Source organism: Dendrobium catenatum, unplaced genomic scaffold (assembly GCF_001605985.2).
Source record: "Dendrobium catenatum unplaced genomic scaffold, ASM160598v2 fragScaff_scaffold_133, whole genome shotgun sequence".
Lineage (NCBI taxonomy): Eukaryota > Viridiplantae > Streptophyta > Magnoliopsida > Asparagales > Orchidaceae > Dendrobium > Dendrobium catenatum.
The window spans coordinates 9,987,656-10,059,690 of NW_021318595.1; the positions used below are offsets into that span (position 1 = coordinate 9,987,656).

A 72,035-nucleotide genomic window follows, 5' to 3' on the forward strand; every position below is an offset into this window, starting at 1 on the left:
AGGCCACCGGCGTCGTCGCCGGCAGAGCGGCTCGCGCGCAGTGCGCGAACAGGTGCGCCTAAGCGTGGTTTCGCGACACTTGTTAGTTTTTTAAATAAAAAAATTTTGAAAAAAATTCAAAAAATTACAAAAAATTCCAGAATCTTCCTGAAGCTTATCCTCTTCCAAAAAATATTATAAATACTCCCTTGGGCCAAGGGGGAAATTGCTCCTTTTCTCCTTCTAACTCTCTTACAGTAGAGACATTCCTCTGTTTTATGTGACTTTTCCTACTTAAATCAGCATCCCTCCTCTTGTACAGAAGTTGGAATTACTTCTTCTTTCTCTCATTTTTTTCTTCTTGCTATGAGGTTTTCTAGTATTTTTCGTAGGTGATTTTCCCTACTTAAATTTAGTGATCCTCTGTAGTGTGTAAGGAAATTTTTTTCTCCTTCCATTGTTTTCTCCTCTGACTATCTTCTTACAGGCGAGGCATTCAACTGTTTAACATATAAGACTTTACCTACGTAAATCGGCGCCCCTCCTCTCATATAGAAATTGAAATTTTCTTTTTTTTTCTCCTTCTTTCTCTACCATTTTTCTTCTTACTTAAGAGGCTTTCCACTTTTTTTGGTAGGTAACTTTCTCTACTTAAATTTAGTGCTCATCTTTAGTATAGAAGGAAATTTTTTCTCCTTCCACTATCTTCTCCTATAGCTATCTTCTTACAGTCGAGATATTTTGCTATTTTACGTAGGTGACTTTCCCTACATAAATCAGTGTCCCTCCTCTTGTGTAGAAGTTAAAATTTTTGGACTCATTTCTTTTCTTTCTCCTCCCTCATTCTAATTTTTTTATACTTTAGATATTCTCCTGTTTTGGTATGTGGTATCCCCTACTTAAATTTAGGGTCTCTCTTATTGTGTAAAAGTAAATTTTTCTCCTTGTTCTTCTCCTGCATTCTTCTTCTTACATTGGAGGCATTTCACTGTCGGAGATAGGTGGCTTTAGTCTATCAAGCTTTAGTGCTCATCTCTTGTGTAGAAGAAGTCACGATTAGAGGTTATCTTCTTAATAGACAACCCTCGATAGAAGAAGATCAATTGCTACTTATATGCGAATTGCTACTTATATGCGAGGGTGATTTGAGAAGATATGATAATAATAGTACTCAGGAGCACAGACTTAATTTATTAGCAAACAAGGAAAGTTTTGATGTTGTTCGAGGAAAAGTTTATCGGCGATGGACGATCGAGCTGAAGTCCGTTGGCAATCTTCGACCGAGTGTAGAGCTGAAGGAGAGAATGGGAGGGTGTGCGACTGTTACTAGTTGAGTGAGAAGCCGATGATGGCATATAGAAAGTGAATGATCGACGGCGAAGATCAGACGATGATGGCGTATGTCCAGTGGCATTTTGCTAAGACAATATGCATCCATATTGAAATGCGTCGACATCATATATTCTTATATGGATGATATAAATGTACTTTTTGATTTCAACTTGTTGCAAATTTAGATTCAGGATTTATAATTTTGATGATAACAAATATTTTTGATACTTCTATTTTTTTACAACTGTCTTGCCTACTAATGTTTCAGGTCCACAAGATCAAAATTGTAAATCAATCCAACTCAAGATTAGATAGATTAGGACTGAGTCAATCTGTAAGTATACATTAAGGGTTTTTTTCTTTTCTTGAGTCAAATATAACAAAGTAGGTCTTGATGCTAAGTAACCTTGCACACACACACTCAGGGGAAAAAATTCTGCCTGTTTAGAGTTTTTTTGTTTTTTTATCATATCATCCGGGGCGATCCCAAATCATCATGGACGATCCGTTAGAAACGAAAATCCTAATTAGGGCATCCTGGTTAAGGCAGCCACAATTAAACTAATAATCCTAGAGGATATGCCCAAATCAGAAAGAATCAGCTACTAGATATATTTGGACATGTTTTATTTTTGGATATTTTTTAGGACATCATCCTGGACAATGTAGTGCAATTATGCCTAAATTAGTTTGGTAATTAAGAAAAGCAATTAAGGTTTGATTGCTCGATCATATCGTCATGGATGATCGCATGATCGTCTAAGACGATCAGTTAAAATAAATCATAGTTTCTTCCTTGACGACCAGAATTATGTTCTAGACGATATTTGACATTTTGAACTAAACGGTCAGGACGATCGTGAAATCATCCTAGACGATCAATTTATTTTTCCATCGTCCAAACATGCAATCAGGGTGATGTTTTGGACGATACTCAACAATTTTGAATTAATCGTACAGGACGATGGCCTATCGTCCTGGACGATCAAAACAAACAAGTCCCTTAATCGTTCAGACTCTCCCAGATCGTCATGACTGATTGAGATGAATTTGTACTGATCGTACAGGACGATTCTTCGATCGTCTTGGATGATTGTATCGGTTTGTTGCAATTAAGAGCAAATTTGGAGCTCTTCTATATAATACATCTTGTTTACCTAAGATTGCATCTTTTGATGTTGTCTTGACTTGAGAGAGTTAAGAGGAGAGGGAGAGCAAGGGAGAGAGAGAGAGGATCTTGTGAGGGGGAGTTAGTGAGGGGTTTCACAAAGGTTGCTCCAAGAAAGAATATGAGTCGTCTTCTCTGGTCGTCATCCCTGGTTCCTTGGAGGTTCGAGAGAGGTATACTTCAACAATTGATTGAGGTTCTCTGCTGGCTTCAGAAGGAAGCAAAAACGTTGGGTTCTTTGCCTCACCGGGGTCGATAGAAAGGTGGTTTGTACAGGCTTATCCACCTTTATATGGGAGCAAAAAGAGAATCACTGAGTTTAGTGCAATACTCGGAGGAGAGGCTCCGGGCAGTGGACGTAGGTCTAGTTGATCGAACCACTATAAATTTATGTGTGTTTATTCTTACAGCTTTTCTACATTTAATTTTTGCACTTCGATTTCTTTGTGATGAATGTTGGTTTGATTTACAATCGTGATTTTTGTTTGAGAAAATTTTTAAAGCTCCAATTCACCCCTCATCTTGGTTAGCCTCAGGCTAGTTCATATGGGCCTAACATTCATAACAAACTTTCAAGTAGTATTAGAGCGGGATTCATAAAATCTAGGTTTTTAAAACTTTTAAATTTTGATCCATGGCTAACTCTAAAAATTGTAATACTGCCGGAGGATATTCTATTACCCGATCACTTTTATTTTACAATATACCTTTTAATTTTTTTTGAAAACTTGCATGTATATATTTTTACAATCGATTGACTATCGCATATGAATGCTTGTTAAAGAAAGTTATTCACATTCGCCACATGAAGTTAATAGCATAAAAACTGAACTTTTTTTTTATGAAGGAACAAATGAGGTTAAGCACTCTAGGTTTAATATTTTATTATATGACTACGAACTTTTTCACATGAAACCTACTGAATCAATATTTGACATGTATACTAAGTTTACTCAAATCGTCACCTTATTAAATGCCTTAGGAAGAGAGCTAACTAATAATGAAAAAGTGAATAAAATTTTGAGATGCTTGCCTTCTTCCTTTGATGCTAAGATTATTGCAATAACTAAATATAAGAATTTGAATACTTATTCTATTGATAACTTACTTGGATCACTCATTGCTTATGAGCAAAAGGTGAACCAAAGATAACTTGATGTATGTGAGAAAAAGAAGGAGAAAATTGTGGCGCTAAGGACCAATGACACAGAGGCTGATTCTTCCGGATCTGAAAGCGATGATATTGCCTTAATTACAAGACAATTTATATGCTTTCTAATGAAGGAATAAAAGCGCCATAAAAATGAAACAAAGGTAAGAGTATAAAATTTTTTAGAAGTTCTTCTAATATGGTTTGCTTTGAATGTAGGAAGCCAAGACATGCACGAGCTGATTATCCTACACTTAAGACTCACCCAAGAAGGGAGAAGGGTGAGGAGAAACCCAAGTTCAGGAAGGACAAGAAGCGGTTCTAAAAGATGTTCTGGGTAGATTCTGCATTTGACTCCTCTGAGATTTAAGCTGAGGAGGAGACTACAAACTTGTGCTTAATGGCTGACGATCATCTTGGTCTTTCTGACCAAAAAGAGGTATGTGAACTAACTTACAATCAATTACTTGAAGTTTCTAAATAAATTCATACATTATATAGGAAAATTAAGAAATTTCATACTAGCTTGAAATTTGAACTTTTAAATTTGTAAAATGAGCATGATATTTTACTTAAAGATCACGCCATAATTGATAGCAATCACATATCATTACTTGATGAGTTAAATAAAAGCATTATGAATTGGTCATTGAGCATATGTCATTGAAAGTATCCCACACCTCACTTGAAAATGATTTTAAAACATATATTGATGAATCCCCACACCTAATTTAAAGTCAAAAGTTTTGAAACCTAGGAAGAGGCACTATAACCCGAATAGATTAGTAAATCATTTTCTTGGTGTTAGATATTTTTCATGTGACATGTTAGGACACATTTCACACACTTGTACTAGTCACTGTAGTACAAATTGAGTGTGGAAATCCAAATTGTATGATTCACATCATAACACATATGCATTGCATTTTTCTTTTCATAAGAAGGGACCTAAACTTATTTGGGTTCCTAAATTTAATATTTGATAATTTTATAGGTGTTCTCCAAAAGGCCTCTTGAGAGTATGTGGTACCTGGATAACAGATGCTCATGACACATGACTGGAGATGCCAACCAATTTGTTTCGCTGGAAGCCTGGACTGGAGGCAAAGTCACTCTTGGAGACAACAGCACTAGGAAAGTGGTGGGCACAAGTATAATTGGAAACTCCAATAAACTTTTGATTAAAAATGTTTTGCTTATAGATGGACTAAAATACAACCTGCTCAGCATCAATCAACTATGTGATAAGGGCTTCATCATAATTTTTTTTCCGCTCATAAATGCATGAACTTGATGCTTTATGAATTCTAAATTTTATTTTTCGATCTGTTGTTTGTTGTTTTTTTTTTTTGATGACTTTAATTTTATTTATTTATTTTATAATTTTTTTCATGTTTTCATTTCTATCATTTTCTTCTTCTTTTTTTCTTTTTTTTTCTTTTTTTCTTTTTGATCACTACTGAAATGATATTTTGTATCTTGTTTTTATTTTTGACAATTTGTTGTCAATAAATGATATCCCTAAATTATTTAAAGGGAGAAATACCGTTCCTTTAACTTCTTTTAGTGGTGTAAATTTTTTTTTCTAAATAAAAGTCTATCTCAAATTAACAAATGAACTTTTACGATTGAGATTTTTTCTATCTTGCTACAGTAATATATTTTATATAAATAATGTTCAAAGACATTAAATCACTTTCAAGTTTTTGTAATTTTGTCGTTGCATTTATCATATGAATTTGATTCTATTTTATGGTTTACTCTTCCTTATATTAAAGAGTGAGTTTTTCTTCTCTATTATATGAAAGATATTCTCAAAATTGAGATTATTTAAAATTTTTGAAAGGGATCTAGCTTGCAAAAAGAAAAAAAAAAATTAAAAGGGCATAAAATGAGCCAAAAAAGATTAAAAATTGAAAAGATCCGTAATGACCACAAAAAAAATTGAAAGATACACAAAGTGTATCAAAAATTAAAAGATTCGCAAAGTGTGCCAATCAATTGACAAGAGACAAAATTAGCCAACAAAAAGCAAACTTCTCTTTTAAACCTTTAAATCTTAGAATAATTCATATTGTCATTTGATATTTTCAAGGGCTTCTATTTGAAATTCATGATTGTGATTAATTACTTTGATATATTATTTTATAAGATATTTTTTTAGAACCAAGTTTTGAACGGATATCTTTTTCTTATCCTATTGATTTTTTCGAGTTAGATCTTTATTTTCAAAAGATGGTTTGCCGTATGAGAAGTTTGAGCTAGGGCTAACAAGATTAGTTATTCTATCATTTTTCTAATTTCGACGATGTTAACTTATTGATTATTACAATTTTTTTAATTCAATCGTATAGAGTATTCATCATATTAGTGCGTTAAAAAAATCTTTGTTTTCGTTCATTTTGATGTTTTTATCATCCTTTTTGTTAATTTATTTTTGGCTGGTATTTTTTTCTGTGATGTAGTTTGTTTCTTTTTGGTAGTTTCTATTTTATTTTTTCTTTTATAGTTCCCTCATCCTTTTTATAATGTCAAAAGGAGGAGTAATTGTAGTGTTTTATGATGTTTCGTTGTACTATTTTCTATTTAATATTTATTTATACCATTAGTTTGTTTTTAGTAAAATTTGAACTTCTTGTTAAAGTGCTTAAATTGTTTTTGTTTGTCATCATAAAAAAGATGGAGATTGTTGTGAATCTAGATTCAAGAATTATAATTTTAATTATAGCAAATATTTTTTATACTTCTTTATTTGTACGGCTGTCTTGACTACTAACGTTTCAGGTTCATAAGATCAAGATTGTAGATCAAGCCAGCTCAAGATTGGATATATTTGGACTGAGTTAGTCTGTAAGTGTACGTTAAGGATTTTTTCATTTTCTTGAGTCAATTGTAAGAAACTGGGTCCTAATACTAAGTTATCTTGCAAACACACACATTAAGCAGAAAAAATTCTGTTTGTTTAGAGTTTTTTATTTTTGATCATATCGTCCAGGACGATCCTAAATCGTCTTGAATGATCCGTTAGAAATGGAAACCCTAATTAGGGCATCCATGTTAAGGTAGTTGCAATTAAACTAATTATCTTGGATGATATTAGCTTCGTCCGGGATGATATTTCCAAATAAAAAGATTCAGACTCCAGATCTATTTGGGCATATTTTATTTTTGGACATCATCTAGGACGTCGTCCTAGTTAATGCAGTGCAATTATGTCTAAATTAGTTTGGTAATTAAGAAAATAATTAATATTTGATTGCTCGATCATATCGCCCTGGACGATTGCAGGATCATCTATGACGATCAGTTAAAATAAACCTTAGTTTCTTCCTGGACGACCAGAATGATGTTGTGAATGATATTTGACATTTTGAACTAATTGGCTCGAACGATCGTGAAATCATCATGGATGATCAATTTATTTTTCCATCATCCAGATATCCAATCAGGTTGATGTTCTGGATGATACTCAATGATTTTGAACTAATCGTACAGAACAATGTCCTATCGTCCCAGACGATCAGAACAAATAAGTCTCTTAATCGTCCAGACTCTTCTAGATCATCCTAGCTGATTAAGCTGAATTTCTACTGATCGTACATGATGAAACCCTTCAATCGTCTTGGACGATTATGTTGGTTTGTTGTAATTAAGAGCAAATTTGAAGCCCTTTTATATAAGTTCTTTTGTTTACCCAATATTACATCTTTTGCTACTATCTTGACCTGAGAGAGCTAAGAGAGAGGGAGAGCAAGGAAGAGAGAGAGGATCTTGTGAAGGGGAGTTTATGAGGGGTTTCACGAAGGTTGCTCCAAGCAAGGATCTGATTCGTCTTCGTTGATCGTCGTCCCTAGTTCCTTGGAGGTTTGAGAGAGGTCTATTTCAGCAATTGATCGAGGTTTTTTGCCTGCTTTAGGAGGAAGCAAAAGGAGTTGGGTTCTTTGCCTCACCGAGGTCGGTGGAAAGGAGGTTTGTATAAGCTTCTCCGCCTTGCCGTGGGAGCAAAAGGAGAGTCATTGCGTTTAGTGCAATACCCAAAGGAGAGGCTCCGGAGAGTGGACGTAGGTCAAGTTGACTAAACCACTATAAATTTTTGTGTGTTCATTCTTATTACTTTTTTGCATTTAATTTTCACACTTCAATTTTTTTTGGTGAATGTTGGTTTGGTTTACAGTCGTGATTTTTGTTTGAGAAATTTTTTAAAATACCAATTCACCCCCCTCTTTGTTAGCCTTGTGCTAGTTCATAAGAGCCTAACATTCCTAACGAACTTTCACAACATCTAGCAAAAATAGATATACACTTGAATCTTGATGTTAGATTTATGTAACTCCATTTTATATGAAGTTAAAAATTTTATCCCTTAGAGAAAATTAAATTGTTTATACATCTTTGAGATATGCTTTGATATACTGTCCCCCATATTTTTGGAGACACTGTTAGACTACTAAGGTCTTTATATGAGTGATGATTTTATCAACCATTTGCTTTTATAGAATCTTTATAAAGAGAATGTTGTTCACTTAGATCATTACTTGATGATGTTGACATCTATGAAACTGGTCGAGAGAATCCACCAAGGATGTAAGACATATTTGAGGTTGTATGTCAGAGCTCTGCTCGATGACATTTTTATGTGTGGAAGAGGTCGAGAGAATCCACCAAGGATGTAAGACCTATCCGAGGTGGTATGTCAAAGCCCTGCTCAATGACGTTAACTTATGTGAAAGAGGTCTGATCAAACCTCACTAGGATTGATCATCTAGTGAAGAGACACAATAAAAATTATATATTTTCTAAATCATGAATAAAAAAATTATATTCATCGGTTGTTTTTTATTGTCATTTTTATCCTTTTTTTAAAAAAATGAGACAATATTAGAATGTAGTGAACAACACTTTACTATGTCATGTAAGACAATACAATAAGTCCCTTATATGACTTAGGGATATATAAGGTACACTATACTCAATACATAATATATACGTAAGGGGACAACACAACGTTTAACATGGAAGAAAATATTAGGGATATCAAAGTAACACCCTATTTAACATAAAAGAGACATGATGAAACAAGACAAGTAGTATTACTAATACAAATGCACGAAGTGCGTGGTCATTTAATCTCACAAACCATTTGAATATTATTCAATGGTTGTCTTTATTGTTGTTGATTTTATCTCCCAGTGTAACAAGCTTTATCTTGAGCAGGTGAGTTTTGGATGAATTGTTGGAGATATCCTTATTAGATCAGCATTTCAACTTCATCCTTAAGCTGTCTGCAAGCTTCAGTAGTGTGTCCACGATTGCAGTGGAAATGATAGTATTTCTCCTAATTTCCTACGTTTGGTTTTAAAGTATTAAGCCATTTAATATTTTCTTGATCTCGAATGACCATCAGTACATTGGTTTGAGATACGTTGAGATGTGTATACTCTTCCTCTTGTCGAAATCCTTGCCGTGGTAATTGAGGTCTTGGAGGTAGGCTGTTCTTCCATTATTTCTTTTGCTGCGAGAATGAGTTATCCATTGTAGGAGAATTTTTGCGCTTTCCGAAAGGCTGCTCAAATTATTTCCTATGGCATTGATAGCTTTTTCTGTTAATATTTTTGCTTCCACACGATGGATCAAATTATCATATGAAGGAATCGTGTCCCACATGAGTGCCGAATAGATGGGGTCAGGATGGAGGCCGCCAAAAAAGACCCCTCTCAGTATTTAGGATCTACTCCTTAAATTTGTCGAGCCTTGATGAAAAATTGTTGAAAATACTCCAATGATTCTCCTTTATTTTGATGAATCATGGAGAGGTGGGAAGAATTCTTAGCAATTATTCAATTGACCACGAACTGGTCGACGAACACTTTGGTCAATTTGACGAATGAAGGGATTGTTCTGAATGGAAGCAAATAGAAACAATTCGTGCTTGTCCCTTGAGGGTGGCTGGGAAAATTTTGCATAGGAGTACATCTAAGGCTCGTTGGATATGCATGATGGTCCTATAATGATCGATATGCTCGTACGGGTTAATCGATACTCGGTAGTTTGAATCCTGCTGGAATGCAGTGTTGAAGGATAGCTTCAATCAGGGGTGATGACTCCTGTAAGTCCCATTGACGATGAGATTGTATTATACCCCTTATGGAAAAATCTTCTCGGACAAATCTTCATAATTCGTAACGTAGGGCGTTACGAGGGAGTTTAGCAATATGCTGTCGGGCTGAGTCCTCTGAGATGTCCAGAAGAATGTGAGGTTGGCTACTTGCGTGTGATGGATGAGTAGAGCTTGCTGTGTCAGGAAGCTTATTTTCTTGATGTGTCTGAGCACGCATCCTTGGTGGAGGATGGGGAATCTCACCATGAAGATGTTCAGGTTGAACATCGTCGGGCCCTGGTGGATCTCGTGGGAGAAGAATCTCCTCTTAAAGTACTAGTGCCAGTCGTCAAGTGTCTCGCAGGAGTTGAAAGATCTCATTATGAGATTCCTCCATCTTTCTAATGCGGTTTTTATGGGAAGTCCCTGAAGTTCTTTCTCCAATAGCATTATGCCCCCTAGGATAAAAAGAGGTGGATGCCTCGCGTCCCTGATTCATGGAATAATTTATAGATTGGTGTGAATTTTAGCGGGAGGCTCCCAAGATATGATTGCTACGCCTGTTGGCCATCGAAGTAACACTTGAAATTATGGGATAATGTTTCTCACAGATGGTGCCAAACTGTTTCGGGCTAGAATATACATGACGATAGAGTTAGAAACTTTCCATCTCTGCATTGTACAGATATCCATCACAAAAACATGAGAGAAATAAAAACATCAGGATTTTTACATGGAAAACCCCTGAAGGGGAGAAACCACGGGGCCACGACCAATTAAAAGAGTTCCACAAGTTTTTGCTTGAGGTATAAGAGGTTGACTCGTCCTTAAAATTTAGGACGATTAGATTACAATAATCCACTCTCGAATTGAAGTTCATTTAAAAACAATAATTTGATATTCGAGTATATTGGGTATTCAGGTTGAATCCCAAAGTCACTTAGAGATTGGACAGAATTCTGACGTTACTTGGGTGGAGTTTCGGCGTTACTGGAAAGTTGGGCGGAATTTCGACAATATTCGGGCATAATTTCGGCGTCCCGTGAAAGTCGGACATAATTCCAGCATCACTTGGAAGTCGGGCATAATTTCGGGCAGTGGTTGAGGAGTTTCTTCCATCCTATCCTTTTTTTCTCTTCTCCTTCTCTTCTTCTTCTTGCTTGGGTCCCCTCTCAAGAGAAATGAGGGGCTATTTATAATTTTTTGATGTTGGCATGACCCGTAAATAGTAGTAGGATCAAGGGCAAATGGGGAGTGGTTTGGATGGACGACCGATATTGAATTCCTTGATCGTGGACCATTTGTCAGTCATTTGGAGTTTTTAATGATATCGGAATTCGGCAATCTTAGGCTTGTTGGATTCGTCTCGTCGAGCCGCTCGATTCGACTATAAGTATGTCACGTTTAGAAACCGTTTGGTTATTTAAATTGTGCTTTAAACTTTCCAACAGCACTTCGGGTCCTTGATTTGTACTCATTTGGGCTCGAATTGAGACGAATTTGGTGTCGCTGGGTTCATATTTCTAAGACGTTCAGTTCGACTATAAGTTTACTGCAATCGGAGTTCAGATGATCCCGTATTTAATTTTTGAAGTTTCAAAATTAATTTTTGCCTCTAGATTCGTGTTCGATCAAGATAATTTTTTGATGACATATCAATGAGATATTTTTATTATCCTCATATTTTGCTAGGTTTATTTATAGGCCTAAAGCTATTTAATCGGCAATAAAACATTTTTTTCCTTCTGGTATATGTTATTATAAAGGAAAACTTCAAGTTGTCCATCTGATCTCGTGCGTGTTCATAGTTATGCTATGCATGTGTCGTCGCTTGAGTGGAACATTTCCTGCTCGCTCAAGTTGTTTGTGGTCCTACTATTTATATGGGAAAATTATTAGGTCCGAACACCGAACGTAGATATATGTTTGGATATCCAGTTAAAATTTGACACGTGGACTGAGTTTTGTTGTTCTTTTTGACTGCACTTTAATTGCGCATTGATTGCGCTTTGACTGTACTTTATCTCTGCTTTTAGTGCGTTTGGGTTAAAGTTATGCGGACAAATTTAATTTGTAAAGTAAAAATTTAAATTTATTTGAATATCCACGTGTATACTCCATCTGTCAATATTTTATTAGAGTCCGGACGTATCTCTATGTCCGGTGTCTGGACCTAATAATTTTCCATTTATATGGCACTCGCTTAGCAATCAAGATTTAGAAAATCAAATTTGGCTTTGAACTTGAAAATGAAATGTTTTTCGTTCAATTGAGATTTAATCAGGGGTTAAATCATGGGGTAATAAGTACAGTAATTTAATTATTTAAATTATATAATGTTTATAATATTAGTTCGCTAAAATTTTTATTTAATTACATTGATTGATTGAATAATTTATTTTAAATTGATTCATGCAATGTGTAAAAAGTAATTAGCAGTAAGTGTTCTCTGAAAATATTCAAATATTTCATAAAATTATTCTGATCATGATTTTCTTTCGAATTAATTCACGTAAATAGTTTCATTCTTTTAATTTTAACGCATATACAGTTGATATCTTTGAATTTTTATTGCACATGAAGATATTTTAATTTATTTTATTTTTTGGAAACCCACAAAGGAGCTTACGCATGTTAATTAAGAAAAAAATTATAAGGTCTTTAAAGAGAACCTTCAGCTCGCTACTGCTCAAAAGAGCTACAAAACAATTCAAAAGAAAACCTTTGAGTCAATGGTTCCCTATTCTACAGAATACAAAATACCCTACTAGCATTCTAGGCTTATCAGAAATAGGGTCAAAAAAGGAAGAAAAAGAAAGTACTTTCGGCACTATCTTCCTACAAAAAAACTAGCAAAACTCCAAGATCTCGATCCCTTTAACCTGCAAGAGAATCATACTGCGAAACAAACAAGAATATGACATGTAATATGCAAGATTATGACTAATCAAATTTAAACACAAAATGATACAGATATTTAAATAACCAAGCAATAACATGCCCTCAAGCTGAATTGGATGGCCAATAAAGTTCCTGTAATAAATACTCAAGATGTCACCACTCACAGGAGTTATATGCCACTCCAGCTTACTAGTGAACCCAACCAAGCTTAAAAAGAGATTAAGGCTTCGTTTGGGACGGCTTTTTTATTGTTTTCTAAAACGGAGTTTTAGTACAAAATTAAAAATTTTTGTACTAAAACTCCATTTTAGAAAACAATAAAAAGCCGTCCCAAACGAAGCCTAAGACAAATAACATTAAAGCCATTACAGGAAATGGGGCAAGGATAACAGAAGCAATAACCCAAAATTGTAGCGAACCAAGAGGCAGGATCCCCAATAATACAACCACATTTGATACCAGCATTTTTAATAGCATTAGAACAAGGGGACGGGTAAGCCAAGCAACTAAAGTCATTAGTAGGAGCATAGCTTAGGTAATCAGTACCAACATCTTTATAATATAACCTCAAATCCCACTCACAAAAAATCCCTGAAATCGCTAGCCAACAACAGCTCAGGAAAATAGCATTCATATAAACAAGGGAACTGGATAATGCCTGGACTTTAACACCCGTAACTCTACCAGAAATGATAGAATAATCCCAGCAATCCCATCTCACGACCCAATTAAACAAGCTCGTCAAAACATAAGAACAACAGCCCAAGCCAAAGGTGGAATAACAAAATACTCCACGTGATTCAGGTAGAAATTAACAAAAACCACAGGATAACAGCAGCAAAGACCCATGTTAATAACCAACATAGACAAAAAATCCCCAACAATACAACTACAACTGATACAATTCATGATAATCAACAAACCAGTAGTCGTAACATTAGCAAAGAAAAATGGGTAAGCCAGATAACTGAGGTTATTAATAGGAGTATAGCTCATGTGAGAAGTAACATAACCATCATGATGTAATCTTAGATGCCACTCACAACAAATCCAAGGAACCATTAGCCAACAACAGCAACAGGAATCAGCAATCGAATAGACAAGGAACACCTGAAAAATGGAAAAAAAAAAAAAACTATCCCACTTGTCCCAGCAGAAAATTGAATTATGAATGCTCCTCCAAACAGAAGAGAAGCAACTCAGCTTGAAACTGTTAGAACAACAAAAATACTCCACAAAAATCAAGCAGGAAGTAACAATAGCCACAACTCCCAAAAGGCAATAACCACGGACAAGAGAGCAGCAATAAGGGGTAAAATAAAAAAATAGAGTTCCAATCATTGCTATTCCTCCCCCAAACACAATAAAAAAACAAACCAACAAAAAAGAGACCACGATCACCATAAAAACAAACCTCAAAGACACCAAAAACGAGCAAAAACACCAACAAAAGCCAAAAGCTATTTAGAACGAATGTAGGGAAAACCCAGCCGGTCAAGTCTAGTCAAACTTTTAATCTGTTTAGGGATAGTATGCTCATAGTATTCAGTAAAATCAGGTGAATTACAACCCAATTTAGCCAATAAGTCGGCAACAACATGCCTCTCTCTTAAGATATGAGAAATATTACAATTAACGTGAGAAAGCCAGTACTTTATATCTTTAAGCATATAGTAATTAGCAGGATTGGAGGATTTGTTGCCATGGACATAGTGGATCAAGAGCATAACATCAACTTCAATCCATAATAGTGATGCCAAGAGAAATGCAAAGTTGAATCCCAAAAAGAAGGCTCTCGATTTAAGCTTGAATGGCACTAATAGCATTAGAGGGACCCGTAAAAGCCATATTCACAAAATCATTAGAATCCCTGATGGTACCACCACAACCCATATTTAAATCATTCCTGGCACCATCAGCGTTAAGTTTAAAAGAACCCTCCAAAGGCTTTCTCCAATAAATAATCTTATCAATACCATTAACAATATTATGACTAAAAATAAGACCAAACTTACACGCCACATGAAGACAACCTTTAAAAGAATCTGCCTTTAAAAGCTTAGCAACAAAAAGCTAAAAAAATTTATTCTTCACTTCAGAAATGATAGTTAAAGCATACATTTTAATATTCTCATGTTTCGTGTCATTCCTACTACTCCATAAAAACCAACAAATAGGGACAGCGAGGATATTCATAATATGAACTTTAGTTGGAATAAACCACTATTTAAGAAGATCACCAATAGTATTAAAATGAGTAGTAGTAAGTTCATTAAAGATATTGTCAAAATAAATCCAAACTTCTATAGCAATAGGATCGATCCTGAATAAACACATGATTCATATTCTCAATGTGAAAGCAACATTGACATTTGGAGGTAATATAGAAACATTTCTTTAAAAGAATAGAATCCACAGGCAAATAATTATGCAAGATCCTCCAAATAAGAAAGGAGTAAGAGGGAGATATACTAGCATGCCAGAAAGATAAATAAATAGAATTTTTGGGAAGATTATGACTAATAGAGTTCTAAAGTTGTTTAGTTTCAAATTTACCATCATTGGAATGGTTAAACATAATGCAATCCTCATCCTCCAAATGGATAGAAATCTTGAGAATTAATTTAATAATACAATTAGGCACCTGATTGATAAGAAGATCAATATTCCAACCATCATTATACATAAAATTTTTAACTTTGCATGTAGAAGTAGAGTGAGTAAAAAAAAAGGTTATCAATAGAAAAATTATCCAACCAGTTATCCTGCCAAAAAAAAAAAGTTCCCAACTCCCTAACCCCATTGAACAAATTTTTCCGCTTCCCACTTAATTTTACATAATCTTTTCCAGTTGAAGGAATCACCATTTCTAAAATCACAAGTCAAGGGATGCTTCCCAATGTAGAACTTAGAAACCATAAACTTGGCCTATAAACTCTTGTTAGCTCTAAAAGAATACCACAATTTATGAATAAAGGTCCTGGACATATCAATGAAGGTATCAAAACCTAATTTTCCCTCATCCATAGCCCTCGAGCAATTCCTCCAAGATCCCCAAATAATAGAGTGATTACCGACTTTACAACCCTAGAGAAATTTATTAAATAGAGTCTCCATTCTAGTATAAAAATTTAACGTCGAGCTCAAAGTATGAAACAAATATGTAGGAATGGAACACAAAACATGTTTAATAAGAACAAGCCTACCTCCATAAGAGAGAAAATTAAAAGCCCAAGAAGAAAGCTTCTTATGAATAGTAGAGAAAGTTTCATTAAATAAATGAGAATGTTTCTTACCTTTGCAGAGAGGCATACTCTAATACTTTAGCTGTAGGAGTTTCTTAATCAAACCAAATTTTCTTTAAATGCTATGAATCATGTAAGGGGAAATAGATTTAGTAAGAATAAAACAACTCTTCGATGAGTTAATAATTAAGCCACTAGCAAGCTGGAAGGAACTAAGAAATTTGAAGAGAATATACATCTTTTTAATAGAACCATTAGAGAAAATAATGATGTCATCCGCAAAGGTCAAATGCATGATGGGGAGACCACCGCCCGTTTTATAATGCAGAATAGGGTGAATTCTAAAAAGATTGTTAATATCACGAGATAAGAATTCCACATGAACAATAAAGAGGTCAGGAGATAAAGGATCTCCTTGTCTTAAACTATGAGAGGATTTGAAAAAGCCATGAGACTTACCATTAATAATAATAAAGAAATAACAGAACTCAATGCTATTTTTAATAAGATTAATGAACTACAAATTGAATGTGAACAATCTTAAAATGGTATAAAGAAATTCTCAATTAAGGTTATCATAAACTTTAGTGATGTCAACTTTGAAGATGATATTACCACCAGCAACCTTAGCGTGCAAGTTGTGCACTAACTCTTAGCAAGTAAAATATTATCAAATATAGTTCTTACTTTCACAAAGCTAGTTTGTTCCAAATAAATAATGTTAGGAAGAATTAAAGCGAGCATTCCTATCATAATTTTAGCTACAAGTTTATTGAAAAATGTGCATAAACTGATGGGGCGAAAATCATTCCAAAAATTAATGTTGCTAGATTTAGGAACTAAAGCTATAGTATTAAAAAAATTAGGGATAGAATTAACCCTAAAACAATCCAGCACAACATTGATAAGATACTTCTTAATGATGTCCCAGGTTTTTTGAAAAAAATTGTTGGTGAAACCATCAGGACCAGCAATAGAATAAGAGTTCATGTCCTTCAAGGTACACCAAAATTTCCTCTTCAGAAGGAAAGGCAGTCAACATTAAATTATCTTCCTCAGTAATAAGAGACGGCGTAAAAGAAAAATCACTATTGAAATCCGGAATAAAATTATAGTTGAAAGCTTTAGTAAAATGAAGATATGCTTTTTTGATACGCATTGAAATTGTATACTTTCAGTCTCTACTAATCTTCATTTTGTAATTTCTTAGCTCAATTTCTTTCTTACGAAATACTTTTAGATTTTATTGTCTTCAAATTATTTTTAACATTTTTTTTTAAATATCCGTAGTAGTATTGGAATGTTATCGTAATATACATGACATTTAAATTATGTATTAAATTTGTTTTATAGTATTGTAATTATATGTAAGACTCATTAATTTTTGGAATGATTGAAACTTTGCTTATTTGATCACTAGTTTTTTTTTTGAAGAAAATGCCAAATGCATTAAAAATAAAAAAACCGCAAACCACCAACAATCAAGTGTTACCTAAAGCATCACATTCCTCCTTCAAACAATACAAGAAGGAAGAAGGAATGGAAAAATCAAGGATATTCTCCCAAAAAAAGGAGCTATCAAGAGCCAAATTAGCACAAATATCCGCTAATTTGTTACTAACTCTAAGTGAACAAGAAAAAACAATTTGATTAAAGTCCAATAAAAAAGCTAAGTTCTCATCTATCATCTTACTAACCTTCCAAGCTTTAACCGCATTTTTAAGCATCTTGATGATGTTGAAGTTATCCCCCTCAATGATAACACCTTGAGCATCAAACATCCAATCTTTCACCAGTTTTTTCAAGTATACCACAGCCAATAATTCCAATTGAGATATGTCCCAATGCCAACATTTTTCACCGAAAGCCATCAGAAATCTGCCCTGATCATCTCTAGCTACTCCACCAATAGATATTTTAGGAAAGGTGCTCTGCTAGGGTTTCCCCTCTGCGTCGCCGCCTCCTGAAGATTTTCCTCGTTCTCCTCCTCCGGCGAGGCCGGAGGACCCCTTCGCCATGGATACATCCTTTAGTAAGTCGGATTTCCCTCCTCTAGGCCCGGCTTCTGAAGGTCTTTCGTCTTCTCTCCCGAGAAACTGGAGCAAGATCTTTGCTCCAGACAATAACTCCCCAAAATCTCTTGAGTTCTCACATCATCCATCCGAGCCTGACATAATACCTTTTTCGAGTGAAAAGTTGTGCAAGGGAGGTGAAGAATGGGATCTTTGCCTGGTCGGGTACTCGATCGGGCGTAGACCATTTTATGAGGCTTTGCTGGGGGCCATGAACAAGACCTGGAGTTTAAAAGGTACTTTTAAGTTGCTCTCTCTCAATGATGGTTTTTTCCTTATTAGGTTTACTTGCCAAGAAGATTTTGATACGGTATGGTCGAGAGGAGTATGGTTCCTGCTGGGTAAGCCTTTTGTGCTTCAAAAATGGCATCCCAAGTTCATACCGAAGAAGGAAGAATTTTCGTCCGTCCCGATCTGGGTGAAGATACACGATCTACCCCTTGCATGTTGGAATTCGGAGGGTATCTCTCGAATAGCTAGCAAAATTGGAGTTCCGGTGGCGGCAGATAAGCTAACTGAGCAAAAGTCCAGGCTAACGTACGCTCGAATCTGTGTGCTAGTTGACAACAAAGCCACATATCCGGAAGAGATTCAAGTATCTTTAGACGGTGATGTGGTAAGCTTAAAAGTTCAGTATGAGTGGCGACCGCTCCCCTGCGAATACTGTAAGTCTTTAATGCATTTTTCTGCATCTTGTATTGAAAAGCCTAAGACTGACTCAGATGAACTGGAGAAAAATAAAACTGCTAATCGGGGTAGAAGCCAAAGTAGGAATGCTCGAAGCAAAAACAAGTCTAGGAGTCAGAATCTCTCTAGGCCTCCGCCCACTAATGTGGTGCAACAAGCCCCGCTCAGTAAAGCTGCACAATCCACTAGCCACAATAACGTCAATAAATCTAATGCAATAGGCCACCCTTTGCATTTTCAGCCGCACTCCCCAACTTCCCAGAACTACCATATCATCTTAGACAATTTGGGAGGAGAAAAGCCTTCTTCGGATTTGCCAATTAATGAGAATGTTATTGTCTCAGGTATCCCTAACCTGAATTTTCCCAATGAGGCTTTCTCTTCTTCGTCTACTTCCCTGAACACAAAATCCCCCGCCAAGATAAAAGATATCATATCTCCAAATAGGTTTGAAGTCCTCAATATTGAGGAAGTTAATTCTCATCACTCTGAAGATTTAGGGGGTGTGGATGGAATCTTAGACTCATCGATTAGTGGCAAAAGCATAATGCCGGAGAAAAATAAACAGACTCAATCGAGTGCTGCTACAAAAAAATCTGCAAGGGGGAAGCAGAACAAAAAACCTCAGTCTCATCCAAACTCTTAATGTTTTTCCCACCCATGGCGGCGTGGAATATCAGGGGTTTTAATCACCCTGATAAAGTTTTCTGTCTCAAGCGACTCATTCAATCATTCAAGCTAGACTTGGTTTGCATATTGGAAAATAGGATTAACACTTCTTCTTTAAGTGATCCTTTCTTCGAAGTTGCTCATTCTCTTTATTCTAATGAAGCAAGTTGCAACAATTTTGATTTAAATGCCTCGGGTCGGATTTGGATAAAGTGGAATGCCTCAAAACTAATGTTTAAGCCTTCTTATATTTCGTCTCAGGTTATTTCGGGGACAATCTGGGTTGCTAATCTTCCACTCTTTCAGCTTTCTGCAATTTATGCGGCTAACAGTCATGCTGACCGAAAACAGTTGTGGAATTCTATAGCACAATTGGCTCCTGCTGCAGATTTCCCTTGGGTTCTCATTGGTGACTATAATTGCTGTAGGTATGCCAATGAAAAATCTGGAGGTAATTCTATTACTCAATCTTCATTGTTAGATTTTAACAATATGATTTTCAGTAATAGCCTTGTGGATTTGCACTCGGTTGGCTTTAAATATACATGGTTCAATCAGCGTACTAATAACCCTATTCACATAAAACTCGATCGTGTTTTAGTGAATGAGGGTTGGTTGAATATGTTTACTGATTCTTACTGTTCATTTCAAAGCCCTTCCTGCTCGGACCATTGCCCAATTATTTTACACTCCGGATCAAATACTCATGTTAATCATCGCTTCTTATTCAAAAACTAATGGTCTAATCTAGATAGCTATTGGGCCATTCTTCTTGAGGCTTTTTCTACCCCTTGCATAGGGAATCCATTATCTCATTTCAGTAAAACTTTGAAGCAGATAAAATGTGCTATTAAAAAAGAAAAGTGGTCCTCTTCCACATGCGTTTCTAGACATTTGGATAACTTGAATAATGAACAAGCTAATCTGTTGGTTAAGCTTCAAAATGATCCTATCAATCCTGCTTTAAATCACTCATTCAAGGAGTTAAATATGGAGCTTGCAAAATTCAATTCAATGTATGCCTCTTGGATAACTCAGAGGGCTAAAGTGAAGTGGATAAAAAATGGGGAGGAGGACTTAAAATTCTTATATGCAAAAATTAGAACCAGAAGAGGTTCTAACAACTCTGTGGCTAATCTCCTTACTAATAATTCAGCCTCTTCTAGATCTGATGTGATTAATTCTCTTATTCAATTTTATCAAGGCCTCTATAACCCCTTGCCTCCTCCTAATGAGAACCTGAATGGTTTTCCTGTTGGGGTGTTATTACCACAAACTCATGTTTCCAGGCTCTCTTCTCTAGTGCTGGATGAGGAGATTAAATATGTAGTTTTTTCGGGCTCTTCTAATTCAGCCCCGGGGCCTGACGGTTTCAATTTCTTTTTTTATAAGTCGGCTTGGCATATAATCGGTCCATCTGTCTGTAGGGCCATTAAATCTTTTTTTCCAAAAATGTTATATGCCTAATGGTGTAAAGGCTACAGCACTAGCAATTATCCCAAAGCACAAAAATGCTACTGCTATTTCTGAATACAGACCTATAGCGTCATGTAATGTTATCTACAAAATAATTGCCAAGGTGCTTGCCGAAAGACTGAAACCAGTGATGAACTTGATTGTTAAGGACAATCAAGCGGGCTTTGTAAAATCTAGAGTTTCCACTGATAATATACTTCTTGCTAATGAAATTCTATGTTTTGCTGGTAAGAGAAGGAATTACAACACCTTTTGTGCAAAACTGGACATAAAAAAGGTTTTTGACTCTGTTAGCCGAAAATTTTTGCTAGATAGACTAGCCCAAAAAGGTTTTCTCCATAATGCTCAATGGGGCTCTAGAAGGTTTTTTCTCTTCTTATGCTGGACTTCGTCAGGGATGCCCTCTCAGTCCCTATTTATTTTGCATAGTCATGGATGCTTTTTCAAACCTATTGGAGAGTAGAGGATTTAGAGGCATATCCATTGACAACTACTCTCTCTCTCATCTGTTATATGCAGATGATGTATTAATTTTTGGGGAGGCTACATTGGAGAATTGCAATATTTTGGCCAACTCTTTAAGGGATTTTGCTAATTCTTCAGGTCTCCAAGTTAACTATGAAAAAAGTGCTATAATGTTCCCAAGAAATCAAAGTCACATTCAAGATATTTGTCAAGCTCTAACTATTTTCAATATTGTCAATAAAATAAATTACCTTGGCATTCCCTTATCTTATTATAGATTGAAAATAGAATATTACTTGCCTTTATTGGACAAAGTCAATAAGAAAATGAATGGATGGAAAGCCAACCTCTTGTCTTTTGCGGGTAGGCTGCAATACATCAAATTCACTATTCAAAATACAATTGCGTATTGGATTAGAGGGTCTATATTGCCAAAATATGTTTACAAATTTCTCAACAAATCCAGTGCCAGGTTTTTGTTTTTTGGGGACACTATGAATGCTAAAAAGTTACACATGATTTCTTGGGATAAAATATGTAGACCCAAAAATAAAGGAGGTCTTGGCATTCCTTCCATCTCTGCTATGCAATTTGCGTACATTTGTTCTGTTATATTTAGAATGTATAATTGCTCAACTCCTCTCTCCACGTGGCTTCTCTGCCAATACAAATCCCCTTGGAGACCATTTAGTGTGAACCTGGCAACCAAAACATGGAAACTCATATGCAAGACTGCTTTTGAAGTTAAACATTGTTTTAATTTCAAAATTACCCAGAATGCTTCAATATCTCTGATCTGGGATCACTGGTTGAATAATGAGACTGTAACTGATCATTTAGGCGGGTATTCTATGGATGATTGTCCTGATATTTTCTTGAAAGACCTGATAATTGGTACTCAATGGATTTTTCCTGAATCCATTCCTCCTTATCTGAGAAACTTGGTTGCTGGTATTAATACCATTGGGGAGGAGGGACCGTGTCTGTTATGGAAAAACAGGCCCAATTATAAATTCAAAAATTGTATAGAAGAATTCTATGCGGATTATCAAACTTGTTCTTGGCATAAAATGGTGTGGGCTAAAAGAAACATACTCAAGCATTCGGTTTTTGTCTGGATGGCTCTAGTTGGTGGTTTAAAGACAGCTGATACTCTTATCACTAGAAACATTAATGTTCCTGGCACTTGCAGCCTGTGCCATTATCACAATGAAATTGTCTCTCATATGTTCTTTGAGTGCTCTTATACTTTTACCATTCTCACTGCTTTATTTCCTGGAATGAAACACTTTCTTTTCAGACCAACCATTATGCAGGTTTTTGAATGGGTAAAAGTTCAATACAAAGGGAATGCGAAGGTTAAAAATTACTTTTATGTGACTGTTTGTTGTGCTATTTACCATATCTGGAGAGAAAGAAATGGTAGGAGGTTTGGTAATGCCATCAACTGTGACACTTCTCTGTTACATATAATAAAGAGAAATTTATGTGAAAAAATACATAAATGGGGAAATTCTTTGGATCTTATGGAATTGCTGTAAGTTGGCAGACGTTCATCGTGCCAGCTTCTTTAATCATTCTATGGCCCTATCGATGCAAATGTCCCAGATTGGTGTATGTAGCCTCCTGGACAATGATGATACTCCCAAAAATTTGTATTGGTTCCCTTGGAAGGCCTACGGGCAACCAGGGAATTCAATATGCAATAATTGATCAAATTCCTGACATACTAAATCTGAGTCCAGGTTTTTTATGGCTTGGGAGCTCCTTAATTACTGATGGTCACCACACGATTAAATATGCGTCTGCATTCTCTATAGGGAGTTTTTCATAGCATGCTATGGATTGGGAGCTCTATAATTTCGGATGGTCCTCTCCGGATTCTGCTCGTCTGTTAGTCTCTACAGGGAGTTTTTCATGATTTTCAGCTGATTTTATCTGTATGTAGGGAGATAGTAATAATTTTGTTTACTGTTTTTCTTCTGTATTACTGCTGCTAAGCAGATAGTTACTATGTGGTTTTTTAAATTTGTTTTGGTAGCTTTTTTATGCTGATAGTTATTTTTTGTTGGTTCACTACTACTGGCAGGTTGTGGTAGTAGTCAGCCTTTCCATTGTATTCTATTTGTTGGAATGAATTGGGCTAAGCACTAAATTTTCCCAAAAAAAAAAAAACGATATTAAATGATGCATGCGCTGACCTCACCAATCGCAAACACAGAGCTCACAATGGTCATCAGATCAAGACTCTTTAAATTGAAGGCCCATAAGCCAAACTCAAAGTTAGGCGAGAGAGAAGAATCTGATTTTTTTTGTTTGCAGAGGCTAAGACAAGATCGCAAGCAATGGAGGAGCAAAGCCAAATCCTCATACCAAGAGTGAAGTTGGGATCTCAGGGATTAGAGGTGACAAACTCAATCTTTCAAGTCCTTTATCTTCGAACTTGGAATATCTTTGTTCAACTTCTTGCAGATAGCAATGTATTGTATTTTGTTCATTTTTTTGAACTTTTTTTGAGGAAAAAGAGGGCACGATCCTTATTTAAGCCTTGGTTTTGTCTTATTTATTGTTGTCATAGTGTATTTACTGATTCGTTCTCTTTTTCTCTCCTTATTTAGGTATCTAAATTAGGGTTTGGGTGTATGGGTCTCACTGGAAGGTATAATTCTCCTGTGTGTGAAGAAGAGGGGATTTCCATCATCAAGGAAGCTTTTGAAAAAGGCATAACCTTTTTTGACACCTCCGATGTTTATGGACCTCATACTAATGAAATCCTGCTTGGCAAGGTCTGTGTTAAATCCCCTTCTCTTCTTTCGAATAAGGATGTATGAAAGATTTATAGATGAAGAAAATGACTGCCTGCAGGCACTGAAGCAGCTTCCGAGGGAAAAGATTCAATTGGCGACTAAATTTGGCAATGTGGGGTTTGATGAAGGAGGAAACCCTATCGTAAATGGTAAGGCAGAGTATGTGAGGGCTTGCTTGGAAGGAAGCCTCAAGCGGCTTGGATTGGATTACATCGATTTGTATTATCAGCACCGGGTTGATCAAACTGTGCCCATTGAAGAAACAGTGAGACCACTAACCATCAAAATTTTTGAATTCTGTGAATCTTTCATGGCTTAAGCTTGGTGTTTGGCTCCTACTCATGTGATCATAGGTTGGAGAACTTAAGAAGTTGGTTGAGGAGGGTAAGGTAAAGTATGTTGGGCTATCAGAAGCAAGCGCTGATACAATCAGGCGAGCTCATGCTGTTCACCCAATTAGTGCATTGCAAATAGAGTGGTCTCTTTGGACTAGAGATATCGAGGAAGAGATAATCCCACTTTGCAGGTTTGGAAAATTTAGGCTTCGTTTGGGACGGCTTTCTTTTTGCTTCTTAAAGCAGTTTTTTTGTACAAAAGTTTTTAATTTTGTGCTAAAAAGTTGCTTTAAGAAACAGTAAGAAAGTTGTTCCAAATGAAGTCTTAGTTATTCATATATAGACTTATTGCTGGTTAACAACTTACATTTGCTATTATAGTTTTTAGTAAGAACTTTAAATGTTAGGCTTTAAATTTTTACTCTTCATTTTTTTGATAGTTTAACTGCCTACATGTTGAAAAAAATAAGGAATATCGATAGCAATAATTGATTAAATTTCTACTCTTTATATTGCTGAAAGACTAGAATAATTCCAGGAAAGTTTATCGTATATTTGTTTTATGAAACATCTTGATTTGTAGTAGAAAGGAAAATGTTTCATTTGATATGTTAATTGAGTTAGTATTCAGTAATAATCATCGAATTATATACTCAAAGGTTGGATTATCATGATTAGATGAGGGAGGATAGAACAGGAAGCTTAAAAATCATTCTTGTTTTCACTAACTAACACAATGGAGATGTAATTCTCTATTAATGTTGTTATGAATTGATTTAGTTTTAGGTTAATTATTTTGTTCCTGCAAGTTATAACACCATTGTTAATATCTATTAATAGAGGTCATATGTGATGTATTAGTTTTGGGGGGAAATTAGAATAAAGTTTTAGACTAGATTTTCCTCCTCCAAATTCTGCTCTCTTCTCTCAAAAGTAGAACTCAAAAAGCTCAAGAACTCCTCCCAATAGGCAAGTAGTGTCATCTTTAAATGTGAATATTCAAATTATGAAATCCCTGTAAATGCTCATACCTTGTTTAAAGCAAAGACCAAATGGTGGAATCAAGGAAGCATAAAGGTAGTAGAATTTTGTTTTTTGTGCATTTTGTCATCTTTATCATTTTATGCATGTTGGCATTCCAATCTTGCTAATTGTTTGATTGCAACTATATTTAAATCTACTTATTCTTTCCTATTTGTAGAGAGCTTGGGATTGGAGTAGTTCCATATAGTCCTATTGGCCGTGGCTTTTTTGCTGGTAAAGCAGTTCTTGAAAGTGTGCCTGCAAATAGTGCACTGGTAACATTGTGATAATTATAATGCACTTATGTTCATGAGTTTGAGTTCAACACATTATTGAAGCTGTTTCTATGTCAGGCTTCACACCCAAGATTCAGTGAAGAAAATCTAGAGAAAAATAAGATGCTATACTTCAGGTTAGAGAAATTGGCTACAAAACACCAATGCACAACAGCTCAGTTAGCTTTGGCTTGGGTACTTCATCAAGGAAACGATGTTGTTCCTATTCCAGGTGCTCTTCCATATGAAACACATAATTTCTAAAACCACCAGAAAATGACCAATTGCTGCCGATAATAAATGATTTTCCTATAATGTGCTATGTGAGATGTGTATGTTGATAAAAGCAATATCTTAGTTCTGACATTTATCCTTTGGATTGTTTAGCATTTGACTATGTTCTCCCTAGAAAGTAAGTCACATTCTCATATATTACACTGGTGATGTAGCTAGTTTCATAGTTCTCATCAAGCACATTGCATTCAACTTACGTAGAGATATTATTAGCCTTTTAGCTGACATCACCCTACAGGCTTGAAGATTTTACCATAATTTGACCTTCAGGTACAAGATTGTTTTATGCTTACAATAACTACATATGTGAATGTTGAAAAATTGAAGATATTATGCCGGACAATCAATTATATTATAATACTGAAAAGATGTAGCAAAAGTTGTAACCTATCCATTATAATTTAATTATGTGTTGAAAATCATACCAAATTTCACAATGAAGTCCCTCAAGTCTTCGATAAGCTATTATTACATCCTTTCATATGATAAAATATATGATTATGTTTAAAATGTTTTGTGCATTGCAGAAGGAACAGTTTCTTTCATATTGATTTGTTCATATAAATAGTTTTCTCCTTTCTCTGAGCTTCACTTGGTCCAATTGTAGTACTACCACATTGTTGCTCGAGCATATATTACCGTGGACTTTCCGGTGGATGGACATTCGCCGGAAAAAGCGGCGGATATTTTTCCTGTAAATTTCCTGCATATTTATCGTCTTTACTTTACCAGCGCATATTCCGCCGGCTATATCGCCTGTACATAAAATATTCCGGCCCATTGTCCGTCCGAAATTACCGGCAAAATCACGGTGTAAATTGCGCTGGTTTACTTAAACTCAACGAAAACATTCCAACATATTATGAAAATTTTTACTATAATGCTGGATTTTTTTTAGTGCATCCTTGACCCTCTAACCTATCATTTAAACAACTGCTAATTACTAGTTGATCTCCTGATCAATATGGCAATAAATTAAAGAATGTTATCAAAAAATTTTTGTGAAGTATCTTATTTTACTTTCAGGGACAACAAAGAGCAAGAATCTGAGCAGCAACATTGGCTCTTTAAATGTGAAACTGACAGAAGATGACTTGAAAGAACTTTCAAATGCAATCTCAATCCAAGAGGTTGCTGGTTCAAATAATTGGGGTTACATGGAATCAATCTCATGGAAGTATGCAAATACGCCTGCAAAAGCTAGGGATGCATAAAATCGATCAAATTCCCAAACAAAGCACCGGCCTTTCACCTTCTCTGGTACTATTTCTCTGCATTGTATTAGATTTAGATTTTGTTTGGGACAACTTTTTTACTGTTTTTTAAAACAGTTTTTTAGTATAAAATTAAAAATTATGTGCTAAAAGATTACTTTAAAAAGCAGTAAGAAAACCGTCTCAAACGAAATCTTAGAGAGATGGGATGAAACTATTGCATTCTGAGTTTCTCACATCATCTTTATTCTGTATGGAATGTCTTGAGGCGGATGTAGTCTTGTATCAAGGATAATTCTTGAATAAACTCTCAAATGAGCATAATAAATGAAAATTTATGAGATTTTTTATTTTATTGATAGAGAGAGATGTGCTTAGAATTATACTTACGAAAGAAGTAATATCAAAGAAAATTGTTACCTAGGCAAGAGGATAGTGCAATAGAAAAATGTGTTTAATTTCAAATTGTCCTTCATCTATTTGTATGTGTTTATTTTAGTCCCAGAATATAATGTTATTTCAATTTAATCCCTCAACCAGATTGATACAAAATGGTCCCTCTTGGATCAAATTTGGATCAATTTTGTAAAGTCAATAGACTAAATTGAGATCAATTTTATATCAAAATTCAAAATTATAATAAGAGAGATTGTTTTAGATTAATTTTGCATAGTTTAGGGATTAAATTGATACTTTGGAATTAAATTTGCCATACACGAATAGTCTAGGGATTATTATGAAAGTTTTCTGATAAAAAAATAATAATAAAATTGAAGGTTATTAATAATGAAGATATATTATAATATTTGTTGCATATTTTTATTGTAAATACTGAGCATATATGATAATATATGTAATACAGAGGGAATGTCTTAGCCATTCATAATGAATAGAATATCATCTATAACAAGAGTATATAGGATATAGGTGATATGGAGAGAGAGGCCTCAATATTAGTTTAAACTTGACCAACATAACATTTTTCTTAAGGCAATACAATTGGTTCCATTAAGATGCAATAGTTTGTGGTAGGTTGTATTTATATATTATTGCTTTCTTGCTTGGGGGTCCCTTTTCATGAAAAGTGAGGGGTATATTTATATATTTTCTGAGAATAACATGACTCATAAATAGGAGGAAGATAAAGCGTAAATTGGGAGTGGTTTTGATGGACAACAGGTGTTGAATCCCTTGATCATTGACTGTTTATTGAGCATTTAAATGTCTTCATGATATCAAAATTGGTGATTCAGGTTCGTTGGATTTGTCTCATCGAGTCGCTCAATTCGACTATAAGCATGTCATGTTTAGAAACTGTTTGGTAATCTAAACTATGGTTTGAACATCTAATTATGATAATTCAAAAAATAGAGGAAACATCTAATATATCATTCATAGTTTGAACATCTAATTATGATAATTCAAAAAATAGAGGAAACATCTAATATATCATTTTTAAAAATTTAAAATATTACAATTTAAGTTTTTATTTTTAATTAAAATAACAAAAAATAGGATCAAATATATTTTTTTATCATAAATATTTATCCTCTTAAGTAAGATAATGTGACAATATTCATAATAGAAATGAATTATGATATAAATTATCAAAAAATAATGGTAAAAAAATTGCATTAAAAATAGTGACAAAAAATGACTTTTTTTTTTTAAATTTTTAAAGCAATTTTTTAATAAAAAAAAATTTAAACAAAAAATTATCTATCAAAAAATTATTTTAAAAATTAATAAGGAAATCATCCGAAACAAAACCTAACTTTCATTTTTTTTTACCATATTAATTCATCAAACAAAAATATTTTCAGTTCTAAATTCGAATCATATATTATTCTCAATTGAAGTGAGATCAAATATTAATTATTAAACACGTCAGGTCATAGGTAATGTAAAAGTGGGACCCGGTCCTTTTAGTAAAAAAAAAAAAAACGAAACAAAATTTTAGTAATATTTCTTATAGATAATGCATGGGCTGACCTCACCGATCCCAAGTGTGTCGCTAGTAGACAAGATTGAGGTTTAAAACTGGATAGTAAGCTCACTTGCGGTTATCAGATCCAGACACTTCGCTTGCCTGCAACGCAAGAAGCACCTAAAATACGGGCGAGAGGAAGAAAAGCTTGATTTTTTGTGGCTTGGGATTCAGATAGAGAAGAAATGGGAGAGCAAAACGAAATTTTGATACCCAGAGTGAAGCTGGGATCCCAGGGATTAGAGGTAACAAACTCATTCTTTGAAGTTCTCAATTTTTTTTTTTTCAAAATTTTAGTTTTTGTTCTTAATTGGTCTCGGAATTCTTGCAGTTCTTAGTTCGAATTCTTGAATATTGTAATGTGTTCTATTTTGCGCATTTTTCAACTTCATTTGAGGAAAAAGCTTCGTCATTGATAAAGAGAACGCCACCTTAAGCCTTGTTTATGTATATTGGTTTTGTCATGCATTGTTATCAAGATGTCTTGATTGATTTCTGATTATTTATTTCTCCTGATTTAGGTATCCAAATTAGGATTTGGCTGTTTTGGTCTCACTGCAACGTATAGTTCTCCGATTTCTGAGGAAGAGGGCATCTCCATCATCAAGGAAGCTTTTAACAAAGGCATCACCTTTTTTGACACCTCCGATGTTTATGGACCTCATACTAACGAAATCCTGCTTGGCAAGGTCTGTTTTAAACCCCCTTCTCTTCTTATGTCTTTCGTAATTAACTTGTTCCTTAATAAGTATACATGACAGATTTGAAGAGTAAATTTGTTGGTTTATAAAGTTGTGATATTATTATTATTATTATTATTATTATTATTATTGAAGAAATTGTATGATTGCAGGCATTGAAAGAACTTCCACGGGAGAAGATTCAGTTGGCCACAAAGTTTGGGATTGTAGAGCTTAATCAAGGAGGCAATCCTATCATAAATGGTAAGCCAGAGTATGTGAGAGCTTGCTTGGAACGAAGTCTCAAGCGGCTTGGATTGGATTACATCGATCTGTATTATCAGCACCGGATTGATCAAACTGTGCCAATTGAAGAAACAGTGAGACTACTAATCAAACATTAAATTCTTTTGAATGTTGCAACTCTTTAATTTTTTGTACTGTACTTAGATTATTGTTATCTACTTTTGTAGATTGAGGAGCTTAAGAAGTTGGTTGAGGAGGGTAAGGTGAAGTATGTTGGGTTGTCAGAAGCAAGCGCAGATACAATCAGACGAGCACACGCTGTTCACCCAATTAGTGCGTTGCAAATAGAATGGTCTCTTTGGACTAGAGATATTGAGGAAGAGATAATCCCACTTTGCAGGTTTGGCCACTTTTATTAGTCTTCTTAAGAATTCCGGTGGTAAAACCACCGGTAACTGTGTCGTACATATAAAATTCTGGCGGCATTGTGGGAGGCAAAATGACTATCGGAAATTCCTGCAGTCAAACCGCCGGTATAACCGCCGCTTATTACCTGAGATTATACCGCCGGTGATTCCGACGATTATTTGGCCACCGGAAATGCCGCGGATATTTGATGAATTTCTTGCAGTAATTGATGTTCACAAAACTCTCAAATGTTAGAGTATAAACTTTTATTTCTCAATTTTTTTCCATAGCTTAACTGCCCGCCTTTTGTTTGATTTTATTTTGTTCAAGAATGTCATAAACACAGTATATTAGCATGGACCCTACCTTACAGAGGATACTTTGGCATGCATCTGTATTTAAATGCACATCTTCTTCTCCACTTTGTAGAGAACTTGGAATCGGAATAGTACCATATAGCCCTCTTGGCTGCGGCTTTTTCGGTGGTAGAGCAGTCCTTGAAAGTGTGCCTGCAAATAGTTCATTGGTATAGTTTTGATTTAATTTGTTTCTTTTATATTATTGCAAGTAGTCGAAATTATAATGCACTTATTTTATTGAGTTCAAGTTCATCATATTACTGAAGAAGCTTTTATTCCAGGCCTCACATCCAAGATTCAGTGAAGACAATCTAAAGAAAAATAAGATACTATACTTCAGGTTAGAAAAACTGGCTGCAAAGCACCAATGCTCAACAGCTCAATTAGCTTTGGCTTGGATCCTTCATCAAGGAAATGATGTTGTTCCAATCCCAGGTGAGATTCCATTTAACACTTACATTTCTTTTGTCCATACTTAGTAGAACTCAAACCACTATGCCAAACATTTATGATAATATGGTGATGAAACATGGTATAAATTATACTGAAATTTTGGAGATATTATATTAAATAATTAGTTATAGATATCTAAAATGACCGTGCATAAGATGGATGATGTGGAACATCTTAATTATGATAGATCTTAGGCATACTATATCTTTAATTTATAGAATGTTCTATTTGCTTTATAAATAGCTAGGATTAGGTGTAATGAAGAGATAAAGAATATATGATATTGCTTTGAGTTTAGTATTTGTTCTCTAGTTTTGTTTGCTCCATTCTACCAACGATCCACTGCATAAGTTTTACTCCTCTTGCATCGGAAGAGCTCAACTCCATCGAGGCGCATCATTGGAGAGAGATAGATGTAGACATCATAATCAGCCCTCCTTGGCCTAAATAAATAGTTTTCTTTCTTGTATGCCATTCATTACAAGTAATTCTCTCCCTTCTTATAACTGTCTATGAAATAAAATTATCATATTGTCATATAGGTGGACAACCTGCTTCATAAATATTTTACATTCACTCTTGAAGTTATAATGAAATCTTGCGTGCAGTTTTAGATTATTTTTTTATATTAAAAAAAATAACATACAAAAAAATTTACCAAATTGGGCTTTAGAAAATGTTGGCTGGTTCTCAAATGATCATCTTTCTCTGTGTCTCTCCACCCTAATCCTTCTTATACATTATTTTAATAAAGAAAATAATTCGAACATATAAGACCTGATTGGTAATGATAGTGAACTTGGAAATAATGAATCCAAACTATAATTTTTCTACCATCTGAACCCTCTAATCTCTCATTTGAAAGAGCAAGAGCAAACTACTACTTGATCTCTTTATCTATTGAATTCAACTGCTGCAAAAATTGCTCACTTGTTTTTCTATTTTGCTTTCAGGGACAACAAAGATCAAGAATCTAAACAGCAACATTGGTTCTGTAAATGTGAAGCTTACAGAAGATGATTTGGAAGAACTTTCAAATGCGGTCCCTGCTCACGAGGTTGCTGGTTCAAGGACCTTGGGCTCATTTGAATCAATCTCCTGGAAATATGCAAACACTCCTGCAAAAGTTAACAATGCATAAAATTAGTCAGATCTCTAAACAATGAAGAAGTTTTCACTTTCTCTGCCAGAATTTATGCGCGTAATATGAGATTTAAGGAGATCAGGTCAATATAGTCTATACTATCAAGAACAAGTTTTGCTGCGGTTTATTTGAATAAAAGTTGTTTATTTTGCCTTTCCAAGAAGCTGATGCGAATGGTTATGGTTATGGGGTTGTTTGATTGCAGAGTGTGCTGTATTACAAATGTTTAGCTGAGAGTAAATAAATTTAAGATATCTTTTAAAGTAGTTTTGAATATTTCAATCAGTTCTTTTTTTATAATGAATTTGGAATGCAATAGATTCTGGCAAATTCCAAATTCATAGCAAAATGCGACATCGCCTTCATGACCTCTTGGCAAAAGCATGGCAAACTTGATAAAGGCTTGAAAGTAGTCGAGCCAGGCCTATGGGAAGACGAATGCAGAATGCTTTCGAGATATAGTTGTTGGGATTTTTTGGAGGAAGGAAGGTTTCTTTAATGTAGAGGGAGAGAGGGAGGGGAGAATGAAGAGGGAATGGAGGGAGAGAGCATACAGCTTTTATTAATTCGTTCTTTTGGGGATATATCCATTACATCAACTTATAAATCTATATATGGATATTGACATTGATATGATGTCTTGCAGAACTAACATAACTTTAAATTGAATCAAATCCTAACAATGTTTATATTGGTCCAATTTTACAATGAGTAACAAAAACAATCTTCCCAGCAGGTTGCCTCTCCTTGCTGCAGTGACAACACCTTGCTCTACTTTCCACCGATCGTGTCCTGGTAGCTGCACCTCCACCTTGCGGCTAATCTTTTTGCTTCCCTGCCTTGACCGAGTGTTGCGACCCGACCGGCTCCCTGCACGAACTCCATAAGCAAACATACTAACCCGAGGCCAATCTTGCTCGTGCTAGGCCTCCATTGTGCGTTCTGATCCACGGCCTCATCTCGTGCTCCCGTGCGTTCTAAATCACACGCGTCTGCGCCCATCGCTGTTCCTCCCACATTTCACACCCTCGTGCCCTACGCAGCGCTTGTTCTGTGATCTTTTGACCTGAACTCGACCCCCTGCTCGCCCATGCCCAGTGCCAATTGTGCAACACAGCCGCCTGTCCAGGTTCGATCCCAACTTGTGGGACTTCTCTCATTCCAAACCTTGGTTCGCCTCCTTGGTTCGACACAGTCAAGCAACTCGTGAGCCAAGCTCAATGAGCTAACGAGGCAAGCTTGAGCCATCTCTGACTCTATTTGTTAGCTTGTGAGAAATAACGACGAGATGATTGAAAAATTCAAATGCAAGATGAAACAAGAATTCGAGAAGACAGATTTGGGATTGATGAAATATTTTCTTGGTCTGAAAGTTAGATAAGAAAAGTCGGGAATTTTTTTATCACAAGAATCATACTCAAAAGATATTCTAAAGAAGAAAAAGATGGAAAATAGTTATCCAATAACGACACCGATGGAACCAGGTGCTAAACTCCTAAGGTTTGATAGTGGAGATCAAGTCGATGCAACAAAATATTGAAGCTTGGTGGTTATCTCACATGCACAAGGCCAGACATATCCTACAACATTGGAGTGATAAGTTGGTTCTTGGTAGAGCCGATCTACACGCATTGGAAGGTGCTAAAGAAAGTTCTATGATATATCTGAGGAACATAATCACTAATATTATTTTACTCGAAGACAAAGGAATATAGATTGGTGGGTTACTCCGATAGCGATTGGTGCAGAGACACAGATGATCGAAAGAGTACATCGGGGCACATGTTTTTTTTTTGGGAAAAATGGCATTTACATTGCTATCAAAAAAACAACCGAACGTGACACTTTTAATATTTGAAGCAAAATACGTGGAAGCATCATTTTGTGGGTGTCACGCAGTTTGGCTAAGGAATCAGCTCCACGAATTGAATCTCCAACAAATAGAGGCTTCCGAGATTCGTGTTGATAGCAAATCTGCAATCGAGTTAGTAAGGAATCTAGTACATCATGAAAGAAGCAAGTAAATCGATATCAAGTTTCACTTCATCCAAGAACACACAAAGGAAGGAAGGAAGCACGATAATGAGTTAGATTGTGAGTCATGATCAAGTACAAATCCGTTATCCACAATATTTTTAGAAAAATACAAAATGATAATTGGCATGAAGGATGGAGGAGGAATTTGTTGATAAACTCAACCATCCGGATAATACAGGTAACCAACTTGAGATAGTGGCTGTAAATGGAGTAGTGGGTTGTTTTTATGTAACAATAGAAATAGTGGGCTATTTCATATAACTGTACTGGGAATAGTGGGCTGTTTTTATGTAACCATTGGAATTGTGGGTTATTTTAAAGCCTAAAAATGTTCTTAGTGTGTAGTTGAAAATGTTATGGAAAATTTGAAAAGTTTTAGCGTCTATCTCCTCTCTATTGAAGAAAATTTAGTGTTCCTGTTTTCTACATTTTTTTTTTCTTTTTGTTCTGTTAAAAAGTGCTCCCTTCCAAGAAAAAAAATAATATAAATCCTAGTGCATTGTTACCGAGCGTGAGGTTGTATAGAGAAGGGAGAAGTTCTCCCTTCATGCTGACCAAGGAAGAGATGTTGTGTATGCATGAAATGCTCCATTGAATATAAAAGCAGCCGCTGCTCCTCCTTTGCAAGCTTCGCGAATGGCCTGCTATGCCTACGAAGTACGGGCGGATTATTACGTCCGGTGTTCGGATTCGTCTGGACATCAATCCAAACGCACCACGTCACCCAAATGCACCAGGTCCGGATGTATTTGGGTGACATGGCACGTCTGGATTGGATGTCCAGACGTCCGGTGACCGGACGTAATAATTCGCCCCGCGAATGGCCTGCTATGCCTATGAAGTACGTGCAAGTGGAATTTATGCCTTCTCTAAGAGAGGAGCCAGGAGCCAAAAGCTTCGCCGCCAGGCGACCCACCTTCACTCAATGCAAGGTTTCTTAAATCAAATAATGCAACCTCGCCCTCACTGTCAGCAATACCTTCATCTCCCACAGCAAAACTTCGGCAACCCGCCACCAAAAAGGTGGACGCGGCGACCAACGAAACTTCGGTTTCATTTGGGACGGCTTTCTTACTCCTTTTTAAAATAGCTTTATAATATAAAGAAATTAATTTTTAAACTAGAAAGCTGCTTTAAGAAGTAGTAAAAAAACCGTCCCAAACAAAGCCTTCATCTCTTGCCATGGTGTCCCAAACCCTCATAATGCTTGAAGTAGCTGCGATGGTCCAAACGAAGTAGCTGCGATGGTCCAAAAAAAAAAACTATTTATGTTATTATATAATTACTTTAGTTTAAATAGCCTACTTGACGTGAATTTCATGCATTCATAGTTATTTTTCTTAGGTTTGCTTGAGATAGCTTATTAACTGTTTTATTTTTCAGATAAATTATAAATTTATTTTTATACTTTTGGTTTATTACTTTCATGCTATTTAAAAAAAATACGATGAAAAGCTACTTTTTATAACAAAATTGATTAATATTTTGTGTGAGATAGCTTTTTAATGTACCTTTTTAGTACAATTTTTTAAATTAAAAAATTTTGTACTAAAAAACTTGTTTAACAAGTTATTTCAAAGAAAACCTAAGTTAATTTCCTCATAGTCATTTCATAGCTATTTTTTAAAAAATTATAATCATCTCAAATAAATCCTAAATCTAACAAATGAGTGATTGGATCTTGTTTTCTTTGTATTTTATTTTTTTTTCTTGTTAATTTTAATTAAAATAGGAACATACTTAAAAGTGTATTTGTACGCAGCTTTCCTTGATTTGTTGGTTGTGACTTGTGAGTTTAGCTCTTAATTAAGAGGCCTAGAATTTGAATCTAGCTTATATGTGTGTATTTGAACACTCCCTAATTTCCAAACGAAACCTAAATTTCATTTTCTTAACATAGTAATTCATAAAAAAAAAGTTATAAATTTGGCATCATATATTAATCCTATTTTTTTGGAACGAGATATCCATCCACTGTCATACCCGGATGGGCACTTGGCGGCGTGACTAATTATCGGCTGATCTAGAAGAGGCACCTACCCCAGAAGCCTCATGGTCGCACTTGATTGGCCCTCATTTAAAAGATGCTGCTGCTCGAAGAGAATCGAGCACAGATTAAAAAACAACCAATCTTACTTGCCCACCAACCAATCAAACTAAGGATCAGTGGGTCACATATTAATCTAAATTTAATTGAGATATATATTAATTACGTCAGCGGATATGTAATGTAAAAGTAGGACCTACCCTTTTAGTAAAATAAAAAAATTAAAAAAAAAAAAAAAACCAAATTTCAGTAATATTTCTTATAGATGATGCATTGGCTGACCTCACCATTCCCAAGTGCGTTGCTAGACAAGAGTGACTCGAGTGAGTTTGCAAACTGGAGAGTAAGCTCACTTGCGGTTATCAGATCCGGACACTTTGCTTTAAATTGAAGGCCCGGCTACGATCGCTTGTCTGCAACGCAAGAAGCTACTAAAATACGGGCGAGAGGGAGAAAAACTAGATTTTTGGTCGCTGGGGATTCAGATAGAGAAGAAATGGGAGAGCAAAACGAAATTTTGATACCCAGAATGAAGCTGGGATCCCAGGGATTAGAGGTAACAAACTCATTCTTCAAAGTTCTTAATTTTTTTTGCAAAATTTTAGTTTGTGTTCTGAATTGGTTTTGGAGTTCTTGCAGTTCTTAGTTCAAATTCTTGAATTTTGTAATGTGTTCTATTTTGCGCATTTTTCAACCTCATTTGAGGAAAAAGCTTCGTCAATGATAAAGAGAACAACACCTTAAGCCTTGTTTATGTATGGTTTTTTCATGCATTGTTATCAAGATGTCTTGATTGATTTCTGATTATTTATTTCTCCTAATTTAGGTATCCAAATTAGGGTTTGGCTGTATGGGTCTCACTGGAACGTATAGTTCTCCGATTTATGAAGAAGAGGGCATATCCATCATCAAGGAAGCTTTTAACAAAGGCATCACCTTTTTTGACACCTCCGATGTTTATGGACCTCATACTAATGAAATCCTGCTTGGCAAGGTCTGTATTAAATCCCCTTCTCTTCTTATGGCTTTCGTAATCAACTTGTTTCTTAATAAGTATACATGACAGATTTGAAGAGGAGTAAATTTGTTGGTTTAAAAGGTTGTGATATTATTATTATGATTATTGAAGAAATTGTATGATTGCAGGCATTGAAGGAACTTCCACGGGAGAAGATTCAGTTGGCCACAAAGTTTGGGATTGTAGAGCTTAATCAAGGAGGCAATCCTATCGTAAATGGTAAACCAGAGTATGTGAGAGCTTGCTTGGAAGGAAGTCTCAAGCGGCTTGGATTGGATTACATCGATCTGTATTATCAGCACCGGATTGATCAAACTGTGCCAATTGAAGAAACAGTGAGACTACTAATCAACCATTAAATTCTTTTGAATGTTGCAACTCTTTAATTTTTTATAGTGTTCTTAGATTATAGTAATCTACTATTGTAGATTGGGGAGCTTAAGAAGTTGGTTGAGGAGGGTAAGGTGAAGTATGTTGGTCTGTCAGAAGCAAGCGCAGATACAATCAGACGAGCACACGTTGTTCACCCAATTAGTGCGTTGCAAATAGAATGGTCTCTTTGGACTAGAGATATTGAGGAAGAGATAATCCCACTTTGCAGGTTTGGCCACTTTTATTAGCCTTCTTAAGAATTCCGGCGGTAAAACCACCGGTAACTGTGTCGTACATATAAAATTCCGGCGGCATTGTGGGCAGCAAAATGACTGTCGGAAATTCCAATAGTCAAACCACATGTATAACTGCCGCTTATTACCTACGGTCATACCGCTTGTGATTCCGGCGATTATTTAGCCACCGGAAATGCCGCGGGTATTTGATGAATTTCCTGCAATGATTGATGTTCACAAGACCCTAAAATGTTAGAGTTTAAGATTTTATTTCTCAATTTTTTTTCATAGCTTAACTGTCCACATTTTGTTTGATTTTATTTTTTTCAAGAATGTGATAAACGTAGTATATTAGCATGGATCCCTACCTTACAGAGGATGCTTTGGCTTGCATCTGTATTTAAATGCACATCTTCTTCTCCACTTTGTAGAGAACTTGGAATTGGAATAGTACCATATAGCCCTCTTGGCCGCGGCTTTTTCGGTGGTAGAGCAGTCCTTGATAGTGTGCCTGCAAATAGTTCATTGGTATAGTTTTGATTTAATTGTTTCTTTTATATTATTGCAAGTAGTCGAAATTATAATGCACTTATTTTAATGAGTTCATGTTCATCATATTACTGAAGCTGCTTTTATTCCAGGCCTCACATCCAAGATTCAATGAAGATAATCTAAAGAAAAATAAGATCATATACTTCAGGTTGGAAAAACTGGCTGCAAAGCACCATTGCTCAACAGCTCAATTAGCTTTGGCTTGGATCCTTCATCAAGGAAATGATGTTGTTCCAATCCCAGGTGAGATTCCATATAACACTTACATTTCTTTTGTCCATACTTAGCAGAACTCAAACCACTATATCAAACGTTTATGATGATATAGTGATGAAAACATGGTATAAATTATACTGAAATTTTGGAGATATTATATTAAATAATTTGTTAAAGATATCTAAAATGACCGTGCATAAGATGGATGATATGGAACATCTTAGTTATAATAGAGCTTAGGAATATATCTTTAATTTCTAGAATGTTTTATTTGCATTATAAATAGTTAGGATTAGATGTAAGGAGGAGATAAAGAATATATGGTATTGCTTTGAGTTTAGTATTTGTTCTCTAGTTTTGTTTGCACCTCTATTCTCCCAACGATCCACTACATAAGTTTTACTCCTTGCTTCAAAAAAGCTCAACACCATCGAGGTGCGTCATTGAGAGAGAGATAGACGTCGACATCATGATCAGCCCTCTTGGGCCTAAATAAATAGTTTTCTTTCTTGTACCCCATTCATTACAAGTAATTCTCTCCCTTATAACTGTCTATGAAATAAAACTATCACATTGTCATATAGGTGGACAACCTGCTTCATAAATATTTTGCATTCACTCTTGAAGTTATAATGAAATCTTGCATACAGTTTTAGATTATTTTTTTATTAAAAACAAAACAAAAAATTATACCAAATTGGGCTTTAGAAAATGTTGGCTAGTTCTCAATGATCATCTTTCTCTGTGTCTCTCCACCCTTGTACTTCTTATACATTATTTTAATAAGGAAAATAATTCGAACATTTAACACCCGATTGGTAATGATAGTGAACTTGGAAATCATGAGTCCAAACTATATTTTTTCTGCCATCTATAATCTCTCATTTGAAAGAGCAAGAGCAAACTACTACTTGATCTCTTTGTCTATTGAATTCAACTGCTGCAAAAATTGCTCACTTGTTTTTCTATTTTGCTTTCAGGAACAACAAAGATCAAGAATCTAAACAGCAACATTGGTTCTATAAACGTGAAGCTTACAGAAGATGATTTGGAAGAACTTTCTAATGCGGTCCCTGCTCACGAGGTTGTTGGTTCAAGGACCTGGGGCTCATTTGAGTCAATCTCCTGGAAATATGCAAACACTCCTGCAAAAGTTAACAATGCATAAAATCAGTCAGATCTCTAAACAATGTAGAAGTTTTCACTATCTCTTCCAGAATTTATGTGCGTAATATGAGATTTAAGGAGATCAGGTTGATATAGTCTATACCATCAAGAACAAGTTTTGCTGCGGTTTATTTGAATAAAAGTTGTTTATTTTGCCTTTCCTGAAGAAGCTGATGCGAATGGTTATGCTTATGGGGTTGTTTGATTCCAGAGTGTGCTGTATTTCAAATGTTTAGCTGATAGTAAATAAATTTAAGATATCTTTTGAAGTAGTTTTGAATATTTCTATCAGTTCTTTTTTATATATAATGAATTTGGAATGCAATAGATTTAGGCAAATTCCAAATTCATACACAATGTGAACTCGCCTCATGACCTCTTAGCAAAAGCATGGCAAACTTGACCAAGGCTGGAAAGTAGTCGAGCCAGGACTATAGGAAGACGAATGCAAAATGCTTTTCAGATATAGTTGTTGAGATTTTTTTGGAGAAAGGAAGGTTTGTTGAATGTAGAGGGAGAGAGGGAGAGAGGGAGGGGAGAATGAAGAGGGAATGGAGGGAGAGAGCACATAGCTTTTATTAGTTCATTCTTTTGGGATACATCCCTTACATCAACTTATAAACCTATATATAGATATTGACATTGATATTGCAGAACAAGCATAACTTTAAATTGGATCAAATTTTAATAATCTTTATCTTGATCCAATTTTACAATAAATTAAAAAAAAAAAATCTTCACCGCTGGTTGCCTCTCCTTGCTGCAATGACAACACCTTGCTCTATTTTCCACCGATCACCTCCTGGCAGTTGCACCTCCACCTTGTGGCTGATCTTTTTGCTTCCCTGCCTTGATAGAGATCAACTGCTCCACCTGCTTCCATCAAGAACTACCTAAGGAGAGTCTCCACCGGATGGCCTACTTCTCCTCCACCTACTTGCTTGAACCTGCATCTGCTGCGACCCGACCGACTCCCTGCATGAACTCCATGAGCAAACATGCCAACCTAAGCCCAATCTTGCTCTTGACATGCCTCCATTATGCGTTCTGATCCACGACCTCAAATCGGGCTCCCGCGCATTCTAAAGCTCGCGCACCATCATTGTTACTCCCACAATATGCACCCTTGTGCCTTATGCAGCGCTTGTTCTGTGAGCTTCTGACCTGACCTAAACCCCCTGCTCGCCCGTGTCTAGTGCCAACTGTACGACAAAGCCGCTCGTCCAAGTCTAACCCCAACTTGTGGGATTGCTCCCATTCCAAACCTTGGTTTGCCTCCCAGGTCATGGCCTTTAGTTTGTTTCGCTTCTAGGTTTGTACAATCAACTCTCCTGTTGCTGTCTTGCATTTACGACCCGAGCCCGCCAGCTTGTCTTCCTACAACTACCAACCCAAACGCAACTTGTGTTTGTTAGGGTGTAAGCGAGTCAAGCAACTCATGAGCCAAACTAGATGAGCTAACAAGGCAAGCTTGAGCTAGCCTTGACTCTATTTGTTAGCTCGCGAGCCAGCTCATTTAAAAAACATATTTAAAATATATTAAAATTCAAGATTTTAAGTACAAAATTGTTCAAAATATTTGAAAATTATATCTCACTTTCTTATATTAAGTGATTATTTATTATTTTTCTTATGATTTCTCATTTTATGTTACTATGTTATTATTATAGTTGCTTAAATCATAATTATTTTCTTTCTTTCATGATAAACGAGCTGGCTCGTGAACCGGCTCAAACTTATTGAATAAAGCTCAAGTTCGAGCTCAGACTCAATTAATTAATCAATTGAGTCTGAGCTTTACCATTTGCCTTACTCGAACGAGTTTTAGATTATGTTTATTCTGCAAGACATCATATTAGTGTCAATATCTACATATAAGTTATAGATTGCTATAATGGTTGCATCGCCAAAAGAATGAATTAATAAAGGGTATGTGCAAATAAGAGTGTAAATGTGTTAAGCGGAGCTTGAGTAATCTCTGATTTAAATTAAATTTGATTAATTAATTGGGTTCATGCTCAAACCCAAGCTTTATTTTACGAGTTTGAGCCACTAACGAGCAGGCTTATTTGTTATAAAACAGAGAAAATGATTATGATTTAAGTAATTATTTTAATAAAATAATAAAAAATAATGAGAAATTATAAAACTAATAAAGAATCACTTAATATAAGATAGTGAGATATACTTTTTAAATATTTTTTAATAACTTTGTATATAAAATCAAGAATCATAATATATTTTAAATATATTTTATATTAATATTTTTTGATTGAGCTGGCTTACAAATTAACGAATTGAGTTGATGCTGATTTAAACTTGATTATTAACTCATCAAATTCGGCTCACGAGGCATTTATCTTGCTGATCTCAAGGAAACTCACGAGTCAACTTGACTCAGCTAAAACTCTACACTCAAGAATAGAATGTTTGTAGGCCTCACGGGTTTTAAGATCGGCTCCATCTCGATGGAGCGAAGGAAGGCATCGAACGGATCAGCGGCGGCGTTCATCTGGGTAGTTCTCCTCCTTGTGCTCCCTCTCCGCCTCTCTGGGCTCGCTCTTACCGTTCACGAAGTGGAGTGCGTTTACGAATTCGTGCACTTCGAAGGCGATCTAGTCTCGGGTAACTTTGTCGTCGTCGATCACAATATTTTCTGGGGTTCGGACCACCCAGGCGTAGATTTAATTGTAAGCACCCTCTATGCCGCTTCTATCCACCAAGTATTATTCGTTTTGGATTTTCTGCTTTTCTGATCAGTGTGATACTGTTTCGTCTTTTAATTGATCAATTTGAAGGGTTTTTTTTTTCTATTTATCTGACTCGGATTGGGATTTCAATTTGTTATTTGTCCATGAAGAGGACTTTTTTCTTGCATCATATAAAGTTTTAATCTTGATCGATGAAATTCTACGGAAAAACGGACGTTTGCTATTTCATAACCGGCAAAAAGGTGGTGTTTTGGTTGCTCTCATCTTTTTAATTATTTATGACTGATTACCAGTGCGGTGGGAGGATTTTGAAAGGGATGAACTACTGAGGGGATAGCGGGATGGCGGTAGAGCTTGGGAGTCCATTTCTTGTGTTTTCTTTTGATTTTTTCTGGACGACATAGGTCAATTTATTCTGGGGAACTTCCTGTATGCACTAATATTGTCAATTAATACCGGATTTAACAAATAAATATATTTTTCAGGGCTAAAAAACCTTGTTTTACTGTCACAGGACCGAAATACTAAACCTTCAACTTGCATACTTCATCGTTAAAGCTTCGTTTGGGGCGGCTTTCTTACTGATTCTTAAAAAAGCTGCTTTAAGAATAAGTAAGAAAGCCGCCCCAAATGAAGCCTGAGTTTTTAACTAGCATACTTCATCAGTAAGCTCAGTGGTATGAGTATGAACCGAAGAAGATTAATCATTAAGCTTTGTTAGTTTGCATCCACAATCTAATTGGCTCCGACAGCTCCAGGAAATCTATAAATGTTACTTGTTTGTGCTACATCTGTATGAAGTCTAGTTGCATTATTTTTGCAGAATTGTATCAATTGAACAACCTGCTGCCAGGCTGATAATTGATGATAAATTGACTTCAGAAGTATGAATATTCTTAATTCATGCGAAAAAATGATCAGGAAAACTGCCTTCAATAGCAAGTACTTTGTTGGCAACTAAGAAATGGATGGCCCTTTGATTCAAATGAAGGCAATAATGTAAGTTCAGTGGCAAGGTCAGTTCTGGTAGAATTTGACACGCCACGCTATTCCATGAGCATTCCCTTTCTTGCATGTAGGTCAAATTCAACAGTGCTAATCAAGCATAAATAATACACAGACATGTGCTTACAAGTTTTAAGCATTGTAGGATTCAAATAGGTTAATGCATATAAGCAAGCATAATTAAAACATCATCACATACTAATACATAACAACTCATTACATTCATAGATTTTTTCGTAGTTTGTAAGTTATAAAAACTGTTTATAAATTTCTCTATAATTTACTATTTTATTAGATACTATTACATATTGTTTGTCTTGAATGAAAGCAAGGTACTAGCTTTTTCATAATCACCTTCAACCTTATCTCAACTTTGTGAGTTCAATTTTATAAGCCTCCTTCGCCATTAATTCTCATTGACTGCAGCATTAGGTGTTATCGCACAACATCTATTCTTGTTTCTCTTTTATCTACCCATTTCTTGTCAACCTCCCGTAATAATTCTTTATTCTTCTTGCATGCCAAAATACTTGCAGCTGTAAAGTGAGAGTTTTACATTTTTTTTTTTTGTATGAAGATCCTACACACATCGATAAAAGATATGCTCATAGGGCTCACTTGAGCTTTTATATGAAAATTTTGATAAGAAAAGAAAAAACACATGGCTTACCGCTGGCAAAAACAGAAGCTCTCTCTTCCCCCCACTTAGAGAAGATGGGATTATAAAGTTTAGAAGACTAGTTTAATCTCTTGGGCTATATTAGAGAATGCTAAAGAAGTAGTAAGTGGTGATGAGACGATCAAGATATGGAGATCAGATGATTGCAATGGGATGATGACAATCTGACAATAGTGGTCGGCAATGATGGTTAAATAATTACTATCAGGTAACTGCAATTGAACGGTGAGAGTCCCATGTTGGTAGTCAGGCAATTGCAATCGAGTATTGACGATCACCGGCAATCTTTGTCAACATAAATATTTGGATATGGCTCTAGGGTTTCATATCTCTAAACTCTCAAAAAATGAGAGTACTTATAGTATTTTGGAGCGACATTTTAATAATTTTAACAAATATCTCCAAAACACTTCATGGACAACCCATGCTTATTCCCTTGATCAGATACTATTCCTTGGGCATTTAAATGCTTTAACGGCATTGGAATTGAGTGATATTGGGCTAAGTGAATTTCTCTTGTCAATGCGCTCATTTCGAATGTAAGCACAGAAGATATGGATCAAAATTTATTAAAAGGTTTCAGTTCAAGCTAGGGATGTAAATGAACTGAGCGTTCGACAAGCTACTCGTGACTCGGCTCTATAGGAGCTCGTTTATGTCTGTTTGATAAAGTAAATGAACAAGCTTGAACAAGTTTAACAATACTCGATTGCTAAATGAACAATCTTGAACAACCCAGCGTTCACTCATTTATGTTCACAAATGATATAGTTTAGAGCTCGTGAACATGCTCATTAAGAAGCTTGATTTTTTCCTCATTTAATTTAAAATAAATATTATATCTAATTTGACTAAATTTAATATTTAACAAATTTTATATCTCACATTATATCTTATTTGACTAAATTTAAAATTAAATATTATATCTCAAGTTATTTAACAAAATTTAAAAAATATTTTTTAAAATTTTAATATTTCTTACTTTTTTCATTCTCTCTACCGCCCTCTTTCTCTATATGTATGGCTTTTTTTTTATTCTCCTGTCCGCCCTCTCTCTCTCTCTCTCTCTCTCCTCCAGGGCATAGAGAATTTTTTTCATTCTCCTGCCCGCCCTCTCTCTCTCTCCTCCAGGGCATCAAGAAACTCAAAAAAAAAAAAAAAAAAAACTATGGGGGTTTAGTCCCATACCCCCTGGAGATGAGTGATGTTGCTATATAAAAACAAATATATGTGCATGCCATTTGATGAACAACGGGCAGCTGGCGGGTTGGGCAGGTATTCTATCGAGCTCGCTCAACGAGCTATTTGGCTAAATTTAAATCAAATACAGATTTTTGTGAATTGTGGTCAGCTCGTTCGATAAGAGGCTCGACAAGCTTGAAGTTAAACAAGCTTAAATCTAAACACGAGCTGAGCTCGAACATTGGAGTTTTAAACGAACCCGAGCTTGCACAACTATCCAAGAAGCTCGAAAAGCTTTGAGTGTAGCTTAAATTAAAATTAATTAATGTTGAAATTGAGGAATAAGAAAACGAGGAAGAGTTGGAATCAATTAATGTTGAAGGTGATCAAGGGGATCATTAATTAGTTATTTGTCGGGTCTTGACTATCAAAATTGATGCCAGAGATAAATGGTTTAGACGAAAATCTTTCAAACCACTTGTACTATAGGAGGCAAATTATGTACCATTATGATGGATAGTGGTAGCTCAAGAAATTTTATGTCGCAACTCTTGGTTGGTAAGCTTAAACTAAAATTAAAACCCTTGGCCAAACCTTACAAGATATCATAGTTTAAGGAAAGAGTAGAAGTACCAATCACCCAACAATGTCTTGTCAACCTCTCACAGACGACGCCAAATTATTGTGCCTGAATATTTGTAATGATAAAGAGATAAAGTTTAATTCCTTAGCTTTGTACAAAGATCCGATATATATAAAGATAAGAGAGGAGTTATAAGAGACACTAGAATCTTATGTGAAAATCCATAAAAAGAAAAATTATGGTGTTTATCTTAGTTAAAATAATTTCACTAGTGTTTGTCATTGGTTACAATTGACGTTGTATCCTGAGATTGGGAAAGGTGTTGGCACAATATATAGACATAAGTTGTACAAAATGAATTCCAAGTAGGAAGTAGGAAAAGCCCTCTAGCTGTGTAGCATAATAGTTGTCTTGAAAAGATCATTTATTATGTTTTTCGTCTCCTTTAAGGAAGGAAAACCAGATACCAAGAAATCTAACATAAATCCTAGTGCTCATGTTGGGAGTTAAGAAAACATTCTTCGATCTTACAAATGATGTCGTGCATTGGCGTCGGTAATAAATTCAATGGGCGTTGGTGTAACCAGGCGATAATGATCAATGGATTGTTAATTTGAAGGGTTGTAGACTGTAGTCGAGCGATCATGGATAGAGGATTGTATTCTGCAACTCTAGTCAGAGGATTGTATCTGGATGATGTAGGTCAGAGAAACATAGTCGAGTGAATGTTGGAGGACAATAGTTGAGCTACAGAGGTCAGAGTATCGTTGTAAAGTTGTGGTGGTTGGAGAGTTGTCGTCATGCGACATTTGGCCGAAGGATCCTATTTGGACGAGGACTGGCGCTAGGTAATAGTTGTCAAAAGACTTTAGTCGATGAAATTGGTGCGACGATGTAGGATGAGCATTATTTTAATGAAAGCGGTCGGGCAATCTTCCGATGACTATGGTCAGGCAGTGGTCTAATGGCAGCAGTGTACTGATGGTGCCTCGTAAGTATGAAGAAAATTAGGAACACTCCATTGGACTTTTTGTTTTGATTCATTTATTCAGCATTTAAGCATCTTAATGTTGTCGAAATTAAGCATTCTACTTGTTGGATTCTTCTCATCGAAATGCTTGACTTGGCTATGAGCATGCGAGATTTGGAAGTTATTTAATCATCTAAATAATATTTTGAAGTTGTCAATCATACTTCAAGTGCTCGATCTAGGCTTTTTCAGACTCGAATTGAACCACTTTATGTCTTGTTGGGTTTGTCTCGTCAAGATATTTAGTTCATGTATAAGTTTGTTGAAGTCAGAGTTTGGATGGTCTTGAATTTAATTATGGAAGCTTCTAATTAAAATATGCATTGAGATGCTTGCCCGTTCAAGACGATTTTAGATGAAGTATCAAGGTTGATTTTACTATTTTCTTAAATTTACATATCACCTCAAAAGTAAAATTACTTTGTTTTTTGAAGTTTTCAAATTCAATACTTCCATAAAATACGGTGTTCAAATATTCTATTTGAAAATTAGAGATGGCTACGTCAATTGTTTATCCGATGCAGTTGTGTGGCATCTAAATTTACCAAATACCCAGAAGTATCTGATATGATACAGCACATTTTTGCAAATATCTATATTTTCTAATTAAAGAATACCTCTATATTGCTATGAACTTGTTCTATTCTAATGTAGTAATGTGAACCGAAATAGTAGTTACTAGTGATTCACAAAATTGATATTGTATGCACTTAACATGTTGTAGGGCAGGGTGGTGTTGCAACGTTTTCAAATTAATTAGAATGGCATCGGGGCCTTTCCTGCAAACATTTAAGGTCTCAACTAGATGAGAGTTTCTTTGACCTGCCTGAAAAGATAAAGGAAAAGCGGAAGGCCCAACAAAATTTATGAGGGATTAGTAAATGTTATAAAGTAACATTTGCTACCAGCATAGTTGGTTGAAGAAAATTCATTTTACTGATTTTTCTTCTCGGACAGTCTTATTGGCTGACTTTGTTCGACTGTTAGGTAGTGTGTTACCTTGTCATTTTTAATGTCACTGTTGGCCGGTCCAGGTTGGGCCGGTCCAGGTTGGACCGGCCTAACAGCTACCTTGTCATTTGTAATGTCACTGAAATATGCAATCTCATTTAGTGTCCAAATTAACTTTGAACATTTCCGGTTTTTCCTTCCATTTAAAATTTTGTTTGTTGTTGTAACTGAATTCCCATTGCCCCACCCCCCCCCTATTAGCATTTGCGCATTGAACAATTTGATTTACCTGGTGAGTGATTCGAAATAGTCGACCTCCTTTAGTCATATGGGCAACTAATTTGAACGAAACTTCCTTGTTCTTCAACTAGTCATTTGATTTATTAAAATTTCTTTATTTTTTTGCTATCAAGATGTACTTGCATGTCATAGAAAAACACAGCTCTGTAATGATATTCTTCTGCGTGATTTCTAAAAACATCTACATGATGGTCTTACTGTTTTTGCCGCATCAGTTGTATTTTGAAGCATATATGCCCACTTGGTTAACTTTAGAAATTCATTAAATTGTACCAAACACAAGATTTTTACCGAAACTTACTCCATCAAACTGTCTCATAAATGGCAGGTTTCTTCTCCACATGGTGACACTGTTCACACATCAAAGGGAAAATCTGGTGACAAATTTGAGTTTAAGGCTCCTAGCGGTGGAATGTACAAGTTTTGTTTTCATAATCCAACGAAAATTCCAGAGTCTATATCTTTCAACATCCATGTTGGCCATATTCCTAGCGAGCAACATCTTGCCAAAAATGGTTAGTCTACTTGTCTAAGATTGCTGTGGTGATCATCTTGTCAATAGAAGGGGTGGTAATTGATTTTTTTGATGTATTTTGAGTGGCTGTAAATATGGAAATGATAAATCTGAATATAATCCCTCTCATAGTTATGGATAGTAACATTACTAACATCATCAGTCATAGTTGGTCGTTCACTATTTGGTTTTGATTATATGAATCTTTGTTCTTCATTTATTTTTACTAAGTGTTACATGAGAAATTAAAACTTTTTGGAACTTCTATTCATGTTAAATTGATCCACCTATTTTCTTTCCCAAAGTGCTAAACCTTTGATATTACTTCCCAATATTTCAATGGGGTGTCTCTCCTATCAATCGTAAAAGTGTTAAATTGCTTTTGTTACTTTCTCGTATATACACTGACAACATTTTATATGATGCAGAACATTTTGATCCTGTGAATGTAAAGATTGCTGAGCTTAGAGAATCATTGGAGTCTGTTACCTTAGAACAACGGTACCTGAAAGCTCGTGATGCCCGCCATCGCCTAAGTAAGCAATATTCATTTAAGAAGCGAAAAGTTTGTAAGGATTGGGTCTGATAATAGAAAAGTGTTCTCATACACGATAATAGAAAATTTTAAGTGCCCATTTGGTGGATTTTAGATAGAAAACATCTAGATTATCATTCAAAGGGTTTGAGGATTCACTAATAAAGAATTTAAATACTTCATTTATAAAAGTGACATTTCCTTATGTTAAAATTTAATTTATATACATGTTTATTTATAATATAAATAAATCAATTTGTCTAATGATTTCTTAAATGACTTTATATTTATTGGTATCTTTGAATATTTACAATTTTTTATTAATTAGCAAAATAACTTTATTATTATTATTATTTTTAAATAATAATGATTTATATCTATATTTTTTATGATACAAATAAGTCCTTTGTAATTAATTTCCTATTTTAACTCCTACATAATTTCCTATTTTATCTATCTTAAATTTATTTTCACTTCTAATTGTTATTCTTCTAATATAATTCTTAATATCTTTACATACATTAATGTGTAATTTTTGAAAAGAAAATCTAAATATTATTTATGTTGCCCATGTGATACCTATTTTATGTATTTTTGGAATTAATAAAAATTGCTCTTTCCATCATTTAGGTCAACATAGCTAGCTTCAAACTTTCCCAAATATACAACAATATCAAGCCTTTATTCCACTATGTGGGATCGGTTAAATGAATCTTTTTTCTTCATTGTGTCTTATTAAGAGTTAAATTCTCATTTAAATCTAATAAAAAATTCATTTCTAATATATTCTTACCAAGCTCTTTTAGGTCTCCCTCTATTTTTCTTAATATAGGTCAAATCTAATACATCTACCCTCCTAACCGGGTCTGTGGAAGACTGATGTTTTATGTGATCAAACCATCTAAGGCTACTCGTTCTAATATTATTTGCCATTGGAGCTACTCCAACCTTTCCCCATATATATTCGTTTTGCATTGTCTCTAAGAATAAAACCACTTATCCACCTAAACGTCCTCATCTTTACAACACTTAGCTTAATTTTATGCTTCTCTTTTAATGGACAACATTATGTGCCATAAAGCATTGCGGTCTCATCACCCTCTTATAGAATTTTCTCTTTAAGTTTGAGGGGTACTTTTCTATCACACAATAGGCTCAATGCATTCCTCCACTTCAACAATCCAACTTGAATTTTATTAATTATATCCTCATCTATTTCACCATAACTATGAACAATAGACTCAAGATATCTAAAACATACACTCTTTTTACTGACTTGATCGCCCAAAGTCACAATCCACCCACTAGATCTATTACTGCTAAAATTACACCCAATGTACTCGATTTTAGATCTACTGAAATGAAGTGTTTAGACTTTACGGTTGAACTCCATAATGTAAGTTTTCCTTCAACTTCATCTTTAGCCTTATCGACAAGAAGAATATCATCAGCAAAAAGCATAATGATGTCATTAAACTTATAAACAGAATTAGTGAAAAATGAAATCATGATATTAGAAACATATCTACAAATAATCAAATAAGTGAGCTCTGGTCATTCATTTTGATTTGATAAGAAAAAAAACACCAGATTTAAGCTTCACAAAACTTAAATATGATGATTTTTTTTTTCACAAACAAACGAGCAAAATAAAATCATAATCTTTTAAAACCTTGCTTTCTATCTACCAACAATCAAATGGGTCTTAAAAAGAGTCACACATACCAAAAGAGAGCCAAAATACATAAGAGAAATGAGGAAAATAGCAGAAAATTTTAATGTTTCATGATTCTCTCGGATGCAAAGGACTTCATAGCATTCGAATGTTGGATCTATTTATTAGATTTAATCTCATTATGTTTAGATTAACAGTACTTATCTTCATTATGTATTATAATGCAGCAAATGAGAGCACTAGAAGACGCCTAATTTTTTATACTGTGGTGGAGTATCTTCTACTGATGCTTGCCAGCGTTCTCCAGATTTGGTACATTCGCCGATTGTTCAGCAAATCTGTTGCTTACAACCGAGTTTAACTTTGAGATCATAGCTATAATTTTCTGAATTTTATGTACCTTATTAGTTTCTCTTTTCTGAAATATAACATTTAAAAAATGCTTACTACTGAATAATTTTTTGCGTGGAAATTCGTTATAGAATCTGTCTTAATGGACTTTTCATGTTTCATGCAGTCATTTTACTTGTTTGGGATTTTATTTACTGTTATGAAATATGTGCTGTGTAAATATTGGGTTTTTAAATCAGCACAATACATTGACTTACTCGAGTACTAAACAAACAACTTGTTCATTATTGTTGATTTTTTTTACACGAAGATTTTTCAAAGGATTTCTTTGCTTATTGTTGAATGTTCTTCAATTATGTAACTGTCTTCCAACCTTTCCCAGTACTTGTTTTTAATATTTGATGTACAAGGTAATATTTATTGATACTATTTCCCTAACTGTAACGAAAATGCCAAAATATGACCATGTTCTTTCATACTTTCAAATTCAAGTACCTATTTGTACCTTCACTTTCCTTTCAATTTTCCTAAACATATTATGTATATCTGATATTTGTCCAGAAATTGTTTATGATATTGATTCCTGGTGTTAATGATCTACCAGGATTTGAATCTTCAACCCCCATGATGGTATTAATCCATTTTCTGCCTCCTGCATTTGTGTACAAAGTTCACAAATATGCATTCAGGTTTAACCGCATGCATACACACTTCATGCATTGGTAGTTTCATGTATAGATAATGAAGACCATGTGCATGGACCACTTATTCAGATCCTTTTTCCTGATCTATTGTTCAGAGTGATGGTGAAATAAACATATATATTATTATCAGAATTCAAGCGGGATGGTTGAAGTGGAGGAATGCATCGGGCTTGTTGTGTGATAGAAAAGTCCCTCTCAAACTTACGGGAAAATTCTTTAAAATAGTGGTGAGACCTGTAATATTTTATGGTGCCGAATGTTGGCCATTAAAAGACAAGTATAATGCTAAGTTAAGTGTTGCAGAGATGAGAATGCTCAGGTGGATGAGTGGCTTTACCCTTATAGATAGGATACGAAATGAGCATATACATGAATAGGTTGGAGTAGCGCCAGTGGAAGATAAGATTAGAGAGAGTCGCCTTAGTGGTTTGGTCACATAAAACGGCGGCCTTCCGATGACCCGGTTAGGAAAAGTAGAGGTATTAGATTTGACTTATGTTAAGAAAGGTAGAGGTAGACCTAAAAATACTTGGTTAGAACATATTAGAAATGATATTTCTTTATTAGATTTAAACGAGAATTTGACTTTTAACAAGACACAATAAAGAAAAATAATTCATGTAGCTGACCCCATGTAGTGGGACGAAGGTTTGATGTTGTTGTTGTTGTTGTTGTTGTTGTTGTAAGGTCTACCAATGAGTTCAATGGTGGAACCAAAGTTTTAAATGAGATTTGTTGAAAGCCTTTAGCCCAAATTTAGGGGTAAAACTCGTATAATATACATTGTTATATGGATCTTTCTTAAAGAAATCTATTATTGTGGAGGTGAGAGCCACTTTCTATCTTTTTTTGGTTCCAACACTGCAGATGACCCATGGGCTACTTCTATTGTTGTCTCCTTACCAGTTGTGCTCTGCAATGCTTACATGGGAGTTGTAATTTTGCTTCATTATGGTGGTTGTCAGCCAGTTTAGTTGGTAAAGGCCTTGAAAGTTATTGTCACGGCTCTGATTTCAAATTATATTTACATCAGCTTGGAACTTGCTCAGAAACTGAATTGGCCATGACCGTGATGTATGAACAGCTATGCATGCTTGTTTATGGTGGTACCAATCGTAGGTGAGTGGGTTCTTCTTCTGATGCATGCAATTTCAAGCATATTTTTCCATACATACATGGTTGTTACGTGTGAAGTATACAGGGGGCCACTGCATACCACTTGGGTTACATTTCATTGCATCTAGTATTTTAGGCTTCCTTTGGGATGGCTTTTTAATGTTCGTACTGAAAAGCCGCTTTAAGGAGCAGTAAGAAAGTCGTCCCAAATGAAGACTTAGGTTTCGTTTGGGATGGTCTTGTTGCTGCTTTATGAAACAGTTTTTTTGTACAATTTTTTTTAGTTTAAGAAGTTTCTGTACTAAAAAGTTACTTTTGAAAACAGTAAGAAAACTGTTCCAAACGAAGCCTTATTGTAAAGCTACACTCCTAAAAAAAATTCTCACAAAAATAAATTGGAATCAACTTTGTTTTGGTGGTCCAATCACATATTTCCTGTTGTTGGATCCACGGTCTCTCATTTTTATTGGACCACCTAAATAAAGTAGACCCTATATTAATTTTTTTTTTCTTTTTTATATGTACATTTCTTTGGAGAGTGCAGCAGTACTCTTTATTTTATCATATCTAATATCCTTTTTTATAAGTAGGGCTGTTAGAAATGGATAGTAAATTATTAGCCATATGCCCTTTCAAAAGTTATTTATTTTCATCATTTTAGTCATACATTTAAATTTTTTTTAGGGTTATCAGGTTGCAGTTTTAACTTCTGAATTTGATAATTATGCAAAATCTCAAAAACTTGCTTCAAATTTCCTTCACAAGTTCACTATTGTATAGTTCATTTGATTGAAAATTGTGCTTATTGTTTCCTTTTCTGTCATTTTTTTTAATTTGTTCTATCAGATAATGTGATAGGAAGTACTTGAGTTCGCAATTAACCCTAAGGAAAATACTTGAGTTCGCAAGCAAACCTAACAACAATTGGTGAAAATAACGAGAAAAGCTGATTTCATAGAGAAATCAGCAATACGATGCAGGAATTTCAGTAAAATTGGAAAAAAAAACAAAACACAAGGAAACTTCTTCTATTCAATTCACGAACAAGAAAAGAGATACAAGATACACATTTTTTCAATTCGAGAGGAAGAAACAACTCTTTAAATCTCTAGGAAAGCTTAGAGCCCAAATGAACAAAACCTATATCTCAATTTTCTTCTCCAATTCAAGATGATCCAAACCCTAGCCTAAAGCCAAAGGAAACTTACAAATTCCCTAAATAGCTCCTGATTCAAAATTTCCCTCCTAAATAGCAATTTAATTAATTACTTGGGTCCCACAAGGGCATCTGCCCGCCCCCCAGTTTCGGCCACCAACTGTAAAAGAGAACTAGTTCAAGTTGGACCGACTCAGGCGGCCCCTCTTTGGCCGGCCTAACATAATGTTACTCCCTATTCAATGATATTGTATCATAACAGGCAAGATAGCTGAGAAACAGAAGCTTTACTTACACTTCCATCAATTTGTCAGAAGTTTAACTGATTGCTGCAGCACTTTTTTTTTCTTTATGCATAATGAACTAAATATTTGTCAATGTTCTTGAATAAATTATTCTGTGCGGTCATCGGACAGTTCAGAGGAGAATCAGGATGTGTCATATCATTCAGTACACAACGGTTCACCTCTAGACGTCGTCCGGTGACCATACAGAATAATTTCTCCTTGCTGAGAGTATGGTCAAGCTGCTTGGAAAAAATAAATAAGTTAATTTGAATGATCTTTGTTCTTGCATCCTAAAATATTGGAACATGAAGTTATTGAAATGAATCTTGTTAATATAATTTTTTTTTTAATTTTGGATGGCTTAATATAGATTTTAAATTAAGTTAATAGGGAAAAAAAGTATTTGATATTATGATGTAAAATGCATCAGGATGAATTTTAATGTTCATCATTTTATATTTAAATTAAACTAATTTAAGATATATATATTATTATTTTCAATATAAATTTAATATATTTTTCATTCAGATATTTAATTATAATTTTGAATTTGACTTTTAATAGGACATAATGGAGAAAAAAGATTCATGTAGCCGACCCCACGTAGTGGGATAAAGGTTTGATGTTGTTGTTGTTGTATATAGTTAATAGTTAAATAAATATTCTATAAAATCAACAAAATTGACATAATTTAATTTGAGTTAAATTTAAATAATTAAATTTGAGCTGAAATGATTAGCTCGATTTTGATTTGGTATCAACTATAGCAAAAATTATTATTATTTTTCTCTTTTGTACATATGATGTGTATAATAGAGAAAATTTATGTATCTTCATGTGATTAGAGTCAGGACGAACAATGTGTCCGGTATCGAATTTCATATATAATAATCTCTCCAACTATAGCACCTTGTATCGAACATTTATGCCTCGAAATTGCAAGGTTTAATTTTTTTTATTAAACCTTTTTGCACAGATAAAAAAATGAATTTGTAAAATGACCCTAAATTAAAAAAAAAAAAAAAGTATTATGCTGGTCAAACAAATTTTGTAGGAAAGCTTACCAACCACTTAAATACTGTGTAATTAATTAACACAAGACAAATAATTCATATACATAGACTCACAATTATTTGAATAATTTAAGATATAATTTAGGATTTATTTGAAAAAGTTTTTAATCTATTTTATTTTTCAAATAGCAATCGTAATTTCATTCTACTTTTATTTTCTCATTATTTTTAAAAAATTTTGAAGAAAAAAAATTTTTTTTAGTATATTATTTTTCTCATAATAACATCACAGTCAATTTTATAAAACACTGCAATCCTCCTAAATAGATTCTTAACTTTTCTCTTAAAAGTGTTTGATGTGCGTTAATCACTCATTGATTTTTATTTTATTTATTATTATTTTTTTAAGAGGAGGCAAAAGGTTCGAATTGCAGCCTCTCAGTCTCTGGAATCTAGCACTAGGTATTTTATGATGGCATGACTAGGTAAATTAATGGCTAACCGGTGCCTATTGTTATAAAGAAATTTATATAGCTAGGTCTACTTTTAATGAAATCGTATGATCTAATCTTATATTAATGGAAGCTAAGATGGAGATCATTATTTGTTAGTTTCATCTATTTGAGATAGATAGCCTTCTTTTAATTACTCTCATTTTGTCAACCCTATAAGAAATAAGCTGCATTTTTATTAGGATTGTTTTTGTGCTAAAAATGATGGTGATGGGAAAAGAGATCGATGCTTCAGTTTTAAATGATAAATTTTGAATTATATTGACAATATAATTCAAAATTACAATTTTTTTTCACAATAATATTGATATTGTAGTATTTTAATTACACGCATTTTTTCCTATTTTTTGGACCCTAGTGAAAATTCTTAAGAAATTGACACATATCGGTATAAGTGGGGATTCCTTCAGGTTCATGTTCGTTTTGTTTTAGCTACTCTTTTGCTCATGACATGATAGATATATGATGATTGTATAGATATTGAATATTGTATATGATTTTTGGGAATGAATACATAAGTATATATTGATGTTTTGCATTATATAATCTGTTTTGTTTATTATTAATATATGATATTAGGTAGCCCTGTTTGTTTTTATTAAAATAAAATTGATTATTTTTTTTTTCAAATTAGATTCTGTGGCATCACAACGTCATTTTAAATGAGATTTCTTAATTAAAAAAAAAATTCATTGATTGTAATTTGAAAATATAATTGATGTGTTCATGTGCCATACATATATCTGATGTGTATAAGATGTTTATTTTAAAATATATATTAGACATCCTATTAGACTTCGTTTCAGATGATTTTCTTATTGCTTCTTATATTAGTTTTATAGTACAAAAATTAAAACTTTGGCACTACAAAGTTATTTTAAGAAACAATAAGAAAGTCATCTCAAACCAAGCCTTAGTCCAATATTATTAAATATTGTTTCATTATAATGATTTATGAAAAGTTGAAACATAAATGAATACAACAACAACATCATCATCATCATCAAGCCTTTATCCTATTATGTCGGGTCGACTACATGAATCTTTTTTTCTCCATTACGAAATATAAATAAATGCTAAAATTAAATTAGAAATATAAAGATCGAACCCTTTTCAATCTTACGAAAGATTAACGATAATGCTTATGTTATCGATTTACCTGCCCATATTCAAACTTCTTCCACTTTTAATGTAGCAGATATCCATGAATATCATCCTCCAGATGACGCCGATACTACCTTAACATCGGCCGGGAGCACCTCCTCTGAAGGCGGGGAGGACTGATGGGACTATCCTACTCTGCAAGACACCACATGCCAACACACTCCACTACTACAGTATTTTTACACTTTCTGTTTTTACTTTCTGTTAGTGAACGTTCTCTCATTTCCCTTTTTTCCTTATTTAGAATAGGCAAGAAATTAGCCAAAGGAAAATAGACTATATGATGCCAAAGTATTGGTGATAGAAGGAAAAAGGAATATACTACCAAAATTACTCCATTACTGTTCTATTGGTTTTGTTCTCTGTTCTTAACCCTTTTGCAGGTTCCCTCGCCGGTATTCTCCTCCGTCGAAGTCCTCGCTCCGGCTTCAATCTCGGAAGGGTACGTCATCCAGGCAAGGGATGGTGGGCAAATTCCTCAATCAGAAATATGCCAATAGCTGCCTCTCTACCTTATGCGGATCAAATTAATGGTATGCAAAATTTCAATACTTTTAAGGCCCTTTTAAATATCAATCAGATGCCCTTTTTTTCTCTCTTTTAGGCTTCGTTTGGAACGGTTTTCTTTATGCTTCTTAAAAAGTGGTTTTCTAGTAAAAAAAAAATATGCTAAAAACTGCTTTAGGAAGTAGTAAAAAATCATCCCAAACGAAATCTTAAAATGTTTGATTGCCTACAAAAAATATGAAAAGAATTTCAAATTATTAAAGTATTCTTTTATCATGACATGTTGTGGGAGGGTTAGGAATGACTTTTTTAATTAGATTTAAATGAGAATTTGATTCTTAGGCTTTGTTTGGGAATGCTTTCTTAATGCTTTTTAAAGAAGATTTGTAGTAAAAAATTAAAAAAATTTGTACTAGAAATATGCTTTAAGAAGTAGTAAAAAACAATCTCAAATGAAATATTTAAAAAATGGAGAAAAAAATTCATGCAGCCGATCGAGAAAATTGATTCATATAGCTGACCCTATCTAGTAGTATAAAAGCTAGATATTTTTGTTGGTGGTGGTGGTAAGAATTTCAAATCTGTTATATATATATTTGTGATAACTTTAGTATATATTGTATAATTTTAAACAGTGAATTTTTATGAAGAATTTGACTTTCAATAAGCATCTCTTATCTCAGGTTTGGACTTTACCTTGATTAATTAATATAGCTTGTAAGCCGACGATTTCAATATTCAATAAGCATTTATTATAAAAATAAAAAAATTAATTAAAAAATACAGGTGAAATAATTATATATATATTAAAAGCATAAAATCCTAGATGCCCTTGTGCCTTGATTCTTGTGGCCAATAATTAGCTTATACTACTAAATATTTTTTAGGCTTTGGGACCACAATTCCATTAATTACATAGTAATCAACGACCTTAAAGTCTAACCATTGCACCTAAAACAAATTAGGGAAGCTCTAATCAACTGCGCCCTCCCCGCATACAATTTCTTCTGCTTCCAGCTTTCTTATAATATATCATATATATAACACTGAAAGCTAACAATCCATCGTATCTCTTCTTTACTTTTCTCTCTATTTCTCCTTTGCCTCAACTTTGCTTCTTTTTCATGTGCACCAGGAGCAGCTGAAGCTGCCAGCATGATCTGAAATATTCATTCTCTCACAAAATCATGGAAGTCTCAGATCATGTTGCAGTTTCACCTGCTGATAGGAGCACAAGAAACACTTCAGCTTAATTATGGCTTTATCTACAACCTGTCCTCTTCTTGAGTTACTTGGAATGAAGGAAAATGAAGGAAATGAAATTCCATAATATTCTAGAGGTTTATTAGAAATCTGAGATTCTTTATTTAATATTTTCAATCTCTTTCTTTTTGTTTTTTGTTTGCTTTTGCGCCTCAAATTGGCTAACATCCACCACAGCAAAGTGTTGCAGGTCAGATTTGCTTCATCGCGCGGTTTAAGAGCTTTGATTTGTCTGATTGATTCAGTACTATTCTCTTCTATTCCATGGATTAATATGAGTTATTTAACTGCTGTCTTTCTTTTTTCCTTTTCCTCCTTGCAAAAGTTTAAGAGAAGATATATGTGAAGATGATTGGGAATATTAATTTCTTCTAAGATGGAAGAAAGAAGGCAAGGAAAGCTTTTGCGTCTCTCATGGTTAATTAGTGCTTTGAAGATCTATGTTGCCATCGGTGCTCAAGAATTCCACATGCTTGATGCTTCTTCTCTTTGTGAGCTCTCTCTTATATGTTTAAAAATATTTCTTTCTCTTACAAAATGAATACACTCTCTACTTGATTTTGTGCCATGGGGATGATTGCTGAATTGAAAGATTTGTCTTTCCTATAGAAGCAAAAAAGTAGATTAATTTAGCCTTGCAACATGAAGTTTTTCATTGGAAAGAAAGCATAAGAAATTAATAGAGCTATGAACATTAGTTGATATCTGCACAAGATTGAGAGTCTTTTTGTATTTTATATTTACAGTCATGAAAATATGTTCTTGAATATGAAGATTTTGTTTATATTCCCTTTTTAAGTGTGAAAACAAAATTTATATTTTTGAATGATTTTAAAGCTATCTATGAACTTGAAAATTCATATTAATTTGTAGTTTCATCTAACCAAATGATCATAGAATGTAGTAAATTCATTATTTTTAAAATATATATTACATGTGAGCTTCTCTATTCTAGCAACTACTTATTAATTAAATGAATGAGAACCCTATTTATCTCTCTCCACATGGGAAACAAAATGATTCAGATTTCTTAGCTAAATTTAGGGCAGTTCTTTCTATCTGTAATGTAAAACTTTTTACTGTTACAAAACTATTATTCATATTGTTCTTGATTGTTGTATTGTAAAACAAAAGTATATGTAATATTTATTTCAAATGCCTACCAGTTAAAAAGAACAGTATCTATGATGTGCTAGATTTAATTAAGGTTTTTGGGCTCTTCCAAACTTTTTCTCTCTCTACTATTAACACAAACTGCACCCTAATTTTTGTGTGTTTCTTAGAAATAATTTAAGAGTTCAAATTCCAAAAAATAATTATTATAGTAGTATCTCCATTATGATTTGAAAGGCATAATTTTTTTTCAAGTTACAAATGGTCTCTCTCTTGATCTGCTAATTGAGGCTAAGGCTGACGCAGCTCATCATGATTTGCTTGTTAGGAGCTTTGACTACCAACCAATCATGAATTTGAAACTTGCGTATGTGATGTGTGTATGAGTTTGTCTTAATTGACTCAAAAGTCCAAAAAAAAAAACCAACAGGTCTTAGAGTTTGAAGCTTGCATATATAATATATGTATGAATTTACATTGAATTTTCTCTCATTTAAAATACTAGATTTATCTACCTAAATATCCCCCCTTATCTCACATTAAAGGTAAGGCTTTAATTAGATCTCTCTCTCTCTCTCTCTCTCTCTCTCTCTCTCTCTCTCTCTCTCTCGATTGTTACGTGAATGAAGTGAATTGCACTCAATGATTCTACAAAATCTTTGAAATCTTCGAAATCATAAAAGTCTAAGCTTCCCAAAGGGATTTGGTTGGTTCCTGCAATTCACAATAATCCCTTATAAATAAGGATATCCATATACTTTATTACTTATTTCCTTCATTACTTTTCATTTGATTGATTTCTGAAGTAAGGAAATTCCATCCCGTTTTGCTTGACCATACTGTTTAATTATTAGCAAATCATACCTGCCTTGTCCAATAAATTCCAATTCTCACCAATTATCATAACAATTATATGATATAATTATATTCTCAATTATTTATCCTTTATTCGGTGGTTGGATTATTTTCATAATCTTCTTAAATTATTTTGATTATCACCTATCAATCCTAATAATTTCAAATAAATCAAACAGGTGAAATTAATGATAATTGCATCATTGAGGAATAAAATCCAATAATTAGGAAAAATTAATTAAGATTTTTCCTCTTCTATATTAAAATCTTTTAACAAATAATTACCTCTATATTATCTATTTAATTACTGTGATTATATTAGTGGTATAACAATAATACATATACTACAACAACATCATCAAACTTTTATCGGCTACATGAATATTTTTTTTTTTCAATTGTGTCATATTAAGAGTCAATTTTGCATTTAAATCTAATAAAAAAAAAAGATCATTTATAATATTTTTTAATCATGACTTTTTAGGTCTAGCTCTATCTTTTTTGACATAAGTCAAATCTAATACATCTACTTTCCTAACCGAGGCTTCAGAAGGTTGTTGTTTTATGCGACCAAACCATCTAAGACTACTCTCTCTAATCTTATTTTCCATTGGAGCTGCTCCAACCTTTTTCACGCATATGCTCATTTCGTATCTTGTCTCAACATTCTGCAACATAAAGCATTGAAGGTCTCACTATATATCATCTTATAGAATTTTTCCTTCAAGTTTAAGAGGGGATTTTTCTATCACAAAACAAGCCCGGTGCATTCTTCCACTTCTTTCATCCAATTTGAATTCTATTAATAATATTCCTATCTATTTCATCATCACTATGAACAGTAGATCTGAGATATCTTATTAATGACTTGATCGTCTAAAGTCACAATCCTCTTACTAAATCTATTACTATTAAAATTATACTCCATATATTCAGTTTTAGATCTACTCAAATATAAATAAAAATACAAAAGTCTACAATAATTTTGAAAATCTTGAAATTTATATGGACTAAAAGGAAAAACTGCAGTGTATAATTAGGATGAGACAGGTTAATTAATCAATTGCATGGTGGAATTATGATGATAATCCCATGCCACATATATATGTAAATCTTTAATTCCTGTTATATCTTTTTTTTTTTTTTAATTATTTTGTTCACAGGAAAGTCCAGTGTGTTTGGTACAAATGGTAGGCCAAATCATGCGTATTTGATCGAAGAACCAAACGATAATCATTTCCTCCTGCATGCGTGTAAGTACGTATGATATCGATGTCTTATGCATGAAATGATATTAATTTAACGTTTTATGGTAAATATATTATATGATTTGTTTAGCGTTCACATTAACTTTATAAATATGCATATCTTAAGAAGATAAAATTTGTTATTGATTACTCTCTAATCAATAATTAATTATTGCATAATATATAGCACTCATTTGATTGCTAATTGATTTGGCAAAAAAAAAGGAGATTCTATGTTTTCTTACAATATAAATTTGAGGCTTTAATTTGAGATTGGAAATAAAAAATAGTATCACTTAACCAAAATGTTTATTATAATTTAAGAAAATAAAATATGTTATATTGTTAAAAATTTACAATAGAAGCATATATTATAAATATTTTAATTATATTTTCTTTGCTAAGATGAAAAGAAATTATTAGATTTATTATTATAAATAATTATGATCACTAATATTAAATAATTATAATCACTAATGTTTATTTAAAAAACATTTTTACTCTAATTGAAAAAACTTTTTTAATCATCGTATTTGCTTTTTGTCAAAGATTGTGATTTCATGATCTTCAATGATCTCGTGATGTAGCAACAATTTTTCAAATTTGTTTATATATTTAATAGCAAATTTAGTGTTTTGCTTTAATGAATTAATCTCATCAAGCAAATAAACACAATTAGAGAAATGCAACAAATTAATCTTTTAGAAGTTTTTTCATTTCAATCCAAATGGAAGACATCCCAACACAACGCATCCTTTCTTTCTCATTTTTCCATAATGATCCAATATATTTTAGCTTGTCTATCAAATTTTAATTTTACAAACGTCACATTTTTCGAACATTATGTCAGTAAAATAAATTATTCATATATGTTATCTAGTCAATAAAAACTTTAGAATTAATTTTACCATAAAAAATAGAAACATAAAAAATAGACACATCAAATTTGAAATTTTTTGTTTCTTCATCTACGCCAAATTTTGCCATCTAAGATTTTCATATGCCTCATATTAAACATCATACAATACCTATCTTGATTATTTCACTAATACCAAAACTAACATTCAATTGAATCATCTTATCATAAGAGAAATCTATTTAGTTCACATGCACGCAGCTGATTAGTTTATAGATTGTCAATTAGTTATATATACTCAATGTTGATCAAATATAGTTAGATGCGTCTCCTAGGGTTCCTTCGTGAAACCTAGCCGCCGCCTTTCTCTCGTCGGTGGCTTGCGTTTTTCATGACGAATAAGAGATTGGATCCGGGTTTTCTTGAGGGTAAGAACTCTAAATCATTCAAAGAGGTGCTTTCTGGTTCTGTTGCCTCGGATGGATTTCCGGATTGTCGCGTATCTACCATTCGAGGTATGCCGGCTTTGTGGTTTTCGGAAGATGAGTTTTAGCATCTTGCTAAACCTTTCGAGTAAGCTTTGGTGGGGAAGTTTCCCCTGAAACGTCCGGTTTTGGATTCCATTCGTAGATTTTTTTTCAACCTAAAACTATCCGGCGATTTTTCGGTCACTCTGTTGGATCAATCGAATGTTTTGATAAAACTTTCTAATGATTTAGATTATGTGAAGATTTTTGCACACCGATCCTATTTTGTCTCTGGCTGTTTCATGAAAATAATCAAATGGTCACCTCTACTCGACCTATCGGAGGAGTCGCCGATCGTCCCTGTGTGGGTTTCATTTCCAGGACTGCGTCCTCACCTGTTTTCTCCTAAAATTTTATTTGGATTGGGTTCGATTTTTGGGCATCCGATTCAAACAGATAATGCTACGGCTGTCGGATCGCGTCCCTCAGTCGCTCGTATCCTGGTAGAAATTGATATCTCTAAATCTCACCCGGATTCGGTGTGGTTGGGACCGGAGAAATTTGGGTATGTTCAAAAGTGGTTTTTGAAGGTTTTCCAAGTTTTTGCCAGCATTGTAAGGTTGTGGGTCACAAAAAAACTGAATGTCCTAAGCTATTTCCTCATCTCCAACCTCTGATTTCTGCTCTCCCTCCGGTGGTTACTGATTTTGTTCCTTTAGGGGAGCCTGTTGATTCTATTATTTCTCCCGTCCCGAATCCTCGCGGTGTTTCTAATTTGGGTTTTCGTGAGGTTAGCCCTGTTTCTTTGAAAGGTGTTAGTGAAGGTAATTTACCTGTGATTGTTCCGTCTAATGAAGCTGTGGCTTCTCCTTTTGTGTTTAGATGAGCCTATCGGGTTGGTGGATAGTATTGTACCTGTTAATGATGTTGGGGTTGTGTCTTCTCCTTTGTGCTCTCCGGTTGATAACTCTTGTAGTGTAGGAAAGTTGTGCAATGTTGTGAATGGGTCTATTGAACCGATTGTTGTCTCTGATTTACCGGACATGAATGCTGAAAAATAAACCTACACAGGAATTCAGTGGAGTAATCCCATTTTCTATAGGGATCAACGTCATAGGCATGTTTAGACAAATAAATCAAAACATAAAACTAAGAAAATTAAAGTTTCAATAAGAAAAGTCAAAAATAAAATCAAACAAAAAATGCTGATTTGCATCGCATACCATTGGAAAACTATTAATCTGAAAAATAAAATGAATAGCGCTAAAAGTTTAATGAATGACATGTCATTTTTATACCATTATTTAGAATAGAAAGCATTAGTTGATTATAATTCTTACAATGAAGACATATATTTATAACTCTATCGTTCATTGTATATGCTCCATATTCTCTTACATTTACATTTTAGCTCCAATCGGAAGTATCCGCCAGCGGTTTTAACAATTTAGTAGCCGAATGATTTGCTAAATTTAAAAAAAAAAAAAAAAATTCAATAGCCGTCATTTCTTCACGCCGAACGTAGCTTTTCATGTAGAGATGAGCGTTTCTTCTTTCTTCATAATAATTTCAAAACGTAGTTGAACGATAAAAGATATGGAAAAGAATGTTTGCAAAAAGTAAATCTTATGTTTTTATTTAATTACATTAAAAAGGAATATGATGAAGTAAAATAATAATTGAATCGGCAGGTTTTGGTAAGAAAATACGTTATGGAGTAATGGATATACTAACATGACTAAGGAAAATTATTACTATATTGAATCATCAGTTTGTTTAATGTCAAGAAAATTGATTACGTATGTTACTTTTATGTCAAAGCCAATGAAAAAACTGTAGGGAATAAGAAGAAAACTCTGATATGTTAGAAAAAAAATTAGGACATTTTATCAGGAGAGTTTTTATTTATTTATTTTGTATTGAGTAGAAAATCATCTAATTCCCAGAACTTTAAGTGCTTTTTTGAGTGTAATGATTTTGCAGATACAAATACAACAACAACAACAACATCAAGCCTTTATCCCACTACGTGGGGTCGGCTACATGAATCTTTTTTATCCATTGTGTCTTATTAAAAGTCAAATTCTCAAATGTGGAGGATTGCCAGGTCCCAAGTCCTGGATGAGAAATGTGAAGGGTTGTATTTGGTAGTCGACAGCCAGTGTAAAATTTGTCGAACAATAATGATATGAATCCTTTAAGATTTTGCAGATACAAATGGGTATGGAAAAATTGATACTAAGTCCATATCATTCTAATATTTGCATCAAAGTATGCAACGTGTTTACAACTTATAGTGGCTTAGTATATAATATTTTCAAATGAAAGAGATGAAGTATGTATTGGGGTCTAGGTTTTACTAATGCAGCGTTGGGTGTGATATAAAAAAACAAGAAACTAAGCATAAAATTCATGTTCCATCGATCTTAGTTTTTGGCAACGTTTAATATATTTTGATGCAAAATCTTAAAATAAATAAAACATTCTCCAAAAGAATAATTTAATGATCATAAATTTAAATTTTTGCAAAAATTCAAAAAAAAAAAAAAAATCAAGCATTGATCAAGTCTTACACTGCGAAAAAGGTATAACAAATCATAGAATATTTGATTAAATCTCAGTCACACATGCAAAACAATTACAATATACGTTGATTAATGATATCAAGGATAAAAGTTGCCAAATAGATGCTTCAAGTCTCATGTCAGTACAAGTACTCTCGAACGTTTTTATCAATACTTGTAAATTGCTTGAAGAATTTACGGAACATATTTTAGAATTAATGTAGTGGGATAATTATCTATTGGATGAAGAAACTATTGGGTGCAAATCTTGATGCACTCCAATTTTAGCAAACTTATAACAGAGTGCAATAAAGCAAGATCTTGAATGTATTACGGAGAGGAACCAAACACAATGAAAATCAGAGCATAACAGAGTGCAATAAAGCAAGATTCATAAATGAACTCATAAATATATAAGTTATCAGCTCCAACAAAAAAAATGACATAAGTAAAGTGCAAATAAATTCATTACCTTAAAGTTAAGATCCTTTGAAGCCGCAAGAGTAGAAATCCAAAAACTAAGTGCAAACCACGAAAGGAAAACATGTGAGGAAAGCTTAAGGTATTATATATGATTGAGATAGTCATTTTTTATGCGTATCGTTTTCGCAGGATGGAGAAGTATAGAAGTTTCGATGGCCGAAGGGTTCCACACTTTCATTGCATGGAGAGGCTTTGTAGAAGTTGAAGAGAGCTATTCGAGAAGCCGATTGTGGGACGAAGTTGGGGCAAGTTACATAAAACGGATGTACTCGACCGTTACCTTAAGGAGATGGGAACCGTTTCCGAATGGGTTCGACTGTTTCTTCATGAAGAGAGAAAACGTGGAAGTGGCCGAATGAAGAAGAGGCTTGTGGGAAGCTAGGGCAGACGAAGGTAGGACAAGAAGTGCAAAAGAAAGGTAACCGAGGGAAGTTAGTATGAACTTTTAATTAAGAACTTTTAATTAAGCATATGAGATATATGAGATACAGAGGGAAATTAGTATTAATTGAATTAATTGGACGTTATTAACAGAGAGTAGAAACGAAAGATTTATGTGTCATTAATTGTTACGTTATAATTAATTAAAAAATTTTAAATTAAGCATATGAGATGCAGAAAGAAATTATAATTAATTGAATTTAATTGGACGTTATTAATAGCGAGTAGAAATTAATTGAGTGTATTATAAATAAAGAATTTGAAGAGTCCTAAATGAACGTTTCAGATTAATTTTAAATTTACAAATGAACGATCAAGATTTGATAAAAGTGGAATCCCAAGCCACTTTTATATAGTAGTATAGATATTTAGAAATAAATATTTGATTATATTGATCATGAAGTAATCAGTCAACTTTTTCATAATATGAAAAGTGTATTTTATATATAAATTATAAATTCTTATAATTTATATTTTATCTTTTTAAAATAATATATTCAATTTATTTTTTCCTTAACTTATGGCCTCAAGCTCAAATAAAAAGGAGTGCTCAAGCTCGACTTGTGGCACTAGATAGGGCTTGTGAGCAAGCTTACGAGGCGTAAGAAATAATACGGGAAGTGACAGAGTTCTTTCCTGATTCTAGATCAAAGAGCATGCTTATGCTCGACATGAAACGAGTGGAAGGTGCATGGACATGGTCCACATGGAGACAGTAGGATTGAGGGAGAGGATGCAAGAAGAGGAAGAAAAGATCTGCGCGTGTGAAGCAAAAATGCACTATAAAATAAATGAAGCCGCTCCTCGCTCATGACTCATGAGTCATGAACCACAACAAAAGCCCTAGCTAGCACTTCGCATGCGACAACAATGAGAAACGACGTTATTTTGTTTAGCTCGACTAAAAGGAAATGGATATCTGACTTTTTCTCTTGTGATTTTCCTTCGCGCTTCTACTTTTTACTTCCAATTCTATCTTCCGCAATTCCACCTTCTGCCTATTCAACTCCGATCGACGAGCCAAAAGGTCGAGCAACAACTTAATCGAGGTCGATTACCTAACGAGCTCATAAATTTGCTCAAGCTTGAGCTTGAAACTCTATAAGCTTAGCTTATAAGCTCATTATTGAGTTGTGCTCGAGCAGGCTCGCAAGTCGGTTTGACTCGAGTCATTAGTACCCCTAAGTGGAGGTGCATACACTTGGCTAAATTACGAAAATTACCAATTTAAAAACATTTGCAACCCGTATTTAATTTATTTAGTTGCATCATTTTATTTTATTTTATTAAGATACTGATAAATCATAAGCTTTCTAAAAAAAAAAGTTTCTAATTACTCATTCATATATCTTTTATTTATTTCGTTATTTATTCATTCATGTACATGAAGCTAATAAGAGTGATGACTCTGTGCCAACAGATAAAGAGTGACGACTCCGTTTATTGAGCCGATGGGGTATTGATACAGATTACTGCTTACTGGAAAAACAATACTTAAATTAGATCTTCTTACTTGTGTGGGTCTCCGAAAGGATTCCGCTTATTGAGCCGATGGGGTATTGATACAGATTACTGCTTACTGGAAAAAGAATACTTAAATTGGATATTTTCACGTGTTTAGTATGAATACTGAAATGTATGTTATTGATTCATTATTACTATTATTATATAATTCTATTGATTTACTGTTACTATTTAATGATTTATTGTCACTATAAGATTCATGAGTATTATATATTATTTTGGAATAAAAATATATATGTATTTTAATGTTTTGATTACTACTTTTGTTTCAATTGATATTGTTTTGATAAAAAGAAATAGACAGCTCTGGCATTGATTTAAAGAGAAATTCTTCTAAATTTAATTTTGGGAAATTACAAGTAAAGGTATTCATTTGATAATTTAGTTATTCTTTATGTATTTTTGATGTTTTGTAAGTTTACATGATTATTGTACATCATTATTTTGGGATGAAATATAAAATGTGCATATTATAAACATAAGATTTGGATTTTTAGCGGCTCTAATATAGGTAAATATTAATGATGAGTTAATTAGGCTAACTACAATTCTTTCATTGAACCTTAAGGCTTGATAATTATATCCTAAGAGATATGATTATTCTAGAATACTCTCGATAAAAAAGTGAAAAATATTTTTATGATTTTAAGTTTAAATATACTAAGTATTTAACATTCCGTGCATGTAATATACTGATTTGATATTGATATAAAATATTTAAATAGTATGTATACACTCTTATATGATTTAAGTGTATTGATATGATTTCAATAGTATTTATTGCATGTTTTAGTTTTAACACTTTATACAATTTCTCTATTGATTGTTAGTATTAATACAACAACCGTACCGCTTTATCAATTTGACACTCATTCTAGTTTATTGATTTCTCAATTATACAATTATGCTGGCTTTCGTACTGCATTGTTTTACTGGTTATAAACTTTGCTGCTACTGCATGTATGTTTTACTGTTTCTGCATTGATTCATAATCATATAAATGTTACAGCTATGATTTGATGCTAACATGTATTTTGTTTGTTTACCGTGCTTTGAGTTTTATTGTAAATTTTGGTGACCTACTAATTTTTTTAGTTTATCATATGTGGTTTAAATATTTTCAAGTTAAGGCAGAAGATCAGGAGTGTGAGACTAGCCAGAATTTTTTAGGTTTACTATTAGTTTGTTTCTTTATGCTAGTAGTTATTCTTTTGTATTTAATGATTGTATAGAATATAGATCCTGATTAGTGTACAATATCTTTGGGAAAGAAATATATACTTATGTATATATTGATGTTTTGTTTGATAATTTATTTTTGTTGGTATTTTTATTGATAAAAGAAATTAAATAGCTATGATTGTGTAAATTAAAATTTAAAAGAAATAATTCTTCCAAATTAGATTTTGGGGCGTCACATACGATCCTTTCAACTACCGGTACTCGTTAACTACGGTCCCTCTGACTAACTATGTCGCCGTACCACAATCCTACCAACCAAACGAAAAGGCCAACGTTCTCTTTAGAATACCTTTAATATTATCTACATTGAGCCAATGCATTTCTTTGAGAAAGCGCATCATTTATAAACAACAACAAATACTTATGAATTTATTTCAATTTTTCCCCTATGACTCTTTCCCCCCTCTCTTTATATGTATATGTGTTGGATATTTGTACAAAATTAAGACATTTACCTCTTTATCTCTCTACTGCCACGAATGTCTCAGAACATAATAGATCTAAATTTTATAATTTTCATCGGCAACGATTTCAATATCTTAACAACGATGTATGTTGTGAGACCAAGCTTTTCGTGCATAGAAGACTAACTTTCAAGAATAAGCACTCTTTAACATCTAGGTTTAGTTCATTAGTCAAATTTTCATCTATGATTTAATTGAGCACTCGTTGCTAGGAAAATGAACTAGCCTACAAGAAGAAAACCTCCATCCATCATATTGACTGCAACAAATCGTAAAGATCAACGTTGTAAAACGAAATTATTCATGGCATGAGAAGATTGTAAAAGCAACTTAAAATCTGGCAGTTCAGTTCATATTTGACTTGTAGTTAATGAAGAACAATATATTAAGGTTTCGTTTGGGACGACTTTCTTTCTGCTTCTTATAACAACTTTCTAGTAGAAAAAAATTAATTTTTTACTAGAATGTTGTTTTATGAAGCAGTAAGAAAACCGTCCCAAACGAAGCCTAAATAAGCGCAGCATATCTTAAAATAAACTTAAAGTAGAAGCTTATGCATAACTGGGAAACAATCACACATTCACACTACTCATGAATTAGATTGGGGATGACGTAAATCTCATTATACCTTTACAATGCTGTGTTTTGCTTTTCTAATAATTTAGGCTTTGTTTGGGACGACTCTTTTACTGCTTCTTAAAGTAGATTTCTAAAAAAAAAAATTAATTTTTATATTAAAAAGCTACTTTAAGAAGCAGTAAGAAAGCCGTCCTAAACGAAGCAGCTTAATTTAGGACGGCTTTTTTACTACTTCTTAAAGCAGCTTTCTAGTACAATTTTTTTTTAATTTATAATTTTTGTGCTAAAATGATGCTTTAGAAAGCAGTAAGAAAGTATAAGGCTTCATTTAGGACGGCTTTCTTATTGCTTCTTAAAGTAGCTTTCTAGTACAGTTTTTTTAAAATTTATAATTTTTGTACTAAAATGATGCTTTAGAACACAGTAAGAAAGCCTAAGGCTTCTTTTAGGATGACTTTCTTACTGCTTCTTAAAGCAGCTTTTTAGTACAATTTTTTTTTTTTAATTTATAATTTTTTTACTAAAATAATGCTTTAGAAAGCAGTAAGAAAGATATCCAAACGAATGCTTAATTATGTTATAATTGAAAAATTAGACTCCACATCTTAATAAATCATCCATATGCAATAAAAAAGGAAACTAACCTGAATGGTATTACAAACGAAAGTATAAACAAAAGCCGTGTCTTTATAAACTTTAATGCATTTGAAAACTGATGCAAAGAATCAATGAAACTCTGAAACGGGAAGAACTTCTATAAAACTGTTGAACTTATATATTTTAAGCAAAACCTTTATCAGTCTCACCTTCTCCAAAACCCATATGGGTTAGCAGATATAATGGAATTTTGG

At 33.9% G+C, this 72,035-nt stretch overlaps 4 protein-coding genes and 1 long non-coding RNA gene across 5 annotated transcripts; all 5 read left to right on the forward strand.

Moving 5' to 3' along the window:
- Positions 1–23,574: 23,574 nt before the first annotated feature.
- LOC110110021 (probable aldo-keto reductase 1) lies at positions 23,575–27,544 on the forward strand. Its single transcript, XM_020841303.2, has 7 exons — positions 23,575–23,646; positions 23,860–24,027; positions 24,107–24,313; positions 24,402–24,574; positions 25,585–25,681; positions 25,760–25,913; positions 27,002–27,544. The coding sequence occupies exons 1-7, from the start codon at positions 23,587–23,589 to the stop codon at positions 27,187–27,189; spliced, it is 1,047 nt and encodes a 348-aa protein (XP_020696962.1). The 5' UTR covers positions 23,575–23,586; the 3' UTR covers positions 27,190–27,544.
- A 1,714-nt stretch (positions 27,545–29,258) lies between these two features.
- Positions 29,259–32,626, forward strand: LOC110110020 (probable aldo-keto reductase 1). The gene is made up of 7 exons (XM_020841301.2): positions 29,259–29,421; positions 29,698–29,865; positions 30,030–30,236; positions 30,330–30,502; positions 30,940–31,036; positions 31,151–31,304; positions 32,276–32,626. Exons 1-7 carry the CDS (start codon positions 29,362–29,364, stop codon positions 32,461–32,463), a joined length of 1,047 nt encoding a protein of 348 aa, XP_020696960.1. The 5' UTR covers positions 29,259–29,361; the 3' UTR covers positions 32,464–32,626.
- Positions 32,627–36,946: 4,320 nt separating this feature from the next.
- Positions 36,947–40,303, forward strand: LOC110110034 (probable aldo-keto reductase 1). Its single transcript, XM_020841318.2, has 7 exons — positions 36,947–37,106; positions 37,377–37,544; positions 37,697–37,903; positions 37,997–38,169; positions 38,608–38,704; positions 38,818–38,971; positions 39,925–40,303. The coding sequence occupies exons 1-7, from the start codon at positions 37,047–37,049 to the stop codon at positions 40,110–40,112; spliced, it is 1,047 nt and encodes a 348-aa protein (XP_020696977.1). The 5' UTR covers positions 36,947–37,046; the 3' UTR covers positions 40,113–40,303.
- Positions 40,304–42,537: 2,234 nt separating this feature from the next.
- Positions 42,538–51,781, forward strand: LOC110110032 (transmembrane emp24 domain-containing protein p24beta3). The gene is made up of 4 exons (XM_020841315.2): positions 42,538–42,801; positions 48,881–49,067; positions 49,495–49,602; positions 51,504–51,781. The coding sequence occupies exons 1-4, from the start codon at positions 42,538–42,540 to the stop codon at positions 51,635–51,637; spliced, it is 693 nt and encodes a 230-aa protein (XP_020696974.1). The 3' UTR covers positions 51,638–51,781.
- A 7,243-nt stretch (positions 51,782–59,024) lies between these two features.
- On the forward strand, positions 59,025–60,059 carry LOC110110011. The gene is made up of 2 exons (XR_003702235.1): positions 59,025–59,426; positions 59,675–60,059. It is a non-coding gene; the product is annotated as an uncharacterized LOC110110011 (long non-coding RNA).
- The last annotated feature ends 11,976 nt before the right edge of the window (positions 60,060–72,035 follow it).

Bases quoted from the DNA above. Each gene is read 5' to 3' on its own strand.
- LOC110110021 (XM_020841303.2), top strand. From the start codon at position 23,587: ATGGAGGAGCAAAGCCAAATCCTCATACCAAGAGTGAAGTTGGGATCT. The intron at 24,314-24,401 runs GTGAGACCACTA...ATGTGATCATAG, and splicing joins CTGTGCCCATTGAAGAAACA to GTTGGAGAACTTAAGAAGTT. The intron at 24,575-25,584 runs GTTTGGAAAATT...TCCTATTTGTAG, and splicing joins GAGATAATCCCACTTTGCAG to AGAGCTTGGGATTGGAGTAG.
- LOC110110020 (XM_020841301.2), top strand. From the start codon at position 29,362: ATGGGAGAGCAAAACGAAATTTTGATACCCAGAGTGAAGCTGGGATCC. The intron at 29,422-29,697 runs GTAACAAACTCA...CTCCTGATTTAG, and splicing joins TGGGATCCCAGGGATTAGAG to GTATCCAAATTAGGATTTGG. The intron at 30,237-30,329 runs GTGAGACTACTA...CTACTTTTGTAG, and splicing joins CTGTGCCAATTGAAGAAACA to ATTGAGGAGCTTAAGAAGTT.
- LOC110110034 (XM_020841318.2), top strand. From the start codon at position 37,047: ATGGGAGAGCAAAACGAAATTTTGATACCCAGAATGAAGCTGGGATCC. The intron at 37,545-37,696 runs GTCTGTATTAAA...GTATGATTGCAG, and splicing joins ATGAAATCCTGCTTGGCAAG to GCATTGAAGGAACTTCCACG. The intron at 38,170-38,607 runs GTTTGGCCACTT...TCCACTTTGTAG, and splicing joins GAGATAATCCCACTTTGCAG to AGAACTTGGAATTGGAATAG.
- LOC110110032 (XM_020841315.2), top strand. From the start codon at position 42,538: ATGTTTGTAGGCCTCACGGGTTTTAAGATCGGCTCCATCTCGATGGAG. The intron at 42,802-48,880 runs GTAAGCACCCTC...CATAAATGGCAG, and splicing joins ACCCAGGCGTAGATTTAATT to GTTTCTTCTCCACATGGTGA. The intron at 49,603-51,503 runs GTAAGCAATATT...ATTATAATGCAG, and splicing joins TGATGCCCGCCATCGCCTAA to CAAATGAGAGCACTAGAAGA.